The following is a 62,197-nucleotide window of genomic DNA, read 5'->3' on the forward strand; positions in this document are numbered from 1 at the left end:
GATCCTCCTGGGAGGTGCAATGAGTCACAACATCCTATGGAATCCATAGCACCCCTGGAATTTTACTCATCTATCACTCACTACATGAAATGTAAACAGTATGTGTCTACATAAAATCTATGTGCCTATATAAAAGCTTCATGGAGATAGGACCAGCATCTTATTTATCTTGGTCTTCCTTATCACACCAGTTATGTGCTATAAAAATGTAGGCTGTTTGGGGCCCCTGAGTGGCACAGTTGGTTAAACATCCAACTTCAGCACAGGACAGGTCATGGTCTCACCATTCATGAGTTAGAGCCCTTGCATTGGGTAAGCTCAAGTCCCGCTTCAGGCTCTGCACTCTCTCCCTCTTTCTCCCTCCATCTCTGTATCTCTGCCCCTTGTGGGATTCTCTTTCTCTCTCTCTCTCTTTTTCTGCCCTTCACTCACTCACATTCTCTCTCTCTCAAAAATAAATAATACATTTTTAAACTGTATGCTGTTTAATGAATGTTGTAGAAACATAAAATCTAGTCCAATCTTATTTTTGCTGTTTGAATTCCTCATACAACTCTACAATTCTTCTAGTATATCTACTGAGGGCTATGTGAGTGTGAACATAGGGTACAGTTGTTTTATAAGTATTCAACTCTGGGTATGAGGAAACTCAGGAATTGAGAAGAAACTAAGTAAACTTTAGGTGTAAGTTATCTTTATGTGTTTTTATATAAAAAGTAATACTAGTTATAGAAAAATATCACAGGACACATCTCTAATGGCATCTTATACTTTAACATCTGTATATTCCATCAAATCTTTTTAATAGCTGTTCTTAAGCCATTAAAAAATAAAAATGATTAATAAAGCCTCTTGAAAAAGTGAAATATTGTAGTTAAAATGATATGTTATAAAGAGTAAAGGAAATGAGTGTTTACTAAAGACAGATATGGTGATCAATAGATTATTCTATTCATTCATTCATCAAATTACTGTGACTTGGCCCAGTATCATAATCTGGTTAACTCCTAAAAGATTAAACAGAACTGCAGAAAACATTTTCTCTTTTATCGCATAATTCCACCCATGAAAAATCTCCAACCACCCACTGAGCAAAAACAAATTAGGGATAATCCCTGCCCTAGGAGAATTTATGTACTAATCTCTTGTCAACTTGGGCAGGGGGCCTATCATCCTGGAAAATCTTACTTTTGTCAAACACTAGGTTGGCACAATCAGGATCTCATATAAAATAAGGAGTTAAAAATTATTGAAATGGCATTAAATATTTTCTAAAAAGAATAAATAAAAAGCAGCTTCCAAAACAAATCAGATCCATGGCATTAAAACCCAGACATATTAGATAACACTTCTCATTAATCACCTTCTTCTATTGTTCAGGATACATTGCTATAGTATTGTTTTGCTAAGGCAAAATTGATTTCTCCATGATTTTAATATCTTGCAGGTCTTTTAGGTCTTCATATGCTTGAACTCCCTCTTACTGGCTTGAAATGTAATGTGGTTAACACTTGCATTCTTGCTATTCTGTTTCAACATGCTCTGCAACATCTGCCTTATCTTAAATGATCACAGTGCTTGAGGGCAAGGTTTTCCTGATCTTGAATCTATAGAGAGGATGGAGCTTACACACCCACACACTTTCTCTCTGTACTATCCTCATTAATTACGCACCTGTGATCTCCAAGAGTAAAGAGCTAAATTTGGGTTCATTAACAAGACTGAACTAAACCACATATTTTTTCATTAATGTTGTTTATATATGCAAGACCTCATTATCTTTGTAAAAAAAAATGTCCAATACCTAGTATGAGACAGAGCCCTATTTTGTAATGTTATTCCAAACATCCCTCTGGGAAGAAATCAGCCCTCCTGGATAAAAAGCATAAGCATTTTCTTATGAGGTCTAATGGGTTTAAGACTTCTTCTGAGAAAGCAATCACTCATCCACCCTTCCAGCTGACTTACTATTACAAAACACTACTTTCTATGATTCAATACAGACTAGATAATCATTCCCTCTTCCTATAAGTGTCTTTACCAAGAATGAATCCTTGAGTTAACCTGTAGATGCCTTTCTGCTTGTGTCATGCTCATAATTAACTCCTCCAAAACCTTTTTTGAACATCTCCATTAGCATCATAGTTTACAAAAGAATCTTCTAGTAAAGAAGACAGTGAAATAAGCTGATAATTACAGTGCAGAATAATAAATGCCACTTTATAAATCTATCCAATGTGATATGAAGATGGAGAGGTGTTGAAAGTAGACTGGGCAAGGTTAACACAAGAGAAATTGAAGGTTGAAGAGTTTTTGTGAATATTTCATGGACCACTTTTCATTCAGTGTGTCTGTTTAATTATTAGTTGTAAGATAGCTACCATTTCCTACCTATTTTTGCAAAAACTGCATTGTCTTACCTATGTTACAGCTCACACAAATCTTTTTGGAATAGCTTGGAATTTAACCACCCTGGTAATTCATTATTTATGAAAAAAAATGTTACAAATTCTAACCAAAAAAATCAAAACAAAACCCAAGTTGACATTTGAAACAGAGCCAATTGGTAAGTCAAGATTTCTTGCTATCTGTGTGAGAGAATACAAAATGATTAAAATAATTCTTAGATGAATTCAACTGGATTTTGCATGGCAAAATCATTCTCAAAAAAAGCAACTTTCTGATTAGTTGAGTTAAAGTCCTAGGTATCTGATAATAGTAAGGAGAATTTCAGCTGGTAGATACAATGATAACATAAGTCACAGATTATAAATCTTCTGTTACAAATCAATCCATTGGCATTCTGGTGTATGAATTACTCTTTCGTAAGTTAGAAAAGTCTGTGTTGGGGCACCTGAGTGGCTCAGTCAGTTAAGTGTCTAACTTCAGCTGAGGTCATGATTCTCATGGGTCACAAGTTTGAGCACTGCAATGGGCTCTTGCTGACAACTCAGAGCCTAGAGCCTGCTTCGGATTCTGTGTCTCCCTCTCTCTCTGCCCCTCCCCCCCAAAAAATAAACATTAAAAGAAAAGAAATCTGTGTTAAAGCCAGAATTGAGTCCTTGTATATACACATACGGTAACAATCAGTCCAAAGGCTTTAACTAGATATTGACTCTATCCTTGGTGCTGTACAGTTATTTTTTTTTTTTTTTTTTTTTTTTTACGTTTTTATTTGTTATTTTTAAGAGACAGAGATAGACAGAGCTCCAGTTGGGGAGGGACAGAGAGAGAGGGAAACACAGAATCCGAAGCAGGCTCCAGGGCCTAACCTGTCAGCACAGAGCCCGACGCAGGGCTCGAACTCATGAACTGTGAGACCATGACCTGAGCCGAAGTCAGTCACTTAACCGACAGCCACCCAGGTGCCCCTCCCAGTTAATATTTCTTATTTGCTTCATTGTTTATTGTTAATGACTTGGATAAAGTTATAGCCAAAAAATTTCCAGAAGACACTTAGCAAAATCAAAACTGAAAAAGACCTATATGAGCTAGGATGAACCAACAATTCACCAATAAGAAGTTAACTAAGAACAAATGTAGGAAACAATTGCACAAGTCCAGGAAGATGTGACTTAACACCAGCAGGCATAATAATAATTTTAAAAACCAGAGGGGCTTTGATTGACAGCTTATTATGGGTTAAATATAGGATACAGAAAAAAATAATATGAACTTAGTCTGTTTTCAAACACAATTATTATTTAGTAACTTCTTATTTTATACTGTGTTTCGGTCTTCCATATCATCATTAACGGTTTACAATGAGAAAGGAGATCAATCAGTTTTATTCTGTGAAGCTCAGACCCCATTTGAAGAACAGTGCTATGTTGGGAACAAAAGGGGACAGTTTTGTACATTGAATGGAATTGCATGTTTGGGCTTGCAAGTTTTTAGTGAAATAAATTCTCCATAGAAACTGTCTAACAGTATCTATTATAGTAAAGTGTTTAATACAGAATTTCATGTTTATCATTTGCTGAATTCTAAAAAGTGAAATGGCTAATAGGAAAGAGTGAACTTGTAAGGAACATTGTTCAGTTTTTACCATCTGAAGAGTGCTCCTGAAAAGTATCTCGATCTCAGGCTACTTTAGCCTGACAGTCTAAGGATTGAATCAACAGTTTCTGATATTGGCTGATAACTAATTTTTGTCTGCATCAGATCTGTTAAAAATTTCACTTAATCCCACTGAGATATCTTCTTAAAGTAAAATAAAATGAGAATCACCTAATTAAATCAATGAGCAAACTTCAGTCTTTGGTGAAACCAATCTCAGCATAGCAGCAAAGGTTTTTTCCATCAGGGAAAAGGACTTTCATTCAACCCTGAATTTAGGACAGACTCTACAGAACTGGAGTTCCAAGAACTATTAATTCAACAGATAAGAACTAACTCCCAGATGCTTCATGCTATTTAAAGTGAAAGATTCATTCATTTGCCTCTGAGCTATACTCAGAAAACTTCAGATAGTAAAAGCCTTCTCAACATAAATGAACTAAGAAAATTACATGAAAGTCAATTTGCTTTCCTACTTGGAAACTTTCAACTTCTGGGATGAGAAAATGAGTATAATTTTCCATAAATTTATGGATTTAACTATATGAATGCAAGCACCAATAATATATCTTAATGGAAACATGGGAAGTTATTGCTGGCATCCTCTGCTTCCCCATTAGAAAACCAAAAGACTCTGTCTGCTATCCCATATTTCATGAAGTGGACTAGTTGGTCTCTATGGCCTGTATTTGGAACAAGAATAATAAATTCAATCTGGGATGAGTTGTAAAACCACACTAAATGGGCTGGAATCGTACAACTTAAAGGAGACACTGGGTTCTTGATCCCATCTTTAGGCTTCAGGCACAGTTTTTATTTCCTTTTATTAGGAAAGACCTGCAGGATGCAGCAGAGACTACTGGCAAAACTAAATTTCCAAAAGCCAAGTAAAACTGAGCACATGGTTATGGAGTCAGATAGACCCCATTTCAGAGTGTGTCTTCCACTTACTATCAGATACTAAACCATCTTACATCTCAGTTTCTCTAGCTGTGATATGGGATAAAAATATTACCTACAGCAGAAGATATAATACATAGATATACATAATATATGCATACAATATTTTTTTCTAGAAACTAGATTGTGCCATGTCTCATTTCATTCATCACCTATCAAAGTTGCTTTAAAAAGCAAATGCTGAAGAAATAGCAGTGACCATTAATATCATTATTATAATTATTGGCAAGAACTAACAATATTAGCCCAATGGTTAAAATCAATCTACGAACCTAGACTTTAAAGATTTAAATAGAACCACCACTCTTTCCTAGTGACTTTGGATAAGTTACTAAACCTCTCTGCTATCAATTTCCTTGTCTATAAAATGGGGATGATGATGGCACTTAATTCATAAGGTTTTCATCAGGGTTAAATTAACACCTAAAATGTGCTTAGATTTTCGACAAATGGTGTTGGAATAACTGGATATCCATATGCAAAGAAAGAAAGAGGAGGAGGGGGAGGAGAGAGAATAGGGGGAAGAGGAGGAAGATCTTACACTCTTCACAAAAATTAACTCAAAATGGATCACAGACCTAAATGTAAAACACAAAACTATAAGAAAAATTAAATGACTTTAGTTTGCTGATGACTTTTTAGATAAAGCAACAAAGGCACAATCCATGAAAGGAATAATTGATAAGCTAGACTTCATTAAAGTTGAAGTTTTCTGGGACACCTAAGTGGCTCAGTTGGTTGAGCCTCTGACTCTTTGTCAGCTCAAGTCATGATCTCATGGTTTGTGGGATGGAGACCTGCATGGGGCTGTGTGCTGACAGCCTGTTTAGGATTCTCCCTCCCTCTCCTTCTCCCTCTGTCTCTCTCTGCCCCTCCTCATCTTGTGTGTGCTCTCTATCTCAAAAGAAACATTTAAAAAAGTTAAAATGTTCTGATATGCAAGATATCAAGAAAATAAAAAGACAAATCACATGGCAGAAAATATCTTCAAAATACATACCTGTTAAAGGAATATTATCCAAATTATACAAAGAACTTTTCAACTCAACAATAAGAAAACTACCCTATTAAAAAATGGGCCAAAACCTTAACACACACCTCACCAAAGAAGATGCATGGTGGCAAATAAGCATACAGAGAGATGATCCATATCATATGTCATCAGGAAAATGGAAATTAAAACAATGAGATACCACCATGCACCTATTAAAATGGTCAAGATCCATTAACAGTACCAAATGCTGGTGAGGATGTGGAGCGACTTTCATTGCTGATAGGAATGCAAGGAATTTTGGATAGATAACTGTGGCTTCTTACAAAACTAAACATATTCTTACCATACATTCCAGCAATCATGCTCCTTGGCATCTACCCAAAGGAGTTAAAAACTTATATCTACACAAAAATCTGTACACAGATGTTTATAGAAAGCTTATCTGTAATTGCCAAAACTTGGAAGCAGCCAAAATTTGCTTCAGTAAATGAACAGATAAATAAACTGTGGCACCTCCAGAGAGTAGACTATTATACAACACTGTTTTGAATGTTTATTTATTTTGAAAGAGAGAAAGAGAGCATGAGCAGGGGAGGGAAAGAGAGAAAGAGAATACCAAGCAGGCTCCGTGCTGTCAGCACAGAGCCTAATGTGGGGCTGGATCTCAGGAAGTGAGATCATGACCTGAACTAAAATCAAGTGTCAGATGTTTAACTGAACTGAGCCACCCAGGCGCCCCTCAACAATTTTTGAAAAGGAGCTATCAAGCCATGTAAAGACATGGAGGAACTTTAAATGTATATTACTATGTGAAAGAAGCCAATCTGAAAGGCTACATACTGTATGATCCCAACTGTGTGACATTCTAGAAAAGGCAAAACCAAGGAGATGGTAAGAAGATCAGGGTTGAGAGGAGAGGACGGATGAATAGGCAGAGGATTTTTAGGACAGTGAAAATACTCTGTATGATATTATAATGGTGGATACATGAGAGAAGACATTTATGTTGCTCTAGCTCATTGTCACACTGGGCATGTTTAGATAACTTTGTTATGGTCTGTGTTGGATCTCACTGTCCATTGAATACGTGAGGCTTGTCCTTCCACACTCACTCTTTTACATAATTTCTTTTTTTTAATTTGTTTTACTATAAAAATGCATACCAAGTATAAACCATTCAGGTTGTAGCCACAAATAGAAATACAAACTACAGAGTGACTGAATCATCCTCTCATGATGTTTTGGAGCCATGAGAACTAAAGGGTCAAATGGAACCCTTCATCTTCTTTATAAAATTACTCAGGTTTGATGATTTTAGGGGTTCCTCAAACTGGCTTTGTCTCCCTTGTATTTCAGAGAGTAGTAGAAAATCCTAAATATTTACATCATTTGCTTCCTAAGCATGTTTTGACCTTGTATTTTCCTGGTTCTTTTCCTTCCTTTTTGATTTCTTCTTCTTTGACCCATTTTGCTGCCTTTTATTCATTGTCCTGTGCTCCAACACCTGGTGTCTTTAAGGCTCAAACTTCAGCAAGCAATTCTTCTTTTGATTAATTCCTTTAATAATAGTCTCATCTACTCCCTTGGAAGATGATACCCAAAAACATTCCTTTACCTGTATCTTCTCATGAAGATTCTCGTGTCATAGAAGATATCTTCTATTTGGTTGTCTGGTTGTTAGACTCATATCTGGCATCAAAGATCATTTTTAGCCTTCAAATGCCCAAAACAAAGTCCTCTTATGATAACACAAACCTCTATTACCAATAAATATTGGCCTACCTTCCCCACTAACTATTCCATCAGTGGAAGTTTGCTTATGCTGGTCACCATATCTGGACACTCTCATTCACTTTTTCTTCCACCATCTGTACATCTATCAAGAGGCAGCTCCAATTCTTCTCCCTCCCTGAAAATCTATTTCATATTCTTTTCACCTTTCTTTCAGCAAGAGTCTTGAGTACTATTGAGTTTATGGCTTCTTCTCCCATTGTTTCATATACAATAGTTCTTTTCTGTGCAACTAGATAATAAACTATTCTAAGGACTCAAGCCTAAATCCTCTCTTTTATCTCCAAAGCACAGTAGCACATTGCTAAACTTCTTTTTTTTTTTTTTAATATTTTTTTATTTCTAGGAGAGACAGAGACAGGGTGAGCAGGGGAGGGTCAGAGAGAGAGGGAGATACAGACTCCGAAATAGGCTCCAGGCTCTGAGCTGGCAGTCAGCACAGAGCCCGACGTGGGGCTCGAACCCACGAACCGCGAGATCATGACCTAAGCGAAAGTCGGATGCTTAACCGACTAAGCCACCCAGGCACCCCGCCATTGCTAAACTTCTAATAGCAATGCAATAAATAACTGGTGATTGACTTTGGTATTATGATATGACTCTGATAGTAAGAGACACAGTCCCTTCCTTGATCTAGCTTATAATCTAGTCCAAAAACCAGATATTAAAATAGCTATTATTACCAATAATTATTTAACTAGAGTTGCAATTAATACTAAAATTGTCTCTTCAGTAGAGATGTCTTTCTGCTCCCATATTAATGAAGTGAGCTTTCTCTTCCAGATTCCAAGCTCAGATCTATTTTTAAAATTGTTTCACTCCTCTCTATGTGGTTCTCAAACTTGGGTGATTTTCCCCCCAGGAGACATTTGGCAATGCCTAGAGACATATTTGGTTGTAATTTAGGGAGGAGGAGGGAGATGTTACTGGCATCTAGGAGTGGGAGGCCAAAGATACTTCTAAAAATCCTAGGCACTGGACAGCTGCCATGACAAATCATTGTATAGCCCAAAATAACAATAATGCCAAGGCTGAGAACCTCTGCTCGAATGCTTCCTCTCTCTCAGGTGTCTTCTGAGTAGTTTTCTTCTCAGCCTACCTTCCATGTGTTTCTCTTAATCCCTATATTTATATGTGATTATAATGATCACACAATGATTTTTACAATAAGATCTCTTTTGTCTCAGACAGAAACTAATATTCATAGAATATGTGTATTATTTGTGAGGGTAGAGTATTTGTCATAGAAAGATAAACGTAAGTTGCTATCTCCTACAGAAATGAGTTTATTTTCTCACTCTTAACCTTCCACTGGAAAGAGGTAGGGCATCAAAGATACCCTACTTATTATTCTCCACCCTTAAGACATGTTTCCATAATGCATCTGACAACTTATACTCAGATTTTCTTCAGATGTAATGATTGTACTATGATAAAACTGAAGCCTATTATAATAATCCCCTAAACGATATTTAATCATGTAACTCATTAATTCTTCACACAAAAATGTTACATCAAAGACACATGTATTTTTAAATTTTTCATTAATAACATCTAAAACAAATAAAGGAAAAACCTCAAACTTTAATATATATATAACACCAAAGGAAAAAACACCAAACATTAATATATAACATCTTTAATAACACAGAATGTTATCTAAAAGCACAATGGTTTCAAATATATTGGTATCAGTTCTTTCATTTCAAGAAGCATAGGTTAGCTTGAATCCTATTTGAATCTTTGAATATCCTATTTCAAAATACACACAAATAATATAGCAAACCAAGTCATTAATTACTTCAGAAATCTCTGAAGAATTTTCTACCTCGGAATAAGTGTGAATCTGACAGAAAGCTCATGTCTTCACTTCATCCATTCACTCTGGTCTCCTTACTGTTCCTTGAAACTTGCAGGGAAGATTCTGTCTCAGAGATTTTCACCTTGTTCACTCTCCCTAAAGACCCACATGGCTCATCCTCTTACTTCCTTCATATCTTCACTTTCTCGGGGGGTCCTTCCCTCACCTTCAATACTCTCCACATTTCCTGCACTACTTTCCTCTAACCACACTTATCGCTGTCTAACATGACATATATTTTACTTGTTCGTTGTAGCAAGTATTCAATAAATGTGTCCTGTGTTCACTTAGTAAATGAAAAGGAAGGAAAGGTGAGGATGCCAGCAGCGTCTGTCCTGCTGGAGTGGATTTAGTAGGCATGGTCTGGCTCTGGAGCGCTAATTCTAGTGGCAGCTTTGAACTCCAATCTGAAGCAAAGGTGGTATGATTATGGAGCCAAGTGTCCCAACAATCCCTTCCTGATTTGTCAGCTTCCTGACAATGGCAGAGGTTCTCTTTCTCAGTTGATATTCTGAGAGTCATTCTTGGAGACACAACTAGGGCCAGCCCTTCTCCACAATCTATCTAATTCATCTTAGATTATCCAGATGCTTCCTATAAGACACAACAGTATATCCCCATTTTACAAGAAAGCTGAACATCAGAAACACTAAATGACAACAAGTTTAAGTTCATATGATCCCACAGACAAAATGAACACTTCTAGATTCCTCTTTCAGTGACTCAGAATAGTTAAGATTTACTTGGTTCCAAAAATTCCTCCTCCTAATCCCTCAGAAACATCAATTTCTGGAACTGAGGATTACATATATTCTTTCCAGCCCAGCCCTCTGCCTGGAATAGTTTGCACCTGCTTCTGATGCCTTTTAAGACTGCTCCCAAGAGGCAAGAAAATCTTGTATCTCAGTATTTGAGTGTTTTTACATAATGATCCTGTATGATATTCCTGTGGAATTGTCAATGTATGTTGTACTGGGAAACTCAAATTAAGTCACAAAAATCATCTTGGTTTGGTTATGAAACATCCGTTGTGGGTTTACAGTGCATATTATGTATTCACATCTTCTTGCAACTAAAAATGGCTTGTTTTCCTTTTCTGATTACTCAGTTGATGACTTGTGTGATTTGGGACAATGAAAGACTGAGAATCTAGCTGTTGCTTCCTGTCTTTTGCACATTCTGTTGCACCAGCTAAACTTTTTTGTGTCTACTTATCTTTCATGGATCTGTGGAGTTTGGTTTTGAAACTGAAAACGTTTTTGGAGAAAAAAACCATCTCAGAAAAACATGATGGGGGAGAATCCTCTCCATTACTTATATAATGTTTTTACAAACAAGCCAAGGACAGGCTACTTCTCTGAAGAGACAAACTTGGTAGGAGAGTGTTCCATAATATAGAAAATAAGTGAAGGAGAAGGTATCAGAGGATGAATAAAGCCAACATATTTTTTCATAGATACTTGAAACTTAGTAGTAGTACAAGGTTATCAAATAACGTGTGTTAACTATATTGTAGTTTTTGTGTGTGTGTGGGAGAAGAGAGAGAGAAAGAGAGGGAGTGGGGGAAAGGAGAGGGAGAAAGAGAATCTTAAGTAGGCTCCACGCCCAGGATGGAGCCTGACACAGGGCTAAGTTTCACCACCCTGAGATCATGACCTGAGCCAAAATCAAGAGTTGGACATTAACTGACTTAACTGACAGGCACCTCCCTATATTGAATTTTTAACACATTGCTTTTTTCTATTCACTTAAAGGGTTATTCCATGAGTTCTTCAGAGTTGGTTCAAGAAATTACAGAAGGAATGAACAGCCCTTCTAAAGTTGTAAGATAGATAATAAGAAATTGTCATTATTAGTAAGTTATTAAAAGAAAAGACATATTCTTTTTGCCATCAAAATCAACCCCCTACTCAAATAGAAATCAGACTCTAATAACAAAGACAAGGTGCCTGAAAGATGGCACTTTCATATTATATAGTATAATAGTTTATTAGGTTTAAAAGAGAGGAGAAAGGAGAGAGAGAATAAAAATTTTGCTACCATCAGGGGCACATGGGTGGCTCAGTCATTTAAGCGTCCAACTTCGGCTCAGGTCATAACCTCATGTTTGTGGATTCAATCCCCACATTGGGCTCTGTGCTGACAGCTCAGAGCCTGGAGCCTGCTTCGGATTCTGTCTCCTTCTCTCTCTCTGCCCCCTCCCCCTCTCAGGCTCTGTCTCTCACTCTCTCTCTCTCTCAAAAATAAACATTAAAAAAATTTTTTTTAAATCTTCGCTATCATCAGTAGAAATTATATTTTTAAAACAGATTTTATATTAGTGAATTTTATCACCAAAAAATACAAAAAGTTGTCCTAAAAAACATTTTATAGTAAAGATAAATAACAGGATAGATCTTAGAATGCACCAGGAAAGGGGCGCCTGGGTGGCTCAGTCAGTTAAGCATCCAGCTTGGCTCAGGTCATGATTTCACGGTTCGGTTTGTGGGTTCAAGTCCCATGACGAGCCCCCTAGCTGTGCTGACAGCTCAGAGCCTGGAGCCTGTTTCAGATTCTGTGTCTCCCTCTTTCTCTGACCCTCCCCTGTTCACGCTGTCTCTCTCTCTCCCTCTCTCTCTCTCTCTCTCAGAAATAAGTAAAACATTAAAAATTTTTTAAAAAAAAGAATGTACCATTATGTGGAAACTAATTTGACAATAAACTATTTGTAAAAAAAAAAAAAAAAAAAAAAAAAGAATGTACCAGGAAAACTCAAGGCAGAGACCTTACCTTAAGTATGCAGGGATTGGAGAAAGACACTGCTCTGCAAAGTCAGGCATGTGTAGAGTAGAAAGTAAACCCTAGGAAGGACACGTTTCATATTTGGCTCTGCAGGAGGGGCCCAGAATATTCAGTAGCAAATTCACAGCCTGACACATTGCCACACACATGATAGTTCATTCAAATATTTGTCAAACACAGTTTGACACCAATGATGTCTGCTGAGCATAGGTGTTATGTGGCAACTCCTTTCTTCCTTCTTCTTGTCTTAAACAGTGAAGTGATACCTAGAGCAACAGATACCATGTTCCAACCATGAAGCCACAAGCCAATATTTTAAGGATGGAAGAGCATAAAGATGAAAAAGATATGGGTCTTTGAGGCTATCAAGGAGATTCTTCCTCCAGATGCTTTGTTAAGTAGAATAATTAAATGGCTTACTCTCTATTCCTGAAACCACTATAATTTATTACTCATGGAGGGTAATTTGTTACTTTCAGAAAAAAAAATGCATTCCTAATTGATACACACCTAAAAGGAAAATTTTATCTTTTATACTCAAAAATAGGCCTGGTCTGATTTCAAGGCCCCTTTACCACAACACTCCCAGATGAACAAACAAACAAACAAAAAAGTCATCTGCTTGTTGATTCTTCATTTAATAGAACACTTTATCTAGAATATGTGATATTGACTCATAGTTAATTGTATAGCACCTGCTTTAGGCATTATCTTTGGGTCTGCTCCAAAAGAGAACTTCCTGTTTTGGAAACTTTGGGCTCACAAATTCAGATAATCCTCAACATATCTATGTTTTAATTATTACAGGTTTCCTGGTTCAGCCTCATACTAAAATTAATCACACTGCTGCTAGGCATTGCACACATAACCACCTCTGAAGTTTTTTCCTCAACAATACTTTTTTCTGGATTCTTCTCTCAAATAGTCACAAAACACCCTTTGTTCCAATTATCATTTATTGTCTGTCAGCTCCAAATCCACCTTTCTTTTGTCTTACTTTGTGATACAGGAGCTGGACTAGGTGAACTTTTCCCGTTTGGCAGCTGGTGCAATGTTAGACTTTCTCAGCAGGGGGCGCAGAAGGGACATTACTGTAGGAAGGGGCAGCACATCTCGGTTCTGTGTGTGGTTTTTGCTACCCTAACTCTTAAAAAGCAAGCAACCTAGGGGACATCTAGCAGAGGTAACACTCCATCAAGTTTTGCCAAGACCACTGCAAAGTGTCATTAGCACTTCAGAGGGTGGCTTCCCAGTGAGTTTCCCCAACATCCCGGATCAGCTGATTACCAGCTAGTTTCATTGGGGCCTCAGCAGGTGGTTTCCAGCCAGCCCTGACTGGTGGCACTGCAGGGGATTTTCTGCCATTAAGTAGGCCACAGCTACACCCTCTCCAACAAGGTCTGGATGTCAGTGTTGGCCTGCTTTCAAGTCTTTTCCTTTCATGGGTACTGATCCTTAGCTGTAGAAGCTATTCCCTCTACCCTACTATTCTTGTATTCTCTCTCTTTATTGCTTAGTTGTTAATCCTCTGCTACTAGTTAACTATTTAATACCTTAATAGTTAATTCCATGCTATAAGCTCATTAGCTCATTATTAAATAGTAACATTTTATATTAAAATGTTCCACTCAAACTACTGAGTGATTTCTATCTCCTGGATAGACCCTGACTGACCCGTCATCTCTAGGTCATTCATAGGAATTCTGCATGGGATATCTTTATTTTACATAAAGATCAGGAGTCTACTGACTTCCAAATATCAGTTGTAATGTGAGGCCAAATTTCCAAACCTGGGAATCCAGTACATTAAATTTACTCAACATATATTCTTTTTTAAAGGTCCAGGAAAGGGAAAGACTCAACACCATTGAATTTCAGTTGTCCTGATCGTCCTTAAACTCATTAAGATTCATTTTAATTATGGTCCAAGACAATATTTCATATATCAGTCTGAGAATTAAATTGAACACCTAGGGATGCCTGGGTGGCTCAGATGGTTAAGCATCCAGCTCTTGGTTCCAGCTCACGTCATGACTGCAAGGTTCATAGGCTAAGCCCTGCATCCGGTTCTACACTGGCAGTGTGGAGCCTACTTGGAGTTCTCTCTCTCTCCCTTTATCTCTGCCCCTCCCACTCGTAAAATAATTTTTTAAAAATTGCACATCTACATACTTCAAGTTTGGGGATGTGTTTGGGTATTAGAAATGGACTACTATTGCCTACAACTCAAGAATTTGAAATATTTCGGGGCCCCTGGGTGGCTTAGTTGGTTAAGCGTCCGACTTTCGCTTAGGTCATGATCTCGGGGTTCGTGGGTTCGAGCCCCGCGTCGGGCTCTGTGCTGACTGCCAGCTCGGAGCCTGGAGCCTGTTTCAGTCTGTGACTCCCTCTCTCTCTGACCCTCCCCTGCTCACACTGTCTCTCTCTCTCTCTCCTAGAAATAAATGAAACATTAAAAAAAAAAAAGAATTTGAAATATTTTTTTATTCCTGCTAATAATGAGCCTATAGGCAAACTACATTTTTTAATCTACACTTTCAACCCATGCTACTGAATATCAGAACATTTGAGACCCTTAGGCTCTGCACTACCCTTTGTCAAAAATGACCAATTATAGAGAAAATATTTACAAATCACATATATAATAAGAATCTATGAGAGTAGCTCTGTCAGTTAAGCAGCTGACTTTGGTTCGGGTCGTGTGTATGGTCCATGGGTTTGAGCCCCGCAGTCAGGCTCTGTGCTGACAGCTCAGAGCCTGGAGCCTGCTTCAGGTTCTGTGTCTCCCTCTCTCTCTCTGCCCCTCCCCCACTCATACACTGTCTCTCTCTGCCCCTCAAAAATAAACATTAAAACATTTTTTTAAGAATCTATTATTCAGAATATGTTAACAATTCATACAACTCAAAAAGTGGCAAAATAAGTTAAAAATGGACAAAGTATTAGAATAGACATCCTTCAAAAAAGATATATAAATGGCCAACAAGGACATGAAAAAATGCCTAATGTCATTAGTCAGAAAAATGTCAGTTAAAATCATAATGAGATATTATTTCATATCCACTCATATAGAATTTTTTTAAATGCAACATAAAATAATTAGTGTTGATAAGAATATTGAGAAACTGGAACTCTGATACATTGCCGGTAGGAATCAAAAACAGTACAGACACTGGAAAAGAGTTATGCTGTTCAATAATTACCATGTGACTTAGCAATTCCACTCCTAGGCATATACCCAAAAAAATTGAAAACAAGCATTCAAACAAATGTTTGTACACAAGTGTTCATAGCAACACTGTATACAATAGACAAAAGATGGAAACAGTATAAATGTTAATCAACTTATGAATGGATAAACAAAATCTGGTATATCTGGAACATTGTTCAGCCATAAAAAGGAGTGAAGTACAGATAACAATGTGAACGAGCCTAGAAAACATTATGCTAAGTTAAATAATCAGGCAAAAGAAAAGTCATATATTGTGTAATTCCATATGTATGAAATATCCAGAATAGGAAAATCCATAGATTAGTGATTTCCAGGGGCTGGAGAGAAGAGGAAATAGGAAATGACTGTTGAATGGGTATGGGGTTCCCTTTTGCAGTGATGAGAATATTTTAGATAGTAGTGGAGGCTGTACAACATTGTGAATGCGCTAAATTGCCACTGAATTTTACACTGCAAAATGGTTTAAATGGTGAATTTTATATGTATTTTACCACAATAAAAAGATAAATTATGAAAGGAGGGGAATTGGAGGTGGCATGAACAGTTCTTTCAAGAAGTTTTGTTCTAAAGGGAAAATAGAGATGGTACAGTAGCTGAAAGGGGATGTGGAGGGAAGAGTAAGTTTTCAAAATATTGGCAGTCTTGCTGCTATATAACAGTTATCAAATAGATGCCTATTGAATGGATGATTAGATGTAGGCAGAGCTTACCTTGGGATGAAAAGATGAAGACTGCCATTGATCTGCCAGATCCTTGACAGATGATATCATTCTACCTTTTCCTCTAATACTAATAGTCTTACTGTGCTAAAGAAATGAATGATGACAGTAGGGAAACAATATAAGGCATGGAAAACCATAGAGACTAACTAACGTATTGCTTAAAATAGCAAATAGATTTTACTCCAGTTCATCTTCCAATAGTGAGACAGTGGATAAAGGACCTGTGCTTAACAGCAAGGTATGTAAATGAGAAATCTTTTCAATTTCTAATTGATGGTCAAAAAACTTGTTGAATTGGGTGTTTATACATAAATGTACTTTAATAAATTCCAAATGGTCCACAGCAGTCTTTGGAAATTTGCTTATTTAAGGTTAAAATTATTCATTTCTCAATCTCATTTTTTATTTTTAAAAAACGTTCAGTATTTTAAACATATGCAAAGGTAGAGAGAGAATTTAAAGTGATCCTTTTATATACACTTCACCCAAATTTGACAACTACCAACTCAGAGCCAATCCGCTTTTATTTATGGCCTCATCCACTCCTCTTCTTCTTCCTTGGGGATTATTTTGTAATACATGCTAAACATCCTATCATTTAACATATAAATATCTTAGTATGAATCTCTAAAGGATAATAATGCTCTTTAAAAATATAACTGCAAGTAGAACAAGATGGCAACAAGTAGGACAGCAGGCTCATCCCGTCTCATGAACACAACTTAGTCAGTCCTTGTGTGGCAGGCCCCTCCCCCAAAACACTAGTGATGAAGAAGCCTAAGCAGGCTAAGGGCGAAGCACAAGACAGCACACGCCCTACCTAGGTGGGATATGCGTGATACTCCTCAGGCACTCCTGGCTGCCCAAGAACAAAGGCTGCCAAAAAACAAATGATGAACTGATAGCGATCACAGTCATACAGTACATGGGTCTCTGTCAGTTTACAAATATCTTAGTAAATTACAACAAAAAAGGCAATCTTATCAACAGCCTAATTTCCAGAAACCTGTAGACTCAGTTTTCCGGAGCCCCAACATCACCCCTCCATAGGGATATGGGGAACAGAGGCAAGAAGTAAATAGCAGGTAAAATTAAATTTTCTTATTACCTGCAGCCCATTGACAAATACTTCGGGCTGGCGGAGTAGAACATTTCTCCAGGAACTCCCTGCTGTCTTGATGTTAATGTGTTGCTAGAAGGAAAAACAACCTTAGCCTGACAATAGCTAGGCCTACAATATCCTGTGAATCTTCTTTAGCATATGAAAATCTCTTTGAAAACTTCCTCCTGACTTTACCTCCTCCAACTCCATAGCGTATAACCAGTCACTCTTCACAACCCCAGTGCAGCTCTTTCTGCCTATGGGTCCTATCCTCATGCTTTAATAAAATCACCCTTTTGCACCAAAGATGTCTTCACGAATTCTTTCTTGGCTGTCAGCTCCGAACCCCACCATTACCCCAAACCTCATCACCAGCACAAACCCCCGTCCACACCACGTCTCCTGACCAGGGGAGTTCTATAGGACCTCAATTCTTGTGGGGTTGGTGTCAGATATCATTTTACAAGCCGAGCACACCTAGTTAAAATTGCCACATTTAGCTCAAGGACCAAACACTGCCTACTGTAGTCCAGAAGAGCCTCTGTAAATGAATGGCCTGAAGGATAGAGCAGCCAAAACACAACAGCAGAGCACATACAGCACATACTGGAGACACTCCCTGATGGACCAGACCCTGAGCGCTACATGACCTCTTCTTCATAAGGCCATTAATTTTAGGAGCAGGAGGCATAAAACGCTTTTCTAGAAAACATACACAGGAAGGCAGACTCTTAGACAAAATGCCAAAATGGAGAAATGAATCCCACATGAGAAGACAAGATAAGGTCACAGTGAGAGATATAAGTGAAATAGATATAAGTAACATGTCTGATGGAAATTTAAAGCAATAACCATAAGGATATTCATTGGGCTTGAGAAAATAATGGAAGACAAGCATCCAACTCTTGATTTTGGCTCAGGTCATGATCTCACAATTTCATGAGTTTGAGCCCCACATCGGGCTCTGTGAACTAAACTAGTTGAGCCTGCTTGGGATTCTCTGTCTCCCTCTCTCTCTGCTCCTCCCCCACTCCTGCTTTCTTTCTCTCTCTCAAATAAATTTTTTAAAAAGCAGAATGAATCAGAGATAAAGAATGCAGGGGCGCCTGGGTGGCTTAGTCGGTTAAGCGTCCGACTTTCACTTAGGTCATGATCTCGCGGTTCGTGGGTTCGAGCCCCGTGTCGGGCTCTGTGCTGACTGCCAGCTCAGAGCCTGGAGCCTGTTTCAGTCTGTGACTCCCTCTCTCTCTGACCCTCCCCTGCTCACGCTGTCTCTCTCTCTCTCTCTCCTAGAAATAAATAAAACATTAAAAAAAAAAAAGAATGCAATAAATGAGATTGGAAACAGGCCTGATACAATGAACAGCAGGCTGGAAAAAAACAAGAATGAATTAATGACCTAGAATATGGAAGTATTGTAATGGAAGTAATGGAAAGTAATGGAAGTAATGGAAAGTAATGGAAAATAATGAAGCTGAACAAAAGAGAGAAAGAAAAATTATGCAACATAAGAATAGACTTAAGGAATTCAGTGACTCCATTAAAGTACAATAACATTTGTATTATAGAAGACCCATAAGAAAAGAGAAAATGGGGCAGAAAATTTATCTTGAAAAATAGCAGAAAACATCCCTAATCTGGGGAAAGAAATAGATATCCAGATCCTTAAGGCACAGAAAACTCCTATTGAGATCAATAAAAGCAGGCCAACACCAATTAAATTTACAAAATATAGTGATAAAGGGAAATCTTAAAAGCAAAAAGACAAAAGAAGAGATTAATTTATAAGGGAAAACCTTAAGGCTAGCTGGAGATTTCTCAACAGAAACTTGGCAAGCCAGAAGGGAGTGGCAAGATTATCGATGTGCTGAATGGGAAAAATCTGCAGTCAACAATACTCTATCCAGCAAGGCCATCATTCAGAATACAAGGAGAGGCAAACAAAACTAAAGAACTTCATGAGCCAGCCCTGTAAGAAATAGGAAAGGGGACTCTTTGGGTGCAAAGGAGAGACCAAAAGTAATAAAGACAAGAAAGGATCAGAGAAAATCTCCAGAAACAACAACAAATCAAGTAATAAAATGGCAAAAAAAAAAAGTATCTATCAATAATTATGTAAATGGACTAAACACTCCAATCAAAAGACATAAGGTGTCAGAATGGATAAAACAAAAACAAAAAACCAAGACCCATCCATATGCTGCTATGAGAGATTCACTTTAGACCTAAAGACACCTGCAGATTGAAAGTGAGGGGGTAGAGAAACATTTATTATTTGATGTAAAAAGAAAGTTGGAGTAACAATACTTATATTGGACAAACCAGATTTTTTGTTCTTGTTTTTATCCTGCTTTGGTATCAGGGTAGTACTGGCCTCATGGAATTATTTTGAATGTGTTCTCTCTATTCCATTATTTGTAAGATTTTGATAAAGATTACCATTAATTAAATGTTTACTAGAATTCACCAATGCACCCATGCAGTCCTGGGCTGTTCTTTGCTGGGCGACTTTTGATTCCTAATACAACTTGCATTCCTGTTATTGATCTAAGACAGTTCTCTACCTCTTGGATTCAAGATTCATAATTTAATCTTGATAACTTGTGTATTTTTAGAAATCATCTGGGGTTTTCTTTTTTTTTAATTTTTTTAAATTTATTTTTGAGAAAGAGACAGAGACAGCGTGAGCAGGAAGGGTCAGAGAGAGAGGGAGACACAGAATCTGAAGACAGGCTACAGGCTCTGAGCTAGCTGTCAGCACAGAGCCCAATGCAGGGCTCGAAACTACAAACTGAACGGCGAGATCATGACCTGAGCTGAAGTCGGATGTTTAACAGACTGAGCCACCCAGGTGCCCCTAGGGTTTTGTTTTCTAAGTTATCTGATTTGTTATTATATAATTGTTTACAGTGATCTTATAACACTATGTTATTTCTGTGCTTATCTGTTGTATTGTTTTCCATTTATTATTTTGGTTTTTGAGTCTTCCCTCTCCTTTTCTTGGTTAATGTGGGTAAAGCATTGCTAAGTTTTTTAAAAACTGGTGATTATTTTCAATATTATGTTTATTGTTTATTCTGGTCTCTATTTCTGATTTTTCTTTGTTATTCTTTTCCTCTAGTGAATTTCAGCTAAGTTCCTTCTTTTTCTATTTCCTTGTGGTGCAATGTTGTTTATATGAAATTTTTATCTTAATACAAGCATTTTTAGCATACATTTCTAACATTTGCTTTTGCTGCATCCCATTGGGTTGGGAATATTGTGTTTTCTTTTTTTATTTTGAGGCACTTTTTGATTTGCCATTTTATTTCTTATCTACTCATTGCTGGTGCAGTTGTGTACTGTTTAATATTTACAAATTAAATATTTAATATTTACATTGTTGATTGTTCAGCTTTGTTTTATTGTTCATCTTTTTAAAAAAATTTTTAATGTTTATTTATTTTTGAAAGAGAGAGACAGAGAGACAGAGCATGAGCAGGGGAGGGGCAGAGAGAGGGAGACACAGAATCTGAAACAGGCTCCAGGCGCTCAGCTGTCAGCACAGAGCCCGATGACGCAGGGCTCAAACTCTCAAGTTGTGAGATCATGACCTGAGTCGAAGTTGTATGCTCAACCAACTGAGCCACCCAGGCACCCCTGTTTTATTGTTCATCTTTAGTTTTGTACGACTGTGGTTGGAAAATACAATTGTTATGATTTCAGTTTCTTAAATTTGTAATATCTATTATTTCTCTTTGCATGTGATTTAACCAGATTCTTCTTTTGTACATAAAGAAAATGTGTATTCTATTTTTCTTTGGATAGAATGTTTTATATGTATGTTTTAGAACCATGTATTCTGAAGTATGCTTCAAGTAAAAAATGTTCTTACTGAAAAAAATTACTTTAACTGAGGGTACTTATTTAAAATAAAATATCTGAGGAGAGGTGGGGGAGTAAGTGAAATAGGTGGAGATTAAGAGTACACTCATCATGATGAGCACTGAGTAATGATGTATAGAATGTTGAATCACAATATTTTACACCTGAAACTAATATAACACTGTATGTTAACTATACTGAAATTAAAATGAAAAAGCTTAATAAAAGTTTTTAAATTTTAAAAAAGTAAATGTACAGAAAATATATATTCCATACAAATAGTAACCATAAGAAGAGTAGAGTGGAATTAATTGCAGATAAAACAGAAATCAAGACAAAGACCATTATCAAAGATAAAGATATTTTATAATGATAAAGGAATTTGTTGTTAGGAAGTGATAATAGTCCTAAATGAGTGTAAGCCTAATAACAGAGTTTTAAAATATATTAATTAGGGGTGCCTAGTTGGCTCAGTTGGTTAAGCAACTGTCTTAAGCTCAGGTCATGATCTCACAGTCTGTGGGTTCCAGCTCCACGTCAGGCTCTGTGCCGACAGCTGAGAGCCTGGAGCCTGCTTCAGATTCTGTGTCTCCCTCTCTCTCTGCCCTTCCCCTGCTCACTCTCTGTCTCTCTCTCAAATAAAAAAAATAACGAATACATTAAAAAATTTTAAATATATTAATTAAAAATTGATATAAAGGGAGAGATATTCAATTCCACAATTATAGCTTGAGATGTTAACATGTCTTTATTAGAAATTGATAGGACAACTAGACAAAAAAAAACCCAGTAAACACATAAAGCATCAGAACATTTAAAAAAATAAAATAATACATAAAAATATAACCACAATACCATTTCATATCTAAAATAATTCTTTACTCTCATCCTTTTGAACCCGACCTTCCATGAGCTAGTAGACAGAGTCTGCCCAGTTTTAAATGTATTTTTTTAATGTTTTTTTTAAGAGAGATAGCATGAGCTGGGGAGGTGTAGAGATGGAGGGAAACAAAGGGTGTGAAGCTGGCTCTGCTGACAGCAGAGAGCCTGATGTGGGGCCCAAACTCTTGAACCATGAGATCATAACCTGAAATCAATTCAGATGCTAAACTGACTGAGCCACCCGGGTGCCCTAAGATTTCGCAGTTCTAAAACTTTTATTCTACAGCTTAAAAGTCTATCAGTGATTGAAGTAAAACTTTAACATAAATAAATCCAACTGATTCCAGACAAGAAGTACAGTGCATAAGAAAAGAGTTTTATGTCAGATGTGCCTCTGCCAATAAAGAATGATTGGTTCTGGACCATCGAGAGAAGCAGCTATTGTTACCTATACTCAATATAATGCTAAGGAGGAAAAGATGCTAGTAAGAAAACTTTATTCCAGGAATAATCCATGTTTGCTACACCTTCATAATTCTACAGTATGTGCAGAGATTTCCCATATGGACTTGACATGGTCAAAGAAAAATGCTGTTTGGTTTTGGAGATAGTATCTTGGAGAGAAATGTAATAGAGAACTTTCTGGGGCTCAACAAATTCATCATTTACTAACAATTTCAGATAACATGAAATGCTACCTTCAAAGGAAAACCATGAAGTATTGCCAGTGAACTTAAGGTCTAAAATAGGGAACTGCCAAGTCTTGGGATAAAACATATAAATTTATTTCTTCACCATAAAGGTGGTGACTGGGAAAGCTAAAGGATGATACTGGAAAAACTGGCCATGACTTTTGATTGACAGGTCCTGAATTTCTCCCTCATTATTTAAAATGAGTTCTTAGAGAAAAATGGAATGTATGACAAAGACTCGGAGGAACATATTTGGTGGGAGACTTATCTGCATGACCAAAAAAATAATGAGGGGACAGGATGCTGGAAAGTGAAGTTTATAGGTGACAAAATTCTTTCAATGAAGTTATAAAATAGTACCCTATGAAAGACAACTAAATGATGTAATATATAAGACTGAGCTATTTGAAATTAGAGACCAGACATTCATTTTTATATCCCTTGTATCTTATAAAGCACTTGAACCAGGTATGTGTTTGTATCAATGAGGATTAAATGCAGCTGCAAATAACAGAAAAAACAAAAATATCAAGACATCACTTTATTTCTAAATTATAAGAAAGAAGTTTGAAGATGGATACTTGAGAGGTCACATGAGAGCTCTGTAAAGTTATCATAGATCCATACTTGTCCATCTTACTACTCTACTATCCTTAGCATAATCCTTGTGCTCATTGTTCAAGATGACTGCAGGAGCACCAGCAATCACATCCACGTTTCCAAGCAGCAGGATGGAGGAAAAAGAAGTCTGGGCCACTCCTTTTTAAGAAATCTTTTAAGAATACTCACATATCACTGAGTAGAATATATTTACTTGGCCACACCTATATGCAACGGAGGTCGGAAAATGGAATGTTTTACCTGGGACAATGTGCCAAACTAAAGGAAAAGGGAAAGATGCTGGGAAGTAGTTCTCAGTTTTTATCGTGGAACTCAATATAGATCTTTATTCTTTATCAATAGGAAGGAGAAAATTATCAGATCCAACTACAATAATATAAAAATAGTAACTGATTTACTGAGTTAGATGCTTTAGATCATCTTGGGCAATGAACACCATAGCCATGAGGCTACAGATACTATTAGCTTAAATTTTACAGATAAAAAATCTGAGTCTCAGAGAAGTTGAGCAACTTGCTGAAGGTCACACAGCTAAATGGAAAATCCATGATATAAACCCAGGTCTACCTGGTTCCAAAGTCTGTTCTGTAAAAAAAAATCTTTGCTCCTTGATATGGTTCACATACGAGCAGCCTCAGAATTACCCAGAATCTTGCCCCCCCCTAAAAAAAGCAAACAAACAAAAAATAGAATTTTGGACCCCACCCTAAACTGCCAAATGCAAATCTGCAACTTAACAAGTTCCCAAGCTATCAATCTATTAAAGTTGAACAAGCATCACTTCCTTCCATTCTGTCATAAATATATCAGACCTCACTGATAATAAAGTTTGCCTTTAGTCTTTAGGGAAAGAATTTCAGTCGGATAGTTTTCAGAGTGAGTTTATATAATAATGTTAATTCCTCACCTAGGATTAGCATATAGGGGAATAATATCCAAGTAACATCGAAATTATATTAATTCAAGTATGATTCCTTTCCCCGGCACATTAACTTTTTGCCCCCATCAAGTTAATGCAAGGCAATTAACACAGCTAAGCACCTAGCCACAGAAAGTACAGGACTGTACATCACGCCCAGTCATTTCGGGTCAGTTCTTGGCTCAGTTTAGCCACATGCTGTGTCTCTAAAGTGCTTAGTGCTGGAGTTTCCTTTATCATTGTGCATTTTCTTCTTGTCTCCTAACTCACCAGCTTCTGCCTTCCCTTACACCCCTTCCATCAAGCCGCCTTCCTCTTCTTTTTAGGAAAAGTACTCTATTTATTACATCGTTGATTAATGGTAACTTAATATGCCTTTTTTAAGTTTGCAAGGATTTTTCATTAAGATGTTAACCTTTTTGTTTGTTCTATAGGATTTAAGAGACCTACCCAACTTTATTTTCTTCCAATTTGCCCTATTATTTTTAGGAAGCAGTTTTGCAGAATGAAAGGAACAAAGTATATCGTGTTACAACAACAAAAATGCCTGCATTCTGCAATGGTTAGAGGGGTTCGAGGAAACACTATCCATCTGCTTTCGGATAAACACCCATTAAGGTGCTGTACAATGCACAGAAGAGATGATGGGCTTGAAGATAGAAGAAATGCATCAGAATAGTCACTGACAAAAACTCCCAGCTAAAGAGTTAAAACTGCTTTCAGCAATCAAATGCAGGTTAGGAGGCGCCTGGGTGGCTCAGTCTGTTAAGTGTCCAGCTTCAGCTCAGGTCACGATCTCGCGGTTCCTGGGTTTGAGCCTCACATTGGGCTCTGTGCTGACAGCTAGCTCAGAGCCTGGAGCCTGTTTCAGATTCTGTATCTCCCTCCCTCTCTGACCCTCCCCTGTTCACACTGTCTCTCACTCTCTCAGAAATAAATAAAACATTAAAAATTTTTAGATAAAAATAATAAATGCAGGTTAGTATGATGAAAGTTTCTGAGGAAAGCCCAAGTGATTAACATAGACCCTGACCCAGCTTCTGCTTCTGCAGTTTCCACTGGTCTCAACCTCAGTTCTTGACAAAAAGTCCCACCTGCCTCACACACCTACAGCATCCTTGGGCCTGCTCTGGCCTCTGGTGATTTTTCTTTGCTGACACCTACCTGCCTGACCAGACTTTTTGTACACCTGGACAGAGAGATTTGCAGCCTCTCTCCAAAGTACAATACCGACTCAAACCCACATGCCCAAAGCATGTGACCGTAAATGAAATCTACCATTTCTATGGCTCACAAAGCTCTCTCTCACTTACACCCTATTACCCAGTCATTTACTTAACATCTAAGCATATTAAGAATTGATACATTCATGTTTTGTCCTCAATCTCTCTGCTCCTTCTATGATTTCTATGTCTCATTCTAGTATTTTTGACTATGATTGTTGTCCTTGAAATGCATTCCCTTTTTAATCAAAATATCAAACTCCCTTCTGTTTTTTAATTTTTTTAGTTTATTTACTTATTTTGAGCGAGAGCAAGAGAGAGAGAAAGCACACACAAGCAGGGGAAGGGTAGAGAGAAGGAGATACAGAATCCCATGCAGGCTCCCAGCCATTAGCACAGAGCTTGAGGCAGGCTCAAATTCACAAACCAAGTCATCATGACCTGAGCCAAGATCAAGAGTCAGACACTTAAACAACTGTGCCACCCAGGTGCCCCTTCAGATAAAAAGGATATTGTTGACCTTATAAGAAAAGCCAGAATATACCATTGCTTTCCCAGTTACTTCCTGTCAATTTCTCTGCTTAGCCCAGAATCTTAAAGAAGCTAGCTCTTCATTCTTTCTAGAGTTTCTTTAATAAAGTTTAGAAGTTTCATGCAAAAAATATTTTATACTTTGATTTTTCTTTATTTAAATAAAATTTTTAAAAATTCTGGTGCCACATGCTCACCACTCACCCATTACTAACACTGAGATATTCCTGAACATCTATTTCCCTTATTTCTCTCTTAATCTAATGCCTCCTACTTAACATATATATTTTTTATATTATAAAATAATCCTTTTAAAATTTGGCAATTCAAAGGAAGAAGTCTACAAAATTGTGTCTAAATCTTAAATAACTCTGCTAGTATCCGTTGGTCATTTTTCTCTGTAACCATTTTTGTTTCACATTTAGTCTCAGTTGTGTGTGTGTGCATGTTTGTGTGCATGTTATTGTGAAATGACACAGAAAGAATACAGCTGCTTTCGTAAACATACTCAGGACAGTGGCAGCCTCCAGATCTTCAGACAGTGATTGTCTAAAATCACACAAGTCATCAACTGATTGTCTAAAATCAGAAAAGGAAAACAATATTTTCAACCAAAGGAACATGACAGCTGATTTAAATCGGTCCTGTCATGATTTCAGTCAAACAAATCCACAGTTATTAAAATTAACATGCAGAATCCTCAAATAAGTATTTCCAGGTAAAGGAGATATTGACTGCAGCTAACTTCTGTAACAAGAAAAGTTAACTTGACATGTTGATAGGATGGGACTTTAAGCCTGAACAGAACATGAATCTTGTTCAGAAGAATCAAATTCAGCAGATTTAGGCAACTAGGGCTGTATGTGAAGAAACTATATAAAAATCCATGAAAGGGAAGGTGGGCTTGGGTAGAGATCTAATGGGTAAGAATACAAATGGTTCAAGAAGAAAGAAGTGATAACACCTCGGGAATTCAGTACTGGAGGGAGAGTGGGAGTGAAGGAAAGAGAGAATAGAAGGGGACAGGAGGATAGAAACATTTTCAAATATGGATTACAAAATGGACATAGGGTATAGTTAAGAGGGACATTTAGAGTATCCAGTTCTTTTCAATGTTCTTAAAACTTGAGTATCTGATAAATATTTGCCATACCTTGCTATTTCATTGCTCAGAAAGTAGAAGGAACAAGAACAATAGCCACAATTTACTGAGTAATATGATCTCATTTAATTCTTTCAACAATCCTGAAAATTATTATCCCCATACAGGCAGTAATTAGTAGGGCCATTTTGTAAAGCCCTCAAATTTGGGGCAGGGAAGGGATTTATTTTACAGTAATAACATTACCCTAAGTAATACAGAAGGTCAGGGTAGACTCCCTTGAGGAAGTAACTGTGGAAGATGTGGAAGATTAAGAGTTAGACTAAGGGCATGGTCTCACGGTTTGAGTTCGAGCCCCATGTCTGACACTGAGCCTACTAAGATTTTATCTCCCTCTCTGTCCCTTCCCCCTCTTCAAATGAAATAAACATTTTTTTTCTAAAAAAAAGATTAAAGGGGTGCCTGTGTGGCTCAGTTGGTTAAGCATCAGACTCTTGGTTTTGGCTCAGGTCATGAGCTCATGGTTCGTGAATTCAAGCTCTGCACCAGGCTCTGTGCTGACAGCTAAGAGCCTAGAGCCTGCTTTGGATTCTATCTCCATATCTCTGTCCACCCTCACCCGAACCTCATGCACTCTCTCTCTCTTAAAATATAAACAAACATTTAAAAATTTTTAAGAAGAAGATTAAAAATAAAAAGAATTAGGCTAAGGGGAGGGGTTGGAAATGCAAGACTGTTCTAAGCACAAGGAACAGCCAGTGCAAAAATCTTGAAGCAAGAGTGCTCATAGTGCATTTGATGATTTTAAAAGTGGAGTGACTGGAGCACAGTGCAAGGGAGCTGGAGCAGGAGACGGGGGCTACATCAAGCATTCTGGGTAATAGCCTAAAAGCTATGGAAGAGTTTTTAAAGGAGAGGGGAGTGATCACACGTGTGTTTTGCAAAGGTTCTTTTGGCTGCATTGCAGGGAACTGATTAATTGAAGAACAAGAGTGGAAGCAGAGAGATCAGTTAAAGGAACCAATGAGAGAACAGAAACTTGATGGTGAAATGGACAACAAACAAGAATGAAACAAAACTAACATTCATATAACCTTCCTCCATCTGCTCTGTGTGGGTGTATTGCTCCCCAGTCTAGACCATATAATCCTTGCAAGTAAGTCCCAAACCAGAGGAATCATCTTTGCAGCTCCCTCTACCACAACCCCATAAGGGGTTACCATTTCCCATTGGTTTTCCTATTGGTTTTATTTCCTTTAACACACACACAAACACAAATTACACTTGGTCATTTACTCTAGTCCTCTCCAATATGCCTGGATAGTCTTTCTAAAATGCAGAATCCTCCATCAGTGCATAGATACGGGACTTTTTTTCTTCCGTCCCTAGCTTATTCTCTGCCACAGGACTTCTGTACATGCTGTTCTCTCTTCCTGGGACTCAACCTCCACATCGCAGCTGCAAAATTCCTTAAGAAAGACTTTCGCTTCCACTTCCAGCTGCCCTACTTTAGGTTTCCTTGTACATTTGGCTTTTTTTCTGCCACAGTATGTCTAAAATTTTTAAAATCTCTCCCCAGCTATACTGAAAGCTCCATGGAGGCAAGTTCTATCTCTGTTGTATTCATCATTATGTCCCAGACCCCAGCTATCACAATATATGGCTCTGGGAAAACCATCTATAAATCTAGGTTGACTGAATGGACCCCTAGATTTTATGGAGCTTGTTTAAGCGTTTTATGTTACCTTCGTCACTACAGAACCATTAAAATGAGTTTGTGTCGTGGCAAACAACGATAGCTCTTCCTTCTAAAGCAAGCGCAAGGATAAAGATAAAGCCAGAGGCTCACTTCACTGGCAAGCACTGCGCTTGCGCTGTCGGCCAGGTCCTCAGCGCTTGAAGACGCTCTGGCCAGAAAATCACCTTTGCGCCTGCTCAGTTCAGGGCTGCACAACCAGGGGGCGGGGTCCAAAGGAAAGGAAATGGTCACTGCGCCTGCGTCCTCTCCCTCTCGGTCCTAGGCCGGCTGCGCAGGCGCATATGTACCATTTTGACCGTAAACATCCTGCCGATTTGAACCGAGGATTTGGGCGGCAGGAAGAGCCGCGGCGTAACGGCAGCCATCTTGTTTGTTTGAGTGAATCGGAAAGGAGGCGGTGGCTGTGGCGGCGGCGGGAGCTGCTCCGAAGCTACACCTCACTGGGGCTCCCCCCCCTTTCCCCGCCCCCTCCCCCGACCCTTTTCCCCTCCCCAGGCCACCCAGCCCGCCCAGCTCCCGGCGGAGTACAAGGTAAGATACTCGGCCAGCCCCTCTTCTCCTCCGACTCCCTCCCCCTACCCCTTCCTTCTTTCCTGCTTTCCTGGAGCCGGACTCTGGGGGTGTTGGAGGGGGGGTGCGGCGGGGGGAACGAGGGAGGAAAACGCTCGCCGTGTCCCGGGCCGGTGGCCGTGCTGCCACCGTCCGAGCTCCGGAACGGCAGCGCCGCCTGCTCAGGCCGCTTTGCCCGGGCCCGCCCTCGGCCAGGACCCGCGCAACCTGGGCCCGCATTATCGCTTGTTGGGTAACAAATGGTTCTGGTCCGTTCCAAGACCCAAAAAGCCGTTACTCCGCCAGTCCCTCGGGAGCCGCGTCTCCCCGCGGAGGCCGAGGAATCCCTGGGTCCTGGAGGGAGAGGAGGAGGTTTGAACGAGCCCGCTCTGGGACTGGGCCGCCTACTCGGGTAAAAATGGCTGTCTAGGAAGACGCGGGGCGGGCGGCGGCGGGTCGGCGCCCGCGATGGCAGCTCGGGGGGCCAGCACCCGTCTGCGAGCTTGGGTCCAGGGGTCGGAGACGTGCGGGCGCTGTGGGCCGGTAGCGCGGCGGCGGGCCCTCGCGAGGGACTGCTGCTGCTCCCCCTCCCCTTTTTTGAAAGGAAATATTTTACGTTGGGAATATTACATACTGGACAGACCAATAGAAAACGCGACCAAGGGAAGTTGCTTCTGATTCTTAGGAAATTAGCGTAATTGGTCCCCCCACCACCCTACTTTCCTAATGACTGGGGATATTGAGTGTTTCAGTGTTGATATAGAGACGCTTTGGGAAGGTGGTTTCTGACAAATGTTTGATGCCTTTCTCCTCGCTGAGAAAGTCTTTGCACTTGATCTGCTTTGATAGAGTGGGGTGACACTGTCTAGTTGCGGTGCCAGACCTAGGGCATTCTTTCCGATTTGAAAGAAGGAAACGCTGGAGGTGTCTGCCCACCCTATGATTGTTAGGCTGTCTTAAGGGTTCAAAACCGACCTTGTGTTTTTAAGGATTTCTGGTAAAGGCTTAGGTCTTACCAGCTCTCTGCAAGCGAACGTTAATATTTGCTCCCATAATGCTGTTTAGAATCCTCACTGAATTCCAGAAAAAAATTATTTTTAAAAAATTAATGCAAATGCTAGTGAGCTGTGTGAATCGGCAGAATTTTAGAGATGGGCTGGAGAAGCTTTCCTAAGTTGTGGAATCATTAAGTTTATTTTTTTTCAATGTTGGAGACAACTTATAATTATTTTTAGAAAGACAATGATGAGGACATTTATTTACCATATTCAGTGATTAAATTATTTAACAGTTCGTAAATGGTTGAGGTGACAGCACTGCAGAACTAATGAACATAGTGTTTTTCATACACAAGTCAGAATTACATTGGTAAAGAGTAACCTTATTAACTTTTTTCTTTGTGTGTAAAGACAACACATTAGTACACTCTACATTTGTTTTCTACTTAGAGTGGTATATGTTTAAAGTATTCTTAAAATTATTTCTTTCCTGATGAATTTCTATTTTTTGGAATGCAAATATTCTGAAAAATTTTATCTTTCATAGTTTGGTGTAGAAAGGAAATTTCTAATGTTTGAGAAATAAGGTGTTGTGTTTTTTGTTTAAATGTTGTGATGTCAGGTTGTTAGGCATGATCATGCTTTTGTATTTTCTGCTGTGAGATTTTTTTCAAATTTACTCTTATTTACGTCTTGGGATTGTGTTAGTATGCTGATCTGTTTCAGTTTTATAATCCTGTTTGGTTAACATCCTCGTTTCATAAATGTGAAAGCTAAGACTCAGTTGTTAAGTAACTTTTAACATTAGAGAACAATTCAGGAGGGAGCTAAATTTGAATCCAAGACCTTTTGATTGTAAAACTGTTGTTCAAAGAATGTTAGTAGCAGAAGGATGGGGAGCTCTAGTATGCAGGGCTGGAAATAACTTCTGTTCCTGAGACAGTCCCCAACTCCCGCAGAGATCACCACATTCTTATCTGAGTTAGGTATATATGTTTTCTAAGGTTAGTAAATCACTGAATTTCAACCTTACAGGTTTTTATAGTTTGTGAAAATGAACCATACAGACTAAGCAGCTTAACTTGCTGGTTAGTAGCAAAGCAGTATAATAGTTTCTACTTTGAGTAGGTGATATTTGTGTATGTTCCAAGTTAAAGTCAAACAGTACAAAAAGATAGGTGTCACTTTCCCAGCAGACCCGCTTTCCAAAGGTAACCAGTTGTCATCAGTTTCATTTGTACACCACAGATATTTTATGTAAGTGCATTAAATATATATTACAGAGCCTTCCTTTTAAAAAATACATATATATTTATATCATCGTTTAAGCCTGCACGGAATTCTGTTATATGGCTGTATTAATTTGTTAAAAGTCACTAATAAGCAGCCAAGTAAGTTGTTTCTAGTATTTTGCCATTAAAAGACATGCTGGCAAAGCAACACAGTGTTGCAGTTAGAGGTGTGAGCTCAGAAATTCAAGTTCTACTTGCATTAAATGCTAGTGACCTTTGGCACATTGTTCTCCTTTTCTTTGTTTCCTCATCTGTAAAATGGGCTGGTGCTTACCTCATATGACTGTCATGAAGAGGATGGACACATCAGTTTTTAACATTTTTTTGTTATTGTTATTAAATTATATATCTCCCGGTATGTCATGGACATTATTACTGGCAGTGCAGTTTCTGGCTCAAGCATTTGAGATTTTCATAAGATGTTGGCAAATTACTCTTGAAAGAGGTCATCCCAATTTTTACAACCATTGTCCTGCCCTGCTTTCTAACAGATGAGTGAAATACCATAATGACTGATATCATTGTAGAAACATAGCTGTAATTTGCCTTTTTTTTTTTTTTGGTAAGATCATAAAGAATTTGCCATTTTTTCCATTTCTAAATATGTTCTAAAATAGATTTGTCATTTCACTTTAGACTTAAATTACTTTTTAGGATATATTGAAAAAAGTTCACTGCTTTAGAAAAAAAATGAGAAATCCTGAAATTGCTTAAGCTGTGCTCTGGGCCAGATGTAGGCTTTATGCTAAGATCTTTTACAAAGGAATAACAGATACAGAATCTCCAGCATCTACAGAGATTAATCAACTTTTTTTTAAGATTAAAGTTTGGTAATACTAAGAAAAAAGATTGTTTAAAAAGATTGTACTTTCTCCTTATTTAGATATAAGCCAGTAGTTGCTTCAGGCGTCCTATAGTTATTAGGGTGATTTCCTCTTGCTAATTGTTTCCCAGAATAATTTTAGCACCACTTTGCTTTAGTTACCCCATCCCATGCCAAGAAGCATCTATTTAGGAATCTTTGCCTCCACATAACTGGGATATTTTAGGCATGGTACTCTGACTAGCAGCTTAAGTTCTGGCCATGAGTTACTGACACCTGTTGAAAAGTGCCAGTAGTTTTAATTTCTAAAATTTCCAGAATTTTTTACATATGTCAATTATGAGATCACTTAGTGGTGTATCTCATTTCCTTATTCATTAAGCACATATTTAGTAGTTGTCATGCAGCAGGCAGTATTCTAAGATTAAATATTAAGGAGATTTTTATTTGGAATACAGCTATCTTCTGTAGTGAAAATTGGGACTTCTTGTGTATGACAGCGACTGTATTTCTAAGAACACATTGCCATGTTAGATTTTTGCAAAATCCTGTAGACTTTATTTATAGTGCTGTAGAGGCAGCTTAATTTTCAGGCTAACAAACATTAAGTATTAAAGTAAGACCACTGCTTTGCAACATAGGCTCTCTTTGATTATAGGAAGCATATTTTGAAATACACTGCTGAGTAGGATATAAGATACACTTGATGTGTTAATATTTAATTCTATCTTAGAGTGTTGAATCTGAATTCTTCCTGCTTTTCATATTCCTTAGTCACATTTAAGAGAAAAAGTTCATAACATTGGGCAGTTGATGAAGCCTGTAGCCCATTTTGTTACTGTGTTTTTTCTTCCCTTTTGAGACAGTTTTCCTAGTGTGAATTAATGATCCTCTGTAAGCATCTGTTTCAGTGATTGAGAATTTCAGGACCCTTTACTATTAAGTGATGGAAAATGGTGAGGAGGCAAACCTGGCTGAATTACTCTTTGCACCACCACCCTCCACCCTTTCATTTTTGACAGCCATTAAGTATCTTGCCGATGATATGTTTAATATATATTTTCTGTACATCACTGGAACGAATGATCACAGTTGTTAATTCAAAGTACAATGAGCAAAATTCTCATAAAATTTACAGATTCTTATTTTAAAATGTACAGTCTGCAAAAACATGAAAATTAGAGTTAACTTACTCTGGATTTTCTTTTTAAGCTAATTAAAAAGAAATTTTACACTCCCACTGGCAGTATATAAGAGGTGAAGCTTCTCTGTATCCTCACCCGCCTTTGTTGTTGCCATTATTTTTTATTTTAGGTCTTAATAATGTTCTGTGATGTCTCGTGGGTCTAAATTTGCATTTTCTTAATGACTAGGGATGTTGAGCATCTTTTCTTGTTTGTTCTTACCTTTGGTATATCCTTTTCTGTGAAATTTCTTTCTCTTAAAGTTTATTTATTTTGAGAGGGTGCTTGCATGCACGTATGTGAGTGTGGGAGGAGCAGAGAGAGGAAGAGAGAATCGTGAGCAGCCTCCAGGATGTCCCCACAGAGCCCTAGCCGCCTGCCGGGCTTGGTCTCAGGAAACTCTGAGATCATGACCTGAGCTGAAACCAAGAGTTGGACACTTAACCGAGTGAGCCACACAGGTGCCTCTTTAACTAGACTTTTTTACTTGCATTTTTAGAATTCTTTATTCTGGTCTAGGTTCCTATCAGATGTGTCGTTTTCAGGTCCCCCTCCCCCCCCCCCATTTTGTATCTTTACATTCTCAGTGAACTCTTTAATAGAACAAAATTTCTTAATTTGATAAAGGCCACTCATTGCCTTTTTTTCCTTTCTGGGAAATGTTTTTGATGTCCTGTCTAAAAACTCTTCCCTAGCTTTAGGTACTAAAGGTTTTCCCCTCTGTTTTTTTCTAAAAATTTTATAGTTTTACATTTAAGTCTGTGATTTATTTTGAATTACTTTTTTTTTTTTTTTTTAAGCGTATTTATTAGATAGTGGGAGCAGGGGCAGAGAGAGTCTGGAGAATCCCTAGCAGGCTCCGCATAGCCAGCGTGCAGTCACACGCAGAGTCCAGTGCCGGGTCAAACCCACCATGAGATTGTGACCTGAGCCAGCCAGGCACTCCTGAATTACTTTTTATATAATGTGTGAGGTTTAAATCGAGATTCATATTTTGTGGATGATATCCAGTCACCATTTGCTGAAAAGACTATCCTTTCCCCTTTGTTGAGTTTCTTCATCCTTTTGAAAAATCATTTGGAGTATGTATGTGGATTTATTTCTGGGTTCCTGTCCTGTTTCATTTATCTGTGTATTTTTCTTTCTGCCACACAATGTTGACTATTGTAGCTATGTTATGTAAATCTTGAAATTGATTGGACAAATTAACCCCACTGTATTCTTTATTTAAACGTAGTTTTAAGGGCACCTGCGTGGCTCAGTCAGTTAAGCGTCCAACTTCGGCTCAGGTCATGATCTTGCCATTCGTGGGTTCGAGTCCGGTGTTCGGCTCTGTGCTGAGCGCTCAGACCCTAGAGCCTTTTTAAGATTTTTTCTTTTTAAGATTTTAAGATTCAGTGTCTCCCTCTCCCCTCCCCCACTTGTGCTTTCTCTCTCTTTCAAAAATAAACATTTAAAAAGATTAAAAAATAGTTTTAGCTATTCTCATTCTTTTGTCTTGCTAAAGAAGTTTTACGAAAATCTTGTCAAAGGCTATCCAAAAGACTCAGTAGGATTTTGATAGGCATTATGTTAAAGGTTCTTTTAAAACTAAACATACAGGGGTGCCTGGGTGGTTCAGTTAAGCATCCCACTTTTTGATTTCAGCTCAGGTAATTGATCTCATAGTTCCTAAGATCAAGCCCTGCATTGGACTCTGCTGACATCCCGGAGCACAGATGCTTAGGATTCTCTCTCTCCCTCTCTCTCTGCCCCATCCCACTTGCATGCACATGCACGTACTCACTGTCTCTCAAAATAAACATTGAAGAAATAATAAATATATGCTTACCGTGCTATCCAGCAATCATACTTCAGGACTTTTGCCCCCAGAGAAATGAAAACTCTATTCACCAAAAATCTATATACACAGATATTTATAGCAGTTTTATTTGAAACAGCCTCAAACTGGAAACAACCAAATATCTTTCAATAGGTGATTGACAAAGCAAATGGTATATCTATTCCATGGAATGCTACTCGTGATAAAAAGGAACATACTGTTGATAACATGCAGCAACTTGGGTGGATCTCAAAAAGAGTTTTAGGCTGCTGAATCCAAAACTTCACATACTGTATGATTCTATGTATATGACCCTCTCAAAATGACCAAATTGGAGATGAAGAACAGTGGTGGTTGCTGGGACTTAGGAATGGGGGTGACCATTAAAAAGGATAGGAGAGGGAGAGCTTTGTGTTGATGAACTAGTTTTGTATCTTATTCACTTGCAGTGGTGGTTACACAAATCTGCACATGTGATAAAATGGCATAGATACATACACATTGCATCAATGTCAGTGTCCTGGTTTTGATACTGTATGTGAGATGTCACCATTGGGGGAAACTGGTTAAAGGGTAAGTGGGACCTCTCTGTACTATTTCTGGGATTATTTCAAGATAAAAAACGTTATAAAAATATTTAAGTGCTTTTCATGTGCTATGGGTGTGCTTGAATTTATATCTATAAAAACATGACTTGTATTTTACTATAGTCATGGACTTTTTTTTTTTTTTTTAGTCATGGACATTTTAAAAGAAATTCATCTGGCAAAATAGATTTTTTTAATTCTATGTAAGGGAAAATAAATAAAGGAAATATCAATGTAGGAAATGAAGGAAACATACACAGTTAACGTACTCTGTAAACTGGAGTTTCTAGGCTGCCTTTTTTTTTTCCTTTTATATTGATACATAGCTTGCTGAAAGAAAAATGTGAATAACACTGGTATTTCTACTAAGACTATTTCAGTCATAAGATACATGTTACACTGTATCATTGTACTGAAGTTAGTGTTTAAAGTATAACTGGATAAGTGCTTTTCAAGTTCCTGAATTGAAAAAACTATATATATAATGCTTCTTAAGCCTCAGCTTTTCTAAACTACTCACCTGTAAAGGTGGGCCAACACACCTACTTTTATTTGGTACAATATGAAATGCTTGTTAGCACAGTACTTGTCATGAGATAGCAATTATCATATAAAGCATCTAGCTGAGAATCCATTGTTAATGGGGCTCTAAAAATGGAAATTTACACGTTGATTAATATCTGTGCCTGAGTATTCTTAGACATACTTTTCTTGCAGTGAAGAATATATTCTCTAGCTTTTGCCCAGAGGCAGACTCTTTCCATAGTCAGTGATCAGGGTAGGAATGGAATGAGTATTTGATGGAACATCAAAATGAAAAAGTTTTCTGGTGACAATTTTTACTTAAAAAAAAAAAAAAAACCTGGCACTTTTATTTGTGGTATGAAAATGATTTGACTATTTTGTGTCTTTTCCCTTCAGCTAATATTTTGGGGTATTTTTCTCACCCTCTCAAAACTAACACTGTAGATTATTTTTATAAATGGATACTGTACTTTTGTCAACCTTTCATAATTCTCATGTTAAAAAGAATAGGAAACTTTTATTTTCAGATTTCTTATATGTCTTGATAAATCTTTGTTTTCATATGGTAGTTAAGTTAACTTTTTTTCCCTTTCAGATTTCCTCCTGTTTCATAATCAGCCGGAACAATGTTCTACGCACATTTTGTCCTCAGTAAGAGAGGGCCTCTGGCCAAAATTTGGCTAGCGGCCCATTGGGATAAGAAGCTAACCAAAGCTCATGTGTTTGAGTGTAATTTAGAGAGCAGTGTGGAGAGTATCATTTCACCAAAGGTATGTTTGTTGTGGATATTTTTATTCACTTTGTTGATTATTGATATGTGAAACAGAATTCTATAAAACAGTTTTTTAGGTTTGCATCTTCTTTGGAGACAAAGAAAAATTTCTAGATTATCCAGAGATCCAGTTTGATATGTTTTTCCCTTTAAAAATTCTGTAGGGGCTCCTGGGTGGCTTAGTCGGTTAAGCGTCCGACTTTCGCTTAGGTCATGATCTTGCGGTTCGTGGGTTCGAGCCCCGCGTCGGGCTCTGTGCTGACTGCCAGCTCAGAGCCTGGAGCCTGTTTCAGTCTGTGACTCCCTCTCTCTCTGACCCTCCCCTGCTCATGCTATCTCTCTCTCTCTCTCTCTCTCTCTCTCTCCTAGAAATAAATCAAACATAAAAAAAAAATTCTGTAAGTGCACAGATATTTTCATTTACCTACTTTCATGGTAGATAAGTGTGAGATCAGGCACTACGCAGGTATTTCTGGATCTTAAACGTATGTATAGGTGTTTCTAATTTGGGAATTTATAAAATATTCAAAATAAGGAGCTGTTAATTAGAAACTTGTAGGGATCAGATCTAATTATCTTAGCCATCTAGTAAATAGTATCCATAATTCTTGTTCTCCTCAGCTCCACAGGCCTACTTGCTGTTTCTTGAAGATATCAAGCTTTTTTTTTTTTCCCCGTCTTGGAACTTTTTTACTCGCTGTGCTCTTCTCCTAAATATTTAATTACTGTCTGTCTCCCACTAGAATGCAGACTTCATGAGTGTCCTTACCTTATCTGCCTTGTTTACTGCTCTGTTCCTAGAGGAGCTTTTATTAACATCCCGTGAAACCGTTCTGAGACAGTGGTTTTCACTCTTTGATTACACAAATAGTGTATCTGGAAATAATCCAGGTTTTTTGTGTTGCCAAGAAAGGACCTTTACAACATACACAGTTACATGTATTAACATCATTAATGCTTCGTTGAAAAACAGATACATTGACTTCAAAATGTATAAGGACTAATCTCAAAGGAAAAGTCCTTAAAAATGATACAACACACACATATATTATATCTGTTTTAAAGGTCCGTTCCTGAACCTTGTATTAACCCATATGTGCTCTAGTTGTCCTGTTGAGAAAATAGTCCAGATACAGCTGTCTGGACCTCTCTGAGAACTGCTCTTAGAATTGGCAGTTTGGACAATGCTGGCTGGCTACCATGATGTGCTAAAGAAATAAGAGTAGTTCTTTATTGCTGAAAAGGCAAGGGAATCTCTGATGAATAAAGCTAGGATCTAAAAGAGACTTGTTCAGAAAAGTCGTGTGGGAAAGGATATGTTTTAGGTGAGAAAAGTGAAAGTTTGTAATGAGAGCTAAATTATAAAGTTTCCATCTGCGGAATTTCGGCTGGTTTTAGAGTTACAGGTAGTGGCATTTATTGGTTTTAAGGAAATTTCTGTTGTGTTATTTCTAAGATGTAAAGTGAAAACTTTACTGACAGGGAAATAGATGACCTCTAGTCCTACCACCTAGACAAACCTTTAGTGTTTTGGTATGTCTTTAAAATATGTGCCTATGTTTTACACAAATACTGCATTATATGTTTTATAACAAGACTGCATTTAGGAAAAGCTCTGTTCATAGCTTTACCATTTTTCATGGTTGCATTGTACAGTGACACAGTCTCTTACCCACAGAATTTAAATACAAAATATGGAAACAGGTCATTTTACATTCATATGTTTACTATAGAACTACTAATACATATGATTATTAGAAACTGCTCTAGATAGATGTTCCTGGGAATGTCTTAATATATGTCATATGCACTATGTTATCTTAATAATAAAAAAGCTGTTAATAAAGCCCTTAAAAAAGCCAAAACACATTTGGCCCGTGGGATTTAAGATAAAGGATTATGGACCTGTAATTCATCGTTTCAATTATACATGGTTTTACAAGTACCTATAATTTTTCCTAATTTTTAAAATTTTAATTCCACTGGTCCTGTACAGTGCAACCATTAAAATTGATAAAGATTTCTCTACTTGGAAGGACTACAGGTTTATTTTCTTCTTTTTAAAAAATAACCATTGAATAAACATCGCTTGCAAAATCTTTTGTTCACATCTGTGGGTTTTTTTTTTTTTAATGTTTATTCATTTTTGAGAGAGAGAGCACGAATAGGGGAGGGACAGAGAGAGAGAGGGAGACACAGAATCTGAAACAGGCTCCAGGCTCCGAGCTGCCAGCACAGAGCCTGATGTGATACTTGAACTCTCAAACCGTGAGATCACGACCTGAGCCGAAGTCAGACAGACGCTTAACCGACTGAGCCACCCAGGTGCCCCCCCACCTTTGTTTTGACTCAAGATTGTTTACTATGTGAAGTTAGGATACAACAAAACCAGTATTGCATGTTCAGTGTGATCTTTTGTTCCCACCTGTAAGTTTTTCCTTAGTACTGATGTTTAGGAGTATAATTGATGGGCCAGGTGGTATACTTAAAGATTTCTGATATGCATTAATAGTTTGCTCTTTGGGGAGATAGTACCACTTTGCACTACTGGTGGAATTTTGTGAGAATATGATGTTTTCTACTTTTTATAGGCATGCTTACTGAGATAAGTGAATGGAAAAAGGAGAAGTTGAGCTCTTTTCTTGAAATTGATATGTGTGACTAATCTTTAACACCCATAAGCAAATATTGAGGGTGATTTGGCTTAAAAGGATAACAAATTTTTTCATAGTATGTGCAGAGTACTTTGTACCCTGTTAGGGACACTACAAAAGAATACAAGATAATCTGATATGTGAAGGTATGTACCAATAGCCACAAAGCAAAGCATACAGTTCAGGAATAATGTAAAAAATCATAGAGGGTGTGAGAAAGAAAATTTACTTCAAAAACCGTTTCTAAGTGGGTTTGTTTTTTTTTAATGTTTGAGAGAGCACCTGCTAGTGGGGGAGGATCAGAGAGGGAGAAGGAATCCCAGGCAGGCTCTGCCCTGTCAGCCCAGAGCCTGATGTGGGTCTCCAACTCATGAACCTCAGGAACTGAACTGTGAGATCAGGAGTTGGATGCCCAACCGATTGAGCCACCTAGGCACCCCTCTAAGTGGGTTTTTATGATGTATCTTGTTTTATTTTGATAGTTCATTCTGTGGAAATAGAAATTCTAACTCGAATATTTCTATTGTTTGCTCTTATTATGCCGTTCTTGTGAGGGGGTTTTAGAACAAGTGTCAGACATACAGCTCAGTTGTAACTGCGTGCTTTCTGCCCTCTCCCCACCCCTCTGTTGGAACAGCCACTGGTCACCTCTGTAGAGCTTTCTCTGTAGGCTATTTCCCTGGGTATATAGCCTGTGTTCCTTACTACACCTATACTGTTAACGTGGGCCTGCTCAACAGCAAAAATGGACATACTTCATTTTACCTCCTCCTGTGCTAAACTCTGAACCAAACTAATCCAGAAGGAACTCTTGGGCCCAAACACCACCTTTTTAAAAAGTTGCTAACTCTTTACAAGCTAATAGCACACAATGAGTTTTCATTTTAAACCCTCCTTTCTTAGGTGAATCATAAAAGTAGATTCGTTCTTTCCCTTAGGAGCAATGTTTTAATTGGGTCTTATTTTTCATAGCAAGGATGATAAGTCCTAGATTTGATCACAAAGTTATAATTTTAGATATAACTAAGAATTAATGAAAGTAAATTTCATAATTTATGTTGTAAGTCATGTGAAGTTGACATAAAGATAGTGCCTGACGGTCCTTGTAAATGGAATCCTAGGCTGCTGTAAACAATACATAACTGAAAAATACAGTGTTTCATTTTAATAAGTAACATAACATGCTAATCATAATTGAAGCCAAATGATTAACAACTTTCTTCACTACCTTAGAATTTGAGGTCTGTTGTATGATTTGGAAAATAATTTGGGAAAGTTTGAGTTTGTGTTGTTTTGTTCTCAAAAACTTTTCCATATTCTAGCCAGAGGAAGTTTGAATCATTCTATTTAGATTGGGTGTTTACTTAGTTTTCTTTTCCCAACTACTGCATCTCATCCCACGCAAGCATTGATTGAGATCTACCTTGGGGGAAAAATACCCAAAACAGGTTGAGGAGTATATTTTCTTGTGAAAAAAAAGATGGGTTACCATTACCTTTCATCTGTTATTATGCCTTCCAGTCAACAGATAAACTCAGTGACAAAGGTCTTAAACAGGAAATTAACAGGGTTACTTAATTAGAAGTTTGGAATAGGAAGATTTAGGATTAGTTGAGTTCATTCAATGATCTCATTCATCTAAGGACTCAACCAATCTCCTGTTGGCTTCTTGTTCTTATACTTAGGGTCTCATGACTACAGGCACCTCCAGACTCCACTTGCTCACAGCACAGGAGGGAAAAGAGAGGGAGGCATTGTTGTTATTGGGAAAATCTTTCTCAGAAACTGACATACTTTGCATTTCTTTCTTGTTGGTTAAACTGGGTTATGTGCCCACTCAAGAAGCATTAGCAAAGAGGAATGAGACCATTCTTCAAGGCTGGGAATGTTCACTCCCCAGACAAATACAGAGTTCAGCTAGCTTGCAAGGAGCAGTCGCTCTGGATTGGCAAAAAAAAGTGCCACCTATTCCTTCATGTGCTTATGATGGCAATCTGTGGGATGCCGTAGCTGCATAGCTGCTGCTGCATAGCTACCTTCACATCTGTGTTCACTCATGAATTGCTGCCAGTCTAGTCGTGGTCACCACAGATAGTCAAAATTTATAGGTAAAGGCACAAATAAAATAGATACAGGTGATTTATAAGGTAACTTAAATAATTAAAAGTATGAAGACACAAAGTGAAAGCTGCCCTTAAATTGCACAAAATACAAGCTTTGAGGTATGATTACCTCTAAAACCAAAAACATTAACTTTGTAAATTAGATTAATATTAATGCTTTATTCCTAGGTGAAGATGGCCCTCCGAACATCAGGACATCTTTTACTGGGAGTAGTTCGAATCTATCACAGAAAAGCCAAATATCTCCTTGCAGACTGTAATGAAGCATTCATTAAGATAAAGATGGCTTTTCGGCCAGGTATTGTTGACCTTTTTTATTTAACCCTTGAATTTTCTCATGTAGTATGAAACTGCAAAACCTATATTCTAGTTCCACTTGTTTTATTCTAACTGTACTATAGGGGAACCCTTCGAAAATAGGGCAAGACTTGAAGAGGCAGTGGTTCAAGGGAAGAAACCCACTTCAGTCGTGCATACGGAATTATGGCAGTCACCTTTTTAATGCCTTTTCATCATCTTATGTAGTTGAACTGAGTCAGTTGAAATGTTGAAAACTGATTGGTACATGAATTTTTAAAATGTAGCTCAGAAAAGAAAATCGTAGGATTTAAAATGTTTTTCCTGAATACTTTTAGTGTATTCTTAAAATTCACTTCTAATGTGAGACTTTTATTAAATGTTATCTATAGTGTTGTTGCTTTAGATAGTGATTGACTCTAAATATGGATTCTACCAACCAAATTTCCATCTGCATAGGTAATGTATTTATCTGAATTCATGTCATTTTATAATTTTTAAAGCACTGATGAAATTTTATCCTAATTAAAATAATAATGTATAGGAGAGATGCCTCATATGGTAGTTTCTACTGTGGTTGTGTTTTAGTGCTTCAATTTATTTTAATATATGAACAGTGAAATTTTTGAGATCTAAGATTTTATTTAAAAGCAAGATGTTTAGGTAGAGGCTATGGTACTTGAATGATTTCTAACATGTGGATACTAATTGCATTTTGCTTAAGTAACCATTTTTTTTATTCTTGTCTTTTTAAAAGTAATGCATTTTTAGCATACACTGCTTGAAGAATATAAGGAAAACTAAAAATAAAACTAAAATAATGTAATCCCACTTACCCTAAAATAACCAACTCCTCTTGACATTTAGGGTGCTCCTTCCCAGTCATTCCCCTTCTTCATAAATGTCATGTTTATTAAGAAAACTGTTATCAATATTTATTCGTTATGTCGTTTTCAAGTCTTAATCACCTTAATGCATTATTAGTGCTTTGACTTTGTTTTGGAAAGCAAGTAGTTTGGCTTATGAGTATAGAAAAACAAAAGTAGTTGAGTTTTGGTGGTACTTTGCATACATTATCAATCTTTCGGGACTGTAAGTTTAGGAGATTATTCTGATTTTACCTTCCTCTGATCCCTAGATAATCTGTGACATAATCAAGCCTTCAAGCTTACCATTTCTTTTCCAGGTGTTGTTGACCTGCCTGAAGAAAATCGAGAAGCTGCTTACAATGCTATTACCTTACCTGAAGAATTTCATGACTTTGATCAGCCACTGCCTGACTTAGAGTATGTCCCTCCCTCTTTTAATTGTTGACTTGTCTACAGATAACATTATAAGTTTCCAGATGTATAATCTTCCTTGGAATGTTTTGACATCAAGTTAACATGAGGCTAAAATATATAAGCTTTCAATTAACATAGTGTATAGTGTATAAATATGTATATGTATAAGTATAATATAGAGTATAAATATGAAATATACAATCTAGAATTGCTTCTATAAGTAAGCTGTATAGATATCAACTTAAAGCTAAGATAGGAGAATTCAGATGTGCTTAGGCCAAAGCTTGTGAAAACTAAACAATTTTCCAGGTTTTTGCATATCACTAAACATGAACCATTGCTTCATGATTAATTAAGAGGACAAAGTTGTACAGAGATGACTATTATAGCAGAATACTATAGTGTATTTCTTTTTTCTCAAGTCCTCAAAATTCAGCTATCCATCACCATGACAGGGAATGTGCCTATAACTTTCCATGTGATTTAGTAGCACAGAGTGACAACCAAGAAACCCTTACACCAGACCCTATTTTATTTTTGGACAAATTTCTCTGCTTTGTAAAAATGATCTAGGACTCCTGATTATGATTTGTTTGCGTGTGTGAGTATGAATTAATGCCAGGTGCTATCTAGCTGCTTTCCTGTTCCTTTTTCCTCTTACACTTCCATTTTTAAAAATGTTTTATCATGGAAATTTAACAGCCAAGTAGTAGATTAGTATTATGAACCCCATATACTGATCAACCAGTTTCTTTAATTATGAATATGTTGCCGGTTTTATTTCATATGTATTTCCCCCAACTCAGCCTCCAATCCCCACTGGATTATTTTAAAGAATATATATCATACTTCCTCTGTAAATACTTCAGTATGTATCTCTTGAGGTAAGGAATTTTCTAAATATATCCATAATAACATCCCATTTTTAAAATACATTACAGTGATTCTGAATGTGATATCTAGTTGGCATTCAAGTGTCCTCAGTTGACACATAGGCCTTTTTCCCCCAGTTTAAGTTAGGGTCTATAAACGTTCTGCAAACTGCATTTGGTTGGTATGTTTCAGAAGTCTCTCATGTTTTTATTGGAATTTGTTTGCTAAAAAAATCCAGATGTTTTGTTTTGAAGCATTTACATTCTGAATTTGGCTGATGATATTCCACATTGTTTAATGTTACATGTTTTTTATTTAATATTTTTAAATAATAAGAGAGATTATTTGTTAGAAGAATAAACAGTCTCCGAAAAGCTGGGTAGCTAGCTCATAACACCTGTAAGTTTCACAACCCTGGTGAAAACTCATGCCTATCTCAAACATGCACTGCTAAGTTTTTTCTCTGTATACTGTTACCTTATGTAGTGATTTCAGCATATTCTATTTTGCCTGCTGGTCATTTATGGTTTTTAAATTTGCATACAAAATAAATTCCAAATCATTGTTACGATTCTTAAATTGTAGGGGTGCTTGGGTGGCTCAGTCAGTTAAGCGTCCAACTTCAGATCAGGTCATGATCTGGAGGTCCATGGGTTCCAGTCCCACATCGGGCTCTGTGCTGACAGCTCAGAGCCTGGAGCCTGCTTTGAATTCTGGGTTTCCCTTGCTCTCTGCCCCTCCCCCACGCATGCTCTGTCTCTTTCTATCTCTCAAAAATGAATAAACGTTTAAAAAAGAATTTAAAAAGATTCTTAAATTGTATTTAGTATCATATATTAAGACTCTTAAACTATGATAATATGTGTGCATGTTTTTTCATTATAGAGAGAATTAGGATTTATATATACGTGTGTGTATATATATATGTAAAACACACACACATATAACGGTAAGACTTGAGACTAAAATGTATTTGAAATTCTTTTAAAGTGACATAGACGTGGCCCAGCAGTTCAGCCTGAACCAGAGTAGAGTGGAAGAAATAACCATGAGAGAAGAAGTTGGGAACATCAGTATTCTGCAAGAAAATGATTTTGGTAATAGAGAAACAGATCACTAGCCACTGACTAATAATGTTAGAATTATGTTGTTGCACTACTAGCAATTTGAAAAAACCCAGATATATGTTACAGTCATGTTGACAGGAAAACAAAATTTCATCTCCTGTATTTTCATCCAGAAAAGAACTTGCTTTCCTACCAGTATCTGAACCATCACTTCCATTTATGCACCAAACTTGATTTCTTTCTTTGCCTACTCCTGCCTCCCATACACCATGATGGAACCTATGTATGGATATGTGTGAAAAATTCCAACATTGAAGTCATACCCACTTTTATAAACTAATCACTTAGGAACAATTTCATTATGTCCCGACTATTCTTTTTGAATAGTGTTTAAAACAAGTTGCCAAATGGGGCGCCTGAGTGGCTTAGTCGGTTAAGTGTCCGACTTTTGCTTAGGTCATGATCTCGCGGTTCGTGGGTTCGGGCCCCGCGTCGGGCTCTGTGCTGACTGCCAGCTCAGAGCCTGGAGCCTATTTCAGAGTCTGTGTCTCCCTCTCTCTCTGACCCTCCCCTGTTCACGCTGTCTCTCTCTATCCTAGAAATAAATAAAAATATTTAAAAAAAAAAAAAAAAAGAAACAAGTTGCCAAAGTATTTTCTTGATGAAAATACTTGATGTTACACATTGTAAGAGTTTAAGTCTGAATATTTATGCGACCTAACCTATACACATATTTAATATATTTAAGATAATTTAAATTTGGATTCTGCTCTTGAATTTGCTAGCCGTGCCCCAGAATCCGTTTATGAAATACAAATGCTAAAGGTTTAAAGGTATTTTTTTTGGTTTTTGGTTTTTGGGGGTTTTTTTGTTTTTTCTTTTAAAGGTTTAAAGTTTAGATATTTTAATACTCAAATAAGACTTCCATAAGTAGATGTGGCATCACAATTATAATAAATCATCAGCTGTTTTTTTTTTTTTTTTTTAAACAACAGTGTTTGTAACTTTGTTCACCTAATAACTGAAATTTGTTCAGGTGACTTTGGAATGGATGATCGTGAGATAATGAGAGAAGGCAGCGCTTTTGAGGATGACGACATGTTAGTGAGCACTAGCGCTTCTAACCTCCTGTTAGAGCCTGAACAGAGCACCAGCAACCTGAATGAGAAAATTAACCATTTAGAATATGAAGACCAATATAAGGATGACAACTTTGGAGAAGGAAATGATGGTGGTATATTAGGTAGGTCACAACAAGGTGGTTATTCTGTCATTTCTTTGTACAAGTGTGGTGGTTTAGAGCAGTCACTAATTTTAGGCCTTAAGCAGCTCTTTAGATGTATGTGTGTGGATTGTGACCAATTGATTTAATTAAAGTTCTCTGTGAAACTGTATCCTAAAAATGATATAATGTACCTGATTGTTAAAGGTGCTTGTCTCAGAGTTTTAAGGTTTACTAGTTCTTAAAACTTGTCTATTTGTGTTTGATATATATATTAAGTAAATATGTTTTCAATAGAGATAGGAACTAGAAAATATAAATTAAGAATGAGAAATTTTTTCATACATACTTTTGTATGCTGCCTTGAAGAGAAACAGATGGAAGTTGAAGGTTTTTAATTTGGTTAATTTTAATGTAATTGTACTTCCCAGTGATTGGCTATTCTTTAAGCATTTCTTACTCAAGTTATAACTAAATTACATTCCCTATTTCAGATGACAAACTTATAAGTAATAACGATGGTGGTATCTTTGACGACCCCCCTGCCCTGTCTGAGGCAGGTGTGATGTTGCCAGAGCAGCCTGCACATGATGATATGGATGAGGATGATAACGTATCAAGTAAGCATTTCCTGTTCAGTGACCTGGCCGTGATTTATGGCAGCTAGAAAGGTACTTCGTGTAGGAGACTGAAACTCAGAGTCCCGGCTTTTAACGAATTATACATCTTCTTAAAAGCAGTGCTGAGATCTGATTCTCTTGCATATTTAACTCTGTGTCCCTCCAGAGGTGAACCCTACTGGCCAAAAAAGGGGAGGGACTCCTTCATAACTAGAAAAGTGTTTGTTATTGGTACCAGTGGGTTTCTTGCAGTTTCTCAAGGGGATTTTTCCCCCCATTTGTAGGAGATGTATTATATACCCCAGGCTTTTGTGACCAGATTTCTGTTTTTATAGTGGGTGGGCCCGATAGTCCTGATTCAGTGGACCCTGTTGAACCAATGCCAACTATGACTGATCAGACAACACTTGTTCCAAATGAGGAAGAAGCCTTTGCTTTGGAACCTATTGATATCACTGGTGAGCAGACTTTTTGACTTATAAATTTTAGAATATAAGGTCCTAGTTCTGGCTGCTCTTCTCTAATCTGCTTCTCTTGTTTTAGATAACTAAGCTTCTTTCCTTTTGTCAGGCATCTATGCTAAAATCTTTAGTTATAATTAAGTATCTTACAGAATATCTGTACAGGTTGCTCTGAAATATAAACATAGAGAACACATTTTTTGCTAATGTGTATCTTAGTCTTTTGGGGTTCCCAAAATACTAAAGGTCATGTGTAACAATTAGAAAACACTGTAAGGCATTTTACAGTGGAAGTACAAGATTACCTTCCAAGAGTTCTAGATTCTGTAGAGTTGGGCTACAATCTGGGAAAACCTGAGCATATTTTTTTTTTTAACTGAAAATGTGATAGATTCTACAATAAGCACTTTTAGTGCTTATTAAGAAACAGCAAAACATATCTGGATGCTGCTTCTCCATAAAAGGCCATTTAAGATAGGTAATTTGGATGTGACACTAAAATTTCTAGATGGTTTATGGGTACAGTGGGGTAGAATATTGAAATTAGTTATAGTTCAGGATATAGCTATCACTTGTAAATAGAACAGGATTTTTAAGTTTTCTCCTTAGAATTTGATCACCAAAAATGTGACTTGGGCTTCTGGTATATAAAGAGTGCTTGGTAGACATCTATTTAGAAACTGAAAATACAACAAAGAACAAGTCTGTACTTGAGTTTGAACATACTATATTAGTGACCAGTATTGTAGAGAACTATAAATGATGCAAAAAGGATACACTGCACTGTTTAAAATAGGATAATCAGGATGCGTGGGTGGCTGAGTTGAGCATCCCAACTTTGGCTCAGGTCGTAATCTCAGTTTGTGAGTTCGAACCACTCATCGGGCTCGTTACTGTCAGCGCAGAGCCCACTTAGGATACTCTGCCCCTCCCCCACTTGGCACTCTCTAAAAAAATAGTAAAAAAAAAAAAAAGGATAAGCAGGCTTTGCAGTCTGTTTTAAGAACTTTGACTTTCAGAGACAGGAACTCAGTAGCTGGAGGATAAGGGTTGGACAGAGGCTATCACCATATAACATCTTTTTGAATCTTGAACTCCTCGAATATTTTACACATAAAAATCAATGGGAGTATAACATTTCTGACAAAATGTGATGTTGAATTTGTAGCTTAAGAAATTAAGAGAATGCAGTCTACAGAGTTTTTAGTAAGGATTACAAATGAATATACAGTAAGTAGGGTGGAGGTCCAGGTCCATCTGACTGTGCGCTTTTTTTTCTTCATCCATCTGCTTGTACATATGTGAATTCTGACTTTTCCACTAAAAATCATAGTGATTGCAACACTTTATGGAGGACTAAGTATCTTACAATCCCTGTAAGTGGCTTGTATTTCAAATGAGAACATAAAGAGATAAGCAAGATAAAGTCAACTTTTCTTAATGGTCACATGGGTAATAATCACAAAACCCAGTTCTTGATCCCAAATCTGAATCAAGTGTAGTAGGTTTTTTGTTTACACTATAAACCTGCTTGGGGAAAAATATATTGGTACTTGCATAATTTTACTCATTTTGTGCTTAACGTCTATCCATATTCATTCATTCAGCTAATTTTTATCGAGCATCTATTGTATGCCACTTCTATTCTACATGGTACTGCAGAAACATCAGTTAAAACAGATTCTGCCTTCTTGGTGTTTTTTTCCCAGGTGTATAGAAAAGCAGGGATACAATGAGATCAAGTCTAGTACTTTGTTTTGTGATGGCCTCACGGGAAAATGACCTTATTTTCTTCTGTCATTCCAGTCAAAGAAACAAAAGCCAAGAGGAAGAGGAAGCTGATTGTTGATAGTGTCAAAGAGTTGGATAGTAAGACCATTAGAGCCCAGCTTAGTGATTATTCTGATATTGTTACTACTTTGGATCTGGCACCACCCACCAAGAAATTGATGATGTGGAAAGAAACAGGGGGAGTGGAAAAACTCTTCTCCTTACCTGCTCAGCCTTTATGGAATAACAGACTACTGAAGGTAATAGAGTTTGCAGAATTTTTTTAAATTTTTAAAACTTCTGAATCATTTTTTATCAAGTATTTAACTATATAGCACTTTTGTTTACTTAAATCACAATATACTGAATATAACCTGACCTGAAAGATTGTGTTGACACCTGCATTTCTCAAAGATGTAGAAGGAAGTTTTTTTGTACAAAAAAGCTACTATGGTTTTTAATAATGCTCTCTCTGATAAATTACTAGTTCTGTTACCTTAGCGTACAATGTACTTCAAGTCTACAGATACTCATTTCAAGCTAAACCATGGTGTGGTTCTCCTTTTCCCGGAAATAGAATTCTCTTCTGGGGCACCAGGGTGGCTTAGTCCATTGAGCACCCAACACTTGGTTTCCACTCAGATCACAATTTCATGGTTTGAGGCCTGCTTGGGATCCTCTCTCTCTGCCCTTCCCCTGCTTGTGCTGTCTCTCTCTCAAAATAAGGCCAGAAATTTTTTTTTTCAGTGAGAGAATTACTTTCACCTGTACACTCTTTTTTGCTCATTTTAGTTTTAGACTATTCCAAAACAAGGTTCTAAAGTGGAGAATGCTGAGTGAAGCAGTGCTATTCGACTGTTATTCTAATGTTGAAATATGCATAGAATTGATTTTACAATAGTGTAAAGTAGTTCAGAGCAGCAGTGCTGTTGTCAAATTTATTTATTGGAATCCAGTGATGTAATTATTTAGAAGAAAGTCTTTAAGGTATTTATATTCTTTGCCTCAGTGATCTCATTATTAGGTAAATTCCTAAGGAAGTAATTCAAAATAAAGGAAAAAAAGCCATTTCTGTGAGGGTGTCCGTTAGAACAGAATAGCAAAAAATGGTTCAGGTGTGCTATATAGAGACATACGTAACAGTTATTAAAATTATTAAAAATAGTAAGATTTCCATGTAATACTAAGTGAAGAAAACAGTAGTATGTAAAACCACTTGATATGTTTCCAGTTAGGTTAAGTGTATGAATATGAAAATAAACTGCAGGCAAATTTAAAATTTTAATGTTCTCTCCAAGTTACAAAACAGTGGATAATTTTTATTTCTTCATTGACTTTTTCAAAATTGCTGCACTTAAAACTTGTTAACCTGTATTTAAAAATTAAGATGGAATGAAGTGTGGATTTAACATTAAGTAGAAATTATACATTATTACAACTATATTAAAATGTACTTAAATACATTTTAAGTTAGAAAAATAGAAATGTTAGTGATTTTAATGTGATTTTTACTTTATAATTGAGATTTTTTTTTTTCCCTTTTTTCCTAGCTCTTCACACGCTGTCTTACACCACTAGTACCAGAAGATCTTAGAAAAAGGAGGAAAGGAGGAGAGGCTGATAATTTGGATGAATTCCTCAAAGAATTTGAAAATCCAGAGGTGCCCAGAGAGGACCAGCAGCAGCAGCACCAGCAGCGTGATGTCATCGGTATGTTCTGTTGGACTAGTTCCTTGATGAAGTTTAAATGAGCATTTGGCTTAAGATTTACCTATATATTGCCAAAGTGAAAGAAATGGGAACAAAGGAGTATACTCAAGTTTTTGGACCAGGAAATACATTCCTTACTATAGCTGTTGAATTGCTTTATTAAATAGGAAGCTTTTGTTTTTGGAGAGGTTTAAAGTTTAGGACTGGCTGAGTAATCTTCTGCTAAAAGGATTATCCTGCATTGGGTTGGAGGTGGTGAGACTTGTCCTTTTTAGGCCCTTTTCCACCTTTAAATGTATCGACAACTTGAGTGATCTTTGGAATGGTAAGTTGTATTTGGCCTTCTTCATTAGAGAAAAAATACTTTTGTCCTAATAAAATATTAAAAGTAAATTCTCTAAAATATTAGTAAAGACTGTGTGATCTATGTCTCTTCATATGACCAATTGCAGATGAGCCCATTTTGGAAGAGCCAAGCCGCCTCCAGGAGTCAGTGATGGAGACCAGCAGGACAAACTTGGATGAGTCAGCCATGCCCCCACCACCTCCCCAGGGAGTGAAGCGAAAAGCAGGACAAATTGAACCAGAGCCTGTGATCCCTGTAAGTAAGCATATCAGTCATTAAGAATTTTAGATCCCTAGTAACAGTGTTATCTAAGGAACCCTTATGAAGTATTAATGGCATGGAGTGGGTCTACAGAGAAAGAATGGCAGCCGAAGGTGAGAGCACAGGGTCCCCTAAGTGGGAGAAGATATATGGGACTTAGAGCCTTTCTGACTTTTCTTGGATAGTCTTGTTTCAGAGGGGCCTATGTGGAATCCTGGACTCTGACCTTGGGTCCAGTTTATTATTTTTCTCTCTCAAACATTAGTCCAGGTGAATCTGATAATTCTAGATTAAAGATGAAAATCATTATATAGAAGCTGTTAAATTCTTCAGGTATCAAATAGGTCATGAGTAAAGTGAACACAGGTGGTTATTTTTGTAATTAACACCTAGTTCCAGGTGTCTGACCAGTTTTAATAGTGGTTTTCATTTCCTTGTCAGCAAGATTGAATACTTTTTCTCCAGTTTGAGATAAAATTGACATACGTATTAGTTTACAGTATACAACATAATGATTTGATATTATGGAATCATTTCACCACACACACACACACACAGAGAGTCTTACATGATTACTTTTTTTCTTGTCCTGAGAACTTATAAGATCGCCATACTGTGTATTAGATCTCCAAAACTTAACTATAAGTTTATACTCTGACCATCTTCCTAGTAACTACTGTTGTACTTTGCTTTTATGAACTCATCTTTTTTTAGATTCTACATGTGAAATCATATAGCATTTGTCTTTCTCTGACTTACTTCACACTTCACTTAGCATAATGCCCTCAGTCTGTCCGTGTTATCACAAAAGGCGGGATTTTCTTACTCGTGGTAAATGTTCCATAGTATATGTATCATATCTTAGCTGTTGTAAATAATGCTGCAGTGAACAATTGTGGTTTTGATTTGCATTTCCTTCAGAGATGTTAAGCACCATTTCATGGACCTTTTGGCCATCTATAGGGTCTTTGGAAAATGTTTATTCACCTCCTGTGTCCATTTTTTAATCACACTGGTTTTAATTTTGCTCTTGAATTGTGTGAATTCTGTGTTAGGGATATTAACCCCTTATCAGATAAATGATTTGCAGAGATTTTTTGCATTCTGTAGACTGCCTTTTCATTTTATTGATAGCATCCTTTGCAGAAGCTTTTTAGTTTGATGTAGGTCTATTTGTGCTTTTATTGCCAAGATCTATATTGAGGAGCTTACCCATCCTGTGTTTTCTCCTGGTAGTTTTGTGGTTTCAGATCTTACATTCAAGTCTTTAATCCATTTTGAGTTGATTTTTGTGTGTGGTGTAAGATAGGGATCCAATCTTCCCAGAACCCTTATTGAACTAATGGTCTCCATTGTAGACCATATATGCATGGGTTGATTCTTAGGCTGTCTGTTCTATTCCAGGTTCTTGCAGTATGAGACCATTTAGGCTATCTTTTTAAATAATTGGAATATACTGGCCATAATCGGAATATACTGGTCATATTGCAAGAAAAAAGTAACATCTGGCTACTTCATGCAGACTATCTACCATTAAGTTCATGTAGGATAGCAAAACTAAAATAAGATTAGGAAGCCTCACACTACACCTTACTTCCTTTATACTTTGGTTTATAGAATAAATGAATCTGGGCAAAAGGAGGATTTTTTTTTGTAACCTTAGGCTCTTGGTTCAGCCTCCATCAAGAGGTCTTGACAGAAGATTCCTCTGCCAATTTTAAGAACTAGTTTTCTGTGCCCTCTGATGGTAGAGTTGTCAAAAAAAAGCATCTTTCTGTATGAGCTCAGGAATGAGAGTAGGTATGGGTAACATGAGGGTTACTCTAGTACACTATCCTGGAAGAACTTGTTTTTAATGTTCTTAACTGTTTATATTAAGCCCTAGAGGAAGGAAATTCAAGAGATGGGACTCAGTCTCCTCATTCCTATAATTTGCTGCCAATAAGAGCTCCAAGGCAAGCCCAAGCTCGGTTGTAACAGCCTTAAGACAGTTGTATGCAGTAACGGTTGACTCGGTTGTAACAGCCTTAAGACAGTTGTATACAGTTGATAGTGCAGACTATTCCATGTTAAAGCCGTTTTGCACTGCCTTAGAGTTAGTGGGTGGGTCTCTTTTGTGTGGTTTCTCCTAAAATGCTACTACAGAAAGTTTTGAGGGGGTTTCTGTTTGTAGTTTTTCTTGTGATTTACAACTTTCTCACATGGATTTATGGTGTTGATGATCTTCTATAACCTAATATTAAAGCTTTTAAAAAGAACACAGGTAATCAAGTTTTGACTTTAAGGAAGTATATGGCCATATGACCCATTATTTCTCTCCGCTGTTTCAGCCCCAGCAGGTAGAGCAGGTGGAAATCCCCCCTGTAGAGCTACCCCCAGAAGAGCCTCCAAATATCTGCCAGTTGATTCCAGAGTTAGAACTTCTGCCAGAGAAAGAGAAGGAGAAAGAGAAGGAAAAGGAAGATGATGAGGAGGAGGAGGTAAGGAAACATTGGAAAAGAGATCTGATGAGTAAATTCCCATCCAAGACTTAGCAAAAATCTTCAGCCAGCTCTCTTTTACTTCTCATATTAGAGCTAAGGTAATTGATGTTGAGCATCACAGTGATGAAGAATGCTCACATAAAATTTAACCAGATTCTTCATGATCTGGATCATCATTAAGATCATCAGGGTTTCTGCTCTACCTCATTGGCTCCCTTGTGGGCTTTCAAAGGATCCACCGCTGCCCTTTCTTTCACTGATTTCTTGGTTGAAATCTAGGTGGTTTGTAGCTGCTTTTATGGTCTTGTGGCCAATTCTTACTATCAGCATCTGGTATGACCTCTCTGTTTGTGGCCTGGAAATTTATCAGACCATTTCCCATGAGTTTTGTTTTCATAAGACAGGGATGAGATGTGATTTGGCTAAAATAAAGGTTGGAATGGCTTATTTTTTTAGAAGAAGAGGTGCTTTAGGAATGGCTTTCCTTTGCTGCGCCATTATTCGACTGTTTGAGGTCTTCTGGTTCTTTGAAGCTGTTCTAGGTAACTTAGAATTTATTATTTTGATGCTGTCAGATATTTTAAATTTATAATAAAAATGTTAATAAAATATCTTCCAGGAAGTTTAAATTTCTTCTAAGACTAGAAGGTTATGGTTTGGGTATATATTTTCAAAGTCAGGATTTAGCCCCAGAGCTACTCTATCCTGTGCCACATTATCTTAGACTCAGTGTTGAATCGGTGTTTAAAATTCTTGTGCATTCTATTACATATGAGGCATGTAGTTCCAGCACAACAGGTCTAGACATGACCGGGAACCTGGCAGCTCAAGTAAAATCAAGTGTTAATCCTTTTATTTTAAAACATTGTCCAGACCAGTAGTACTTGCTAATCTGTGTGCTCTTTGGTACGAGTCCGCAATGAGATGAGATGTATATTCAGTTGAAATAAGCAGTATGCCCAGTCGCCTAGTTGATTTATATCCATTGATATCCAATCAGTAGCTCACCAACCAGCAGTCGTCCATGGGCCATGCTGTGTACACCATCCATATAGACCAGTATAGAATCCTATATTCAGCCCAGTGTTTGCTTACAGGTATGGAAGACTTTCTTTTAGAAGTTAAGAAAGTTCATACTAGACATAGATACTGTTACTGAGAATACACAATTTAAATTAGAGCTTTCAGGATAAAGGAAATAATTCATTTTGCAGAACACTTTTGTCAGCTTTGCTGTGTGTTGGGGGGGGTCATTTTCATTCAGGATGAAGATGCTTCTGGAGGCGATCAGGATCAAGAAGAAAGAAGATGGAACAAAAGGACTCAGCAGATGCTTCATGGTCTTCAGGTAGGTGTGCCAGTCTAGACTTAGAAAGACTTGAGCAAAAACTTGACATTGCTCCCTCAAAAAAATAGCAACGTGCTATCACCAGAAAGGCGTCTTTTGTTAAACTTCTTCCAGCACTACGTTTAAGCCAAGAGTAAGCCTGGGTGACTCGTCAGTTAAGCATCCAGCTCTTGACATCTGCTCGGGTCATGATCTCACAGTTTGTGAGGTCAAGCCCTGTGTCTGACTCCACGCTGCCTCTCCCCCTCCAAATAAATAAACTTTAAAAAAAGAGTAGGCCTGGAAAACGCCCAGGTGAGCACTTGCCAGTGGTTATGCTGCAAAGGTAAACTGTGGTGCTGGGTTATAGAGCTCCTTGTGTGTCTGCATTTTAGTTATCATTAAACATATTTGTTGAATCATTAGTTGAGCGTCTGTGAATAACAGGCACGTTGCTCAAAACTTCCCAAAAGAGAGTCAAAGGATAGTTGGATTTTAAAAATAAGTTGACATTTTAGGAACGGTAGGTACTCAATTTTACTATGGTATCACATTTGCTTTGCCCCTTTACCTTCACTCACTATTCAAAAAAGTCCACCTCCAACAGACTATACAGTATACTTTTCCTAGTATCCGAAATTGGCATCCTTTTAAAATTAGGACTTTACTGTGAGATTACCTAAATTCTTCCTTTTGTTTTATTTCAGCGAGCTCTTGCTAAAACTGGAGCTGAATCCATCAGTTTGCTTGAGTTATGTCGAAACACAAACAGAAAGCAAGCTGCAGCAAAGTTCTACAGTTTCTTGGTTCTTAAAAAGCAGCAGGCTATCGAGCTGACGCAAGAAGAACCATACAGTGACATCATTGCGACACCTGGACCAAGGTTCCACATTATTTGAGCAGCTAGAAGCATTATAGCTAGTGTTCATTTCACTAGTGTATACAGATTGCCCCCATGTGTAGGGCACACAAAAACCCTTTGAGAAAATTTAGATTTTTGTCTGTACAAAGTCTCTGCCTTTTTCTTCATTTTCCAATATTTTAAATTTATCAATTTCATCTTTAAAGGAAACTGCTTATATGGATGTGTGTGTGTTCTGATGGAGAAAACAAGCACACCTAGGGACCCAGAAGATCATTTTAACAGTTCAGAACAGATGTGTGCAATATTGGCGCATGTGATAATGTGGAGTAGCAGTTGAAAGTCAGGATTTTTATCTTAGTTCTCCATCATTGCATTAGAAAGGAAAACATGTCAGAGGGAAAAACGCTGGACAGTGTAATTAAGAACTGTGGTGTGAGACTTTTGAAAGAAGTTGTCTTTACCCTCTGGTAACACTGGCAATCATAACAGCTGTTTTTAGGGATAGTGCCCAAAACAGATCATCCTCTTGAGATACATTTTAAAGGTAATTCCGTAATGACCAAGAGGGTGTGTGAAATTTTGCTGTAAGTAAAACCCTTGAGCTACAAAATAATAGGACTTGGTTTAAAGTGTTCTATTTTGTAAGTCATTCCATTCGAAACTTTTTAATGAACCTGACTATCCTAAAATCTGTTGTTTTAGTGAGGCTCTAAAATGAGCAGAAGTAGACTTTTTAGAGTAGAATAAATATAAAAACATTTATAACTTTCCAGAAGCTATAAATCAAAGTTTTAAAAAGATGTTTGGATATATTTGAGTATTCAGATCATGAAAATAGAAATTGCTATGCCAACTAAAAGGACAGACTGATGGGAAATTATACACCTGGTTGACTTAGCCCTTAAGCAGACAATGCTGTTAATAACTAATGGCTTCTCTGATATTTATTACAAGTTTTAGTACTGATCTTTTCCCAATGCTGCACACTCCTATGTTTGGAACTTTATTTTAATGGCTTTGCAACAGAAATCCTATATCCGGTTTCCTGTAATTTAAGAAAAACGTCCAAATAAAGGCTTTATTTTTAACAGACCAGATAGCACCAGAAATTATGTGACTATTATGATTCTCAAAACATGTCTTAACTTTTTAGGGCAAAATTACACTGAAAGTTCTAGCTTAAGTGTTGGCACTTTTGTGGGGAAAAAAAAAATCACTTTTCAAACTCAGACTTCAGTGTATACCCAATAATTTTAAATTATGTGAAATGTTTTAAATTAGTGAACTCGTAATTACTGTTTTGATGATTCAGTTTCTTGAGAATGGTAATTGTATAAAATTGCTATTGCAGCTTTATTTTCAATATGTGCCTGTAAACCATGGATTTTTCCTCCCTTTGTAAAAAGTCATTGTAGATAATTGAATGTTTGATTATAGAAAGGTCATTAGTTTCTTGTTAACACATTTTGTTAGTCTGGTTTTGTTGCTTATCGGGTTTAATATTGTTCTTGAAAATAGTTGATGCTATGTTATGTATAACTTTTCTAATAAAAGTTGTGTTATAAGCTGTAAGTTTTGGAGTATTGTTTTGTTGATGGTATTCCCCAGGAAAATGTTAATTATGCCTCATCTTTTGTTTGCCTTCTCTAGAATAATTGCATAGTGAATTTTTCAAGAAGACTTGGGTTAAATAAAGGACTAGTGTGTCTTTGTTAACAGAAGAGCCATCTGATCTGAAACTTGGATAGATATACTGAGATTAAAGTGAAAGTAACCAATGGCTGGTGCTGAGGAATCGTTGGGGCACAGATATATTCCTGTAACTGCTAAGCACCTTTAAATTATGACCTACCTATCAGTATATGCCCTTGCAGCCCTAAACTAATGGACGTAGCTGGTGAACTGGAGAGTTCCTGAGCCCATCTGAGAAGGCTACTGAAAGCTGGGCCATTCAGTAATCTGACATGTACCCGGCTCCCAACTGAGCTTTGAGAACTAAGACGTCATGTTTTAAGCCTTGCTAAATCTTAAGCGTAAGTAGTTTACTGCTGTTTATAATAGGAAAACCAGTGCTTACTAATCATCAATTATACTCAAACCCAAGATTCTTCAGTTTGAGGCTCACCGCCTATGGTAAAATGGACTAGGGGAAAATTTTAATATGAAGTGTGGAGCCTAGAATACAGCAAGCCAAGATATTCAGGGATGGTCCCGAAAAGATTCCCAGAAGATTAAAAGCTTTGGCCAAGATTTAAAACATGGAAAAGAACTTAGATTTCGGGTCCAAGATGGCAGCAGAGGAAGGCCCTCAACTCCTCCAGGAACACTCCAAATCTATGCCTATAGGACCATTCCTCCTGAAGAGCAGAGCTGACATCACAGGAGAGACCATGTACAGAAACAGGTGGACACGACCACAAGGGGATCAGAGCCTATGAACGGTGGTGGGAGGGATAGTTCTGAGGGACTGAGCACAGATTTCATCTGCCCAGGGGCACAGAAAAAAGCCATCGTGTAAAAGAGCAGCTAGCATATAAAGATCCAGCCCTAGGTCCCTGCCAAACGGTGGGAGAGCTGCTGGAACTGTCTAGTTCTGAGGGGTTTACCTTCCCACTCCACCTTGATTAGGGGCACAGTCCCTGAACCATAGCTGGCCAGTGACCTCAATGAGACCTGGGGCCCTAAGCACACACCTGTCTCCTGGATGTCCTGGGGCACAGAAAAAGCAAAGTTTGAAGGAGAAACTAGAAAATAAAAGATGTAGCCCCAGAACTCCACTCAACAGTGCGGAGGCTGCTGGAACTCTCCGAAGTCTGAGAGGTTGCCAAGCACCAGGGTTTATGTTCTCACTACACTTTGGGTGGTCAGGTTGCAGGGTCTGGGTGCCCTAGCTACTTAACACCTCGATGACCCCCAGGCCCCTAACCTAGAGCAGCCCCACCAACACAGCCCAAGGGGGACACAGGCCAGGACACTCCTGATCATTACTTTGACTTCAGATAGCTTGCTGGGGAGCCAACCCCCAGAACATAACATTCAGACCTACCAGCTCGTTCCCGCTTTGGCTCCCGCTGCCTCACCAGGTTGCCCCCTGTGCAGAACACCTCCAGCAACCCTCAGCATGCCCACCTTGATTCCAGTCACCCTGCCTGGGTACCCCCTGTGTGGAACACCCCAGAACACCTCGGCCCATGCCAGCCTCAGCTCCAGTTGCCCCACAACAGCACTCCCTGCACTGAAGATCCCAAAACTCACCAACTTGCACCCACTTCAGCTTCAGCTGTCGTCCCAGGGCATCTTCTGCACGGAGAGCCCCACAATGGCCCTGGCTCCTGCCCACTTCAGCTACATCATGCCAGGGCTCCCACAAGCCCCCTGGCCCATGCCTTCCCTCAACTCCAGGCACCCCACAAAGGTACCCTCTACACAGAGAATCCCAGAAAACTCTGGCTTAAACTCACTTCAGCTTCAGCTATCCTGCCAATGAGCCCTCTGCATGTAAATTAGCCTTGGCTCCCAGTTGTACACACTTGAGATTTATCTGTCCTGCTAGGGCATACACTAAGCAGAGGGTCAGAAGCACCCAGCCCTTGCCAACTTCAACTCCACTCCCCCCACCAGGGCAGCCCCAGCACAGAGTGCCTCAGGATCAGCCTACTCAGTCACAGCTCCACCCAGCCGGTGAAAGGCAGCAAGCACACACAGTCTACATAGAGGACAGCCATATAAAAGACCATTCTTTCAAGTTTAGGAGAAGTAACTGTTCTGCCTAATTCACAGACACAAAGTCAAGCAAAATGCTCCAAACCAAAGAAGACCAGCTCAGTAAAAGAACTAAATGAAACATAAGCAATTGCCTGATCAAGAGTTAAATGATCATAAAAATGCTTGCTGGACTGGAGAAAGAGTGGAAGAACTCAGTTTCAACAAAGAGGTAGAAAATATAAAAAAAGAACCAATCAGATTTGAAGAATACAATAACTGAAAAGTACACTAGAGGAAATCAACAATAGATTGGCAGACGCAGAAGAACAGATTAGCAATCTAGAAAATGGGGTAATGGAAATCGGCACCCAAGCTGAAGAGCAAAAAGAAAACAATTTTTAAAAATAACGATACATTAAGTGATTTCTTGAACAACATCAACAGAACATTCACATTATAGATCACAGAAGGAGGAGAGGGAGAGAAAGAGGGAAAACTAATTTAAAAAATATACAGATGAAAATTTCACTACCCTAGGAAAGAAAACAGCTGGTTCCGGAAGCAGAGAGTTCCAAACAAGAACCCAAGGAGATCCATACCACAACACATAATAATTCAAATATCAATGGAAAAAGATACAGAGAATTTTTTTAAAAGTAAGAGAGTGTCGGAGGATGGCTCCAGCAGGTCCAGGGGTCCCTGAAGGATGACGGTGTCAGCAAGAGAGAGTGAGAGAGCCCCGAGATCCTTTCTGATCACCAGGCAGGCATCTCCGTCCTGTCCGTTTTGGTGTCTTTATTTATAGGTCAAATGTTAACATGGCATCAGGAAATGAAATTTTTACAATGGATAGCTCTTTGTGATAAGATGTTTTTGGAAAATGTACAGAAACAGGTTTTACTGTTTCTGCAAGACTGCAAGAAGTCTTCTTGCAGAACTACCCCAATTATAGTGAGATTGAGTAACTAAGAAAATAACAAGGTGTTCACATTTTAATAACACTAAGATTAAGTCATAGGTTTGTAGATACTCTTATCCATCCTCATCACAACTTCCAGGGTAAGGGAAAGTGTTTGTGGAAAGTAGGCCTCAGGGAAGGGGCTGCTATACACCATCAGTTAGCAAAGGTATATGTACTAACTTATCTTCTGCCTTTATCTGTTCCTTTTCTCTAAGTTAGGCTCTTTGTCTCCGGGCAAGACTTGATTTTCCAGTTATATGCTTTATTGCACCAGAGAGCCAACCATACCTTTAAAGAGTTTAGCTTATTTCCCAATACATAGAATAGCCTCTACGAGTGCATTTACCTTTGTGTCTACTTTTATGATTTCTTGAATAGCTAGGGCATGAAAGACATTTTTGGGTAGTTGATTCACATGTTGAGCTGTATGAACATCTTGGACTAACGCAACGGTAGAAACAGAATTGTACATGTCTCTTATGAGTAAGGGTCATTAGCCTGTTCATAGCTCAAGGGAAAGTA

The 62,197-nt window shown here is 37.7% G+C and overlaps 1 protein-coding gene across 2 annotated transcripts; it reads left to right on the forward strand.

Moving 5' to 3' along the window:
- Positions 1-29,410: 29,410 nt before the first annotated feature.
- Positions 29,411-58,581, forward strand: RAD21 (RAD21 cohesin complex component). Of its 2 annotated transcripts, none has more exons than XM_039227219.1 (14): positions 29,411-29,626; positions 37,471-37,645; positions 42,593-42,722; positions 43,908-44,007; positions 45,868-45,974; positions 46,981-47,187; positions 47,661-47,786; positions 48,122-48,244; positions 50,054-50,277; positions 51,568-51,727; positions 52,180-52,328; positions 54,665-54,814; positions 56,082-56,165; positions 56,852-58,581. In XM_039227219.1, the coding sequence occupies exons 2-14, from the start codon at positions 37,502-37,504 to the stop codon at positions 57,041-57,043; spliced, it is 1,896 nt and encodes a 631-aa protein (XP_039083150.1). In that variant the 5' UTR covers positions 29,411-29,626; positions 37,471-37,501; the 3' UTR covers positions 57,044-58,581. The 2 variants fall into 2 exon arrangements, with proteins under 2 accessions (XP_039083150.1, XP_039083151.1); XM_039227220.1 differs by lacking the exon at positions 29,411-29,626 and adding an exon at positions 36,234-36,336.
- The last annotated feature ends 3,616 nt before the right edge of the window (positions 58,582-62,197 follow it).

Source organism: Hyaena hyaena, unplaced genomic scaffold, assembly GCF_003009895.1.
Source record: "Hyaena hyaena isolate Hyena2069 unplaced genomic scaffold, ASM300989v1 scaffold_26, whole genome shotgun sequence".
NCBI classification, from domain to species: Eukaryota; Metazoa; Chordata; class Mammalia; order Carnivora; family Hyaenidae; genus Hyaena; species Hyaena hyaena.

Coding starts and splice junctions, on each gene's coding strand:
- RAD21 (XM_039227219.1), top strand. CDS start 37,502: ATGTTCTACGCACATTTTGTCCTCAGTAAGAGAGGGCCTCTGGCCAAA. Junction 47,787..48,121: donor TGAGGATGATAACGTATCAA/GTAAGCATTTCC, acceptor CTGTTTTTATAG/TGGGTGGGCCCGATAGTCCT. Junction 51,728..52,179: donor CCAGCAGCGTGATGTCATCG/GTATGTTCTGTT, acceptor GACCAATTGCAG/ATGAGCCCATTTTGGAAGAG.